Source organism: Festucalex cinctus, chromosome 20 (assembly GCF_051991245.1).
Source record: "Festucalex cinctus isolate MCC-2025b chromosome 20, RoL_Fcin_1.0, whole genome shotgun sequence".
Taxonomy (NCBI): Eukaryota; Metazoa; Chordata; class Actinopteri; order Syngnathiformes; family Syngnathidae; genus Festucalex; species Festucalex cinctus.
In genome coordinates this window covers 3,607,776-3,679,864 of record NC_135430.1, presented here as the reverse complement: position 1 = coordinate 3,679,864, position 72,089 = coordinate 3,607,776, and the positions used below count along the sequence as shown (strand labels likewise).

Here is a 72,089-nt window from a genome sequence, read left to right as displayed (position 1 = left end):
ATCTGATTGGCTGATTTACAACTGGTACGTCATTGAACAGTTTGAATCGTGAAGTCACTTGAGATTGTAAAGCGCTCATATCTCGTTTGAGTTTGCAAGTCAAAACAAAACAAAAAAATGGCCAAATTATGCATCTCATGCATCGAAAAACTTGCAAATCGGGTGGCTCGTATCTCAAAGCACCACTCTAATCCTTAATCTGGAATGCCCAATAGACATAATCTCATTTACACCAATGCTATAAATTTGTTTGAGCAACACCAACATAGGTCATTGAGGTTTTGAAAGAAAAAAAAAATATATATATATATATATATATATATATATATATATTTTTTTTTTTAGTGTCCACTGTGGTGGACATCCAGGAAGTGCCGGTAGCTTTTTTGGCACAGTTCAGTCAGTTGTGCTCCTCTCGGCTGCCCCCGTGTGCCATTATACTATATTGAAGACCATGGATAGATACTGTTCATATGACACCTGGATCCAGCCATCCTGGTCTGTGTCGTACCTCCTGAAAACATCAGTCAACCTCTGTGGACGAAAGAGAGGAAGGTTATTCATGCAAGAGATTTGGAAAAACGGGCATTGTTTTTGTAATGACGCTACCTGAAGTACAATACAACATTGGATGAAGTCATCGAAGGCCACCTGCCCCTTCCTCTGTCGATCAAACTTTTCGATCAGCGTACCATAGAACTGATCTGAAAGACGATAACCTGTGAATGGCAAAAAAAGTTACCTTGATGGGTGTCATGAGACGTACACCATGACCCTTCTGGGATTATCAAATCTTGTTTTGCCTTTGGACCCGAGTAGTTTTGCATGAACTATACTTTTGCACCCAATCTCTGAGCAGTAACTGAAATTGGGCACACTGGTTTGCCTTTCAAATGGACAAAATGTGTTCATGTAAAACATGGCAAGCTTACACATGTCGTCAGTTCCACATTCCGGCTCAGACAAGCCTATCCATAAAAAAAAAAATTCTACTGCATGGCAGGCTGGATCAAATTAAATTGTCTGGCAAGCTGCATCGATGTGTGACAGTTCCTAGTTACCAACGAGGAGCAAGTACCGGTAATAGAAGGTGTTTTTTTGGAAAATAACTTTTTGTGACCTTTTGTCATTTGATTTTCTTATAGTTACAGTGGTCAGCATAAATGAGTGAACCACAACAGGTTTGTAAGAACACCTTTAGTTTCCTGTCAGAATTAAGATTTTCTTTGGCATACTACACTAGAAAATACTCCCACAAATGTGGGCCATTGACTGCAAACACCCATCCATCCATTTTCTTGACCACTTATTCCTCACAAGGGTCGTGGGGGGTGCTGCAGCCTATCTCAGCTGGCTCTGGTGAGTAGGCGGGGGACACCCTGGACTGGTTGCCAACCAATCGCAGGGCACACAGAGACAAACAAGCATCCGCACTCAAAAGCACACCTAGGGACAATTTTGGAGCACCCAATTAACCTGCCATGCATGTCTTTGCAATGTGGGAGGAGACCGGAGCACCCGGAGAAGACCCATGCGGGCACGGGGAGAACATGCAAACTCCACCCAGGAAGGCCGGAGCCTGTACTCGAACCCGAGTCCTCAGAACTGGGGGGCGGACGTGCTAACCACTCGACCACCTATGTTATGAGTAGTATCAACAAAAAAAAGGAATTGTCAGTCCAAGATTCTTACAATGTGAGTAAATACAACCACCCAACTACCGAAAGGTGCTACAAGTTACTGACATTTTTTTTTTTTTTTACCTTTATTGAACCAGGATAGTCCCATTGAGATTAAAAATCTCTTTTTCAAGGGAGTCCTGGCCAAGAGGCAGCAAAACAGTTTACATTAGTTACAAATAAAAGGTTCACTTACAATCACATACAAATTACATAAAAGAGTTACAAATCAATGAGGCCGTCTCAAGTGCTCTTAATCTGGATCTAAAATCGTTCAAAGAAACAAGTTCAGTTAGTTTCCAGTCCTTTTGCAACGTGTTCCATGCAGAAGAGGCAGAGTAAACAAAAGGCTTTTTTTCCAGCTTATTGAGGGCAAATGGAACAGAGAGCAAACAATGCATGCAGAAGCAGCGGAGCCCACCACCATACAAACCAAAACCAAAATACCAACGCATACTTTGCTGCTCACCAAACCCGGTCAGTGCCTGTCTGAGCTCGCTCTTGTCGATGAAGCCCGAGTTGTCCCTGTCGTAGGTTCTGAAGATGTTCTGCCAGTCTGTGATGTATTTCCACACGCCTGCAAACTCGTTGAAGTTCACCCCGCTCTTTTTTTCTCTGTCGAACATGGCTGAAGGACAGTGAGGGCAGGACTTTAGGACAGGGTAAGGTTTTGACACAGTTGTCTGTGAATGAATTCATTCATTAGCATGGGAGGGCTGTGAATGGATTATCCCCATATTTTGGAGTCTGCTTTTGCAATTGGCCAGTGCTGAAATAGTAATACGTTTCTCCAGTTGTCATGGCGAACAAACACAAACACAGACACAGACAAGAGTACAACAGCCTGTTGTGTAGAGAGAGGGTGGGCGGTTACTCACATATTATGGAGCGCACAGTCACAGGGTTGAACGGTGTCCATGTGCCTGAGAAACAAAAGGAGATGAATAAATGCCATTTTTATTAGTTTGTCAGTTATAATTACCAGAACAGATCGTTTTAAAGACAGCCCTACATAACATTTTCCTTACCATTAGGGCTGGGTATCGATTCACATTTCCAAAATCGATTCGATTCAGAAGGGCCCGATTCGATTCGTTATTTTAAGGAATAACACTCCCAAAGTCAATGCTAACGTCCTGTTAGCATTTGCTAACTTCCAAAGCGTGTTTTGTATTTAAATATTTAAATAATCAGCCAATTATAATCAGCGGCCGATTAATCGGTCCTGCCCTATTTGGCACATTAATTTACGGGGGGAAAACTGTTTTAAAAGTAGTGTTGTTCCGATACCGTTTTTTGGCCCCCGATACGATACCCAGCTTTGCAGTATTGGCCGATACCGATACCATACCGATACCTAAGGTTTTTTTTTCTCAACATGAAAAAGCTGTCCTGCCATTGGTAACAACACTAATTACAAGTATCGATTCATGGTTTTATGAATCGATATTGGGCTATGAAAAGGAATATCAGTATCGATATATCGATATTTTAGACCCAGCACTACTTACCATTGCACAAAATTAATGGCACAATTCTGTTCTTCTAATTTCTCATTTCTGATCATAAAAATTGTCATATCTGCCTCTGTCACGAGTATGGATACCTTCAAATAATTGGTACTCGCCCATCCCGAGTGTTTTGGTTTGGAGGCAAAAGGGCCATACGCTGAGCAATCGGTCATGTTGATGTTTCCAATGACACACTTTTCTAGCTTGGGGAAAAACTGAGCGTGACCGCACACTCTATGTGCTCCACATGAGGCGCTCTGTGACGGGGTGCGTTGGAGAGCATGGTGTACGTACGTGTGCGCGTGTTTGGCTGCAGAGAAAAACAGGATGATGCAACCGCAGAATGTGGGCACACCCACATGCATTTATATGTAAACCAACGTGTACGTAATGGCTGGCATGGTACTCAGTAAGTTACTCGTACAAATGCATTGACTGCGGGCATGTCTCTTCCCAGGTCTACTAAATAAATAAATAAATGACTAAAAGCGAAAAGAAAAATAACTATAAAAAAAATCTAATTCAAAAATTATATCCAAATAAATAAATATAAATGGAAATAAATCAGTTTTTATTTTCACTTTTTGTCATTTATTTATTTATTTAGTGATGTATTTAATTTGAATTTTAGCAGTTTTGTGCCATACAACCAAGTCGAAATATTATTCAAATGAGGGTGGTCCTAAGCGTGTCTTGAGTTGGACTCCACCATTGCAAACTGCCTGTCATTAGTCGAGTGAGCAGCTCGGCGAACAAGGAAGTCTTGCCAGCTTGCAATGGAGAGCTCCAGCAATGGACGACGATCCACTGTCTGCTCTCACTTGTTGTCTAGCAACTCAAGTCGCAAGTTGAAGTGACAGTGGACACGATCGTCGTCCATTGCTGGAGTTCTCCATTTCAAGCCGGCGAGACTTCCTTGTTCGCCGAGCTGCTCATTCGACCAATGACAGGCAGTTTGCAATGGCGGAGTCCAACCCAACACACGCTTAGGACCGCCCCCTCATTTGTATAACATTTCGACTTGGGAATACGGCCCAAAACTGACAAAATTCAAAATAAATAAATGACAAAATAAATGTCAAAGTAAATAAATGACGAAACAAATAAATAAATAAATGACAAAATAAATGTCTAAATAAATGTCTAAATAAATAGCTAAATAAGTGCCGAAATAAATAAATGTCTAAATAAATCTCTAAATAAATGGCTAAATAAATAACTAAATAAATTACGAAATAAATAAATGTCTAAATAAATAAATAAATAAATAAATAAATAAATAAATGACTAAATAAATGTCTAAGTAAATAAATGATAAAATAAATAAATGACTAAATAAATGTCTAAATAAATGGCTAAATAGATAAATAAATGACAAAATAAGTGAATGTCTAAATAAATAAATAAATGCCTAAATAAATAAATGACTAAAAGTGAAAATAAAAACAGATTTATTTCCATTTATATTTATTTTTTTAGATATAATTTTTTAATTTTGTTTTTTTAGATTCATTTTTATTTTCACTTGTCGACATTTATTTATTTATTTGGTCATTTATTTATTTTGAATTTTGGCAGTTTAGGTCCTCCATACCATAGCTGCTACTATACAGCAAAAATAAACAAAAATATTCAAACCAATCTTTTACGGTAAGTAACAAATTGGATGATAAATATTTGTTTTTAGGGTATTATATGGCAGATTTAAGACACAGGTCAAAACCAACCCAAGAGATTGAAACAGAAAGCTAAGACATGACGAAGGATATTCTTCTTGAATTTATTGTTTGAGATTTATGCTGCAATCTATTTGAATTAAAAAATTGCTAATCCTGTCAAAAAAAATGTGATTAAAATCCATTCATTACTGCCTTTATAATGAATTAATTACATGTTTTTTTTTAATAGCATCCCACCCCATTGAAAATACTGTATTACTTTCCTCATTCATTTTAAGGCAATTTCATGGGATAGCTCTTACATGTGATATATTCATTTGTATTCACAGTGTTTGCAGAGTTCAAAAATATTATTATTATTATTATTATTATTATTATTATTATTATTATCATCATTATTATTATTATTAATTTTTATTTAAAAGAAAACATCTTTCCGTCCATTTTTTTAACCACTTATTAATTGCATGTATCTGGTATCTTTCGAAGAGGTTACATTTCGTTTAGCAAAATTTGGATAATTTAGAGAAACATCATCACATTGGTCCTTCTAATCATGATTTGTAATGTCTATACGATTCATAATAGAGTCCTCACTAAAATGGCCTTGACCAGTGTGCCACATGTTCTGTGCAGTCCTGCTGAATGTGTTTGTACAATGACTTCTCCATAGTAATGTACCAAACGCCTTACTGACTATCCTGAGCTGTAAACGTGTATATAGTCAAGTAGTTGACAACAAGCGGCTGCTACAGCACAGCTCTCTGCTGCATGTCAGCAATTCCACTATAGCGCCAAATAAATAACTCAAGGAGGAGCATAAAACTGGGAGTGCAGGTGAGTGGTGGAGCAGGCAAGCTTGGCCGTGTGATGTCTATAGTCCTGCCGAGCAAAACTGTAAAAAGAAGATGAGCTCTAATGTCCTGGAAGTGCATACACGCAAAACAATTACAGACAACTACAAATCATGTCATCCGCTTGTATTAAGAAATGGCACATTCCCTCAGGCGACAAACTACTTGACAAGACACAAAGTGGGTCAGGACGATTGAAATAACCCGGAGATAGAAAAAACTCATCTCTGAAGTTAGCGCGCCGCAAAAAAAGCACATGCATAAAAAAGGAAAGCTTTAATGCAGAAGCAGCGTGAGCATAAAAGAAGAAGCATGGCGCCCCTCTGCCAAGTTTCCCGAGGCATCAGGCGTAGTTAAAACGAGGAGTTAATAGCAAAAGGAAAAGGTCACAGCAGACAACCAAGAGCAGACAGAGAGACGGATGGCAGGACAGAGCGCAATTGTGCGTTCGGCCTCACCGACTATGCTTCACATCACAGTGAATCTAATCAAGTGGCATACGGCAAGGCTGGGAAATCTGCCAAGATGGCAAGCGTACACACAGCACAAAGCATTAGCTACAAAAGACAAATTACTAAAGACATTTGTTATACTGTTTTACTCCTTTCATGGACAGAATAAGATAACCGAAATATTAGAAACACCTAACACAGTACTGTTGAACTGTAATCACAAAACCCCCACAAATGACTGTTTTTAGAGGTCAAACGTTTGCACAATGACATTGACTGTCGTGTGATGATCATGGTGAAGTTACAATTGAATTTTAAATTCATCATCACAACATGCAGTAGTTGACAGTCAATAATGCTACAGAAATGCTCTTTATTATCACAAAAACCACAAACGTCTTATGATAAATTGCCTTCATTCTCACGTCATAGCTTAACTATTTTATTGTAATATTACAACTTTGTCAAAATAGAACTTTACTGTGTAGGGCTGTGCAATTAATTTCAATTATGACACTCCACAATTACAAAATCAGCATTAATCGTAAAAAAAATTATTAATACCCAATTTTCAGTTGTTTAAATGTATACATTAGCACCTCCTTAGCATTTTAGAATAATTTAATAAATTTTGCTTCATACAAAAGGATCTTGCGTAATTAGTGTTTCAAAGAATTTTGTCTTAATATTTGTCATTTTTACTTTTAAAGATTTACTTGTTTTGTACAAAAAAATATAAATGAACGTCTTACAGCACATGCTGCACTCCAATTTCAAGTTTTTACGAATATAAATAAATAAATATATATTATTAGAAATATATATTATTATAAATTCTGTTTGGTGACTTTGGTCCAAAATAAACTAACATAATTACAGTGTTTATTTATTTATTTATTTTTAATTGGTCTTAATATTTTTAAATGTGTAAATGTGTTTTCTTGTTATGTACCAAAAAATAAATGATCGTCCTACTGCACAGTGCAAGTTTTTGCCAACATAAAGAAAAAAATATATTATTATTATTATTATTATAAATATATATTATTATATATTCTGTTTGGTCCAAAAGGAACTTACATAATTATAGGGTTTCTATCTTTTTTAAATGCTTAAACATTTTCTTGTATTGTGCCAAAAAATAAATGATTTCAATTATTGCCAAAATAATCGTGATTATTATTTTTTTTCCATAATTGAGCAGCCCTACAACTATGAGTGAGATTGGCTATATATAACAATACAGATTATTGTGGTATTACAACTTCATTCTCTTGCAAGTATGGCTTTTTAAAATAATAATACTTCCAGATTCTGACTGACTTGTCATAATGAAATGTTTCATTCCCTTTCTTGTCAGCGTAGCCTTAATACCCCTTCATAAAGTGGGTGTACCCAAGTACGACAAGTAAAATAAAGTAATAAAATAATAAATCATTGCAAATAAGAATTGCACACATAACATCCTTACACATGCGTTGGACAGACACACACATAAACTAATCAACATGCAGAGCAAGGTCCAATGCACAGCCTGATAATGCACATTCACTCCCAGCCATTTTCACTTAAGCAACATTTTCTCCCGGGTGTTTTACTGGATTTGGACTGATTTTGAAAGACCCACAGAATATTGTGTTCTATTGCTATAAAAACATGGAACTAAAAGAAAGATTAGAGTCTCTTCTTTCATCAGGAAAAAAAAAAAAAAGTATATTTGTATCAGTTTCTGTTTTGAAGCAGTTAGCATTTGAATATAGCTACGTTTCATCAATATTCACGTTCCTGGTGAAAACACTGTCAAAAAGAGCTTGTTGCAACATGGCCTGACTGTTCTCTTATACTCTGCTGCCACCTGATGGCCGTTTTTGTAATAACTAACATTGCTTTAAGCAACTTCTTCGGGTCAGAGGTTGCATCAAAGCCGTCTGTATGCACTAACATAAGAAAAACATAAAAGCCACATAAAAACGTTTTTGGGACCATGGCAATATTTAAAATAGAACTTTTTTTTAATTTTCGGGAGCAAATGTGTTAATTTCACTCGCAGCCATTTTCATTGAAGTAACCCCTTCACTCCCGGTGTTTTACTGCATTTTGACTGATTTTGCAAGGCCTACAGAATATTGTATTCTATTGCTATAAAAACATGGAACCTACCAAAGGAAAGATGGGGGGGGTCTATTTCTATGAGTTTCCATTTTGGAGCAATTAGCATTAGAATATATCTAAGTTTCTTCATTATTCACAAATCTGCTTAGAATTGCGGGTAAATCAACTTGTTTTAATCATGGCCCTGGTTGATCTCTTATACTCTGTTGCCACATGCTGGACGTTTTTGTAATAACTGTAATAACTTCAACCGTTCTCTGCAGTGGAGAGGGGGCATCAAAGCCTTCTGTGTGCACTAGCATAAAAAAACAAAACAAAAAAACATAAATAAAAAAAATTATAAATACGTCCTTGGGACACTTAAAAGATTTAAAATAGAACGTATTTATACGCTTTTGGGAGCAAATGAGTTAAACTCAGCTAGTTTTGGAGGAAAAGATGACTTGTCGCAAGGTCAAGACCAAAATTTCAGCATTTCTTCATCCCTACTAATTTGTTTGCAAGGTGCTTTTCACACTGAAGTTATTAAATGAATTAATACATACGGTATACTGTGCTTTAAAAAAAAAAAAAAAAAAAAAAAAAAAAAAAAATATTTTATCTGACTTGACTTTCCAGCATTCTAACGTAAGAGTATAATAAAATGTAACTAGATAAAGTGTGGGCAATTTCTCTTTCATTGATAACATTAATGCACAGCTTGGTTAGCATGTAGCATTATGTGTGAATGGTTATGTGGCCTGTGATTGGCTGGCGACCAGTCCAGGAAGAAAGACAGTTGCTTGCCTGAGAAGCTAACAAGGACGAGTGCTATGGAAAATGGATGAATGGATCCCTTAACACAAAATTCTGCTGTTTACTTTTGCCACTCCCTCGTGTCATTTATAGCTGAATGCTACTCATTCAACTGATAAATTTAGCTTCAACTGAAAATTTGACTGTGTTATGAATTATTTGGGAATACGTGTACATACATACATACTCAAAAACTTCCTTTATTAATAGCAATTAAAAACATTTGTTGTAACGTGGGGAAAAGAATAATAAAGCATTTTAAACCATAACATTAGCAACCACCTGGGCCTCCTATCTTTAGGTGCAAAACAATGATCAAGTATTTTAATTGCACACACCCCACAGAAGCAAACTGAACCGGAACAGATGAGAACACGCAGGTGTGTCAAACTCAAAGAACTTTGGGCGTGGCCCCAACAAGATCAACATTTAATGAACAGACGTTTTTGAACATAAATATTAATCTAAACATACAGTACTCAATTTTAATTGCAAAATAAATCAATTTTAATTTAAAATAGTACTTGGTCATTTTTGCTATGCATAAAAATTCAATATGCATTTGTAAAAGTTGCAAAAAAATCCTTAAACAATAAAGAAAAAGTGTTTTTCTTTAAAAGCTCAAATAATAATGCATCAAAACTTTCAAATTTCAATTTTTGAAGAAATTTGTTCCAATTCCTCACATTTTTGTTTTCCCACAATTCGGTAAGACGTGCTTCGGAATTGCAACTGTGAACAGAAAATAGTTTCTGCTACTTGTCAAAAACAGTTTAGTAGTGATTGTTCTGTTTTTGGTTCTCAACTGTACCACCTCAAATGGCACCCCGTAGAAGAACCCCTTAGTTGGCTCTGCTAAGAATGGCGCCTTATGTGGCTGCACATATCACACATACGAAAAATAACCAATGCTATTGTGATACAGTACAGTGATAGTGTTGGCATCCAAAAATATTTGGAAAACACTTGACTGATCTTCATCACGAGCTGTTTTTTTTATTATTATTATTATTATTATTATTATTATTATTAACTCTTTGGCAGCCAAAAACGTTTAATAACGATCACTAAAATCAAGATGTATGCTGCCATAAACTTCAAATGATGTCAACTACGTTTTTTTTTGTTTTTTTTTTTAAATCAATGTGAAGTGCAACATCTAAGTGCAGCGCTGCCTGGTCAATGGGTTGTGGAATCAAAAACACCAACTAACTATGGCCAGCAGGTGGCAGCATTGCATCTCTTTTCAATGGCCTGCCAGTGTATGGAATTACAGCGATACATGACAGAAACCTGATGAAATCGAATGTTTTCAATGATGATGAGAATCATCAAAGCCTTTGTGACATTAAATCTAATTCACACAGCATCACTAAACAAAACATATTAGTGTGAAAGTCATCTTTTTACAAAAAGCTTGTTTTCTCCTTATCTTGAATTTTCGCTTAAAGCAGCTATATGTAAGACTTAAAATTTCAAATCTCTACTGCCACCTGTGGCCGAAAACAAACTGCATGCTCGTACATGCTGCGCGCAATCGTACGTGCACGACCTCAATACTGAAGACTGGGCTCTTCATATCCAATGAAACTATGTTTTCAGAGGTAAGAAGTTTTATAATGTTATACAAAGCTGGCCACTTCACGGAATGAGACTCTCGATCCCCACTAAACAATTGATGTCCACGGAACGTGCAGATCATATTGCATTAGTCGGTCGAAGTCCAGTCCTGTGTTGTACTCCAAAACGATGTGCAAATTACGTCAATTAATTGGACCTCATTCCGATGTTAATATGCAGTTACATATTGTAGTCACCCCGCTCGACGGACGTCAACCTGATTCTAGTCATTATTAGTGTATGTCGTCCCCAGGCTAGCGTCATTGTGCATTAGCCGAAAGGTGGGCTGTCATTTATGGAAATTGACGATTGTGAAAAACATATAGACCCATTCACTACTTAGTGTGATATGGCCGTGAATGTTATCGCCATTCAGTAGTACCGTTCACATTCCGTTAGCATAATGTAGCTACAATAGGCTGTTTTCACGGAGGAAAATAAGGCAACATTTAGCCTGATTCTTCATAAAGTCATTCTGTTCTATTACATTCAACTTTGCCGCCCCTTTCACGCTAAATGTTGCCGTCCATCTCACTTTCACCCCAATAGTTACGACCGAGAAGTGATCGATCTTGAGGTTACTGCTATTTGAAAACAACACATTTTCTTCTAAATGTCAAGATACTCGCTTCTTACCTTTTGGAATAGAAAGAAAGCCAGCTGTGAATCACTTTTCTAATCCAAGTCCGATCTCAACGCTCTCCACCGCTGAAATGTCAAACCAATGTTCACTCTCGTTCTCGGCGCCGGTCACTATCAAGTTTAGATTTTTTTTTTTTTTCGTGGCACTTGACATTGTTTTCATTTTTTTTTACGCAGCCTTCCGCAGAGTAACAGCGGGTGTCTGGGGCAGCGAAAATCTGTACTAGTTCCGTCTTCGCGCGACAGGAAACAACTGACGATGACGCGAATGACGTCACATCCTGCAGACAGAGGGCGGGAAATTCGAAGGATTCGGACCGGACGCTTCCGAAATAATATTGGCCAGAGGCTTGTAGGAGTACCCATTGTGAACAGCTAAGATGTAGATCTACTAATTAGAATATGTTTCAGTCATAAATGGTCAAATAAAAAGGCTATTGTTAAGATATTTTTGGGGGAAATCCTACATAGAGTAGCTTTAATGTCACTCAAATTACCTGTTTTGAAGTGATGATTACTAAAGAACAGAATAAGGTAGATAGTAGAAACATATTTTGTTTTTCAAAGGAAAGAATGGAATGTAATCTTTCGTTTGGTACCCAAATTGTATATGTAGTAAAAGCACACAATATTCTGTTTGCCGAGAAAGATGAGTTAAAATGCTCGAAATCGGCTGCCACTGTATTGTAAGGGTGTCACGATTTCGATTTTTTATCGAAATCGATCGAAATTACGTCACGATTTCGAGCATCGAAATAGAAGAGAGGACACACGATTCGATGCCCCCCCCCCCCCCCCCCGCGCCCGCCGCCACCGCCGCCACCGCCACCTCCCAGGAAAGCAAATGAGACGCAGCCATTCAGCTACTAGCTAACGGCACTTGTTAGCTGACTTCTCCTGCAGTCATGATGGCAAGCGCGGACAGACACAGCAATGGTGCTTCAAGCCGCTCCCGCTTCTCTCGTCACCAGTTTGGAAACATTTTGCGTTCCCGGTGAGTTATGTCGACAACGTTCACGTTGTCGATAAAAAGACCACAGTTGCAAGATATGCTATGTGCGCGTACTGTACTCGGCCACGGTGTTACGCCCGGCTCGTCAAGGGGAAGGGAAGTAACACAATAACAGAAAATATAGAGTAGATAAACACGGGTCGACTTTAACATCTGAGTAGTTTTAATTGAAATTTCAGGCAGGGGTTTGACAAGGGAGTGAAAGTGGAAGGTGAACAAATAATAACCGCATTTGACAGAACTGACAGAACGGAGGAGAAACAACAATAACCAATAGGGGTATAATACACGGATACACAATAGCGTCGCGCTGGCACAGTCGTCCAATCGGAGTGTCGCGCTGGCACAGTCGTCCAATCGGAGTGTCGCGCTGGCACAGTCCTCCAATCAGAGTGTCGCGCTGGCGCATTCAAACTGAAGTACCATTATACGGGCACCAGCCGACACAAACACACACATACATACTAGGGGAGCGGAGCCGGCGGCGGGCCCGAGCCGCCAGCCGTAACAACGGGAAACACGACAAACATGACGGGACATTTACGCAGGCATCACAAAGATTTAGATTTATCAAATTCAACTAGAAGTGGGAAAACAACGGTCCAACCAACTATTTCATCCTCATTTACAGTGAAACTTCCACACACTTCAGCTCGCGCGAAACGCCAGATCCATAGGTCTATTTATAGCAGCAGACCTGCAGCCTTGGAAAACGCTGGATTCAAACATTTAATTAGTGTACTTGAACCACGCTACAGTATGCCCAGCAACTGTAAATGTTGGGATATAGTTTGTTCAGGCTGTATTTGTTCCATGACTTTGGATACAATATATTTTTTGTTGTTGTTGCACATTGCACATTATTTTAAGAGGAACGCACAGCACACTGTTGTAACCAAAAACAGTCAATAGATGGCAGGCACCCACTGTGACTTTTTGTTTTTTTATTTTTTATTTTACACTTCAGTAAGAACAAGACGGTTAACTTTATATTGTAAATAAATTATTTGAATTTGATCATTCCTGCCTAATGTCAATTATCATATATTACATAAATTTACACAAAAATAATATGGAAATTGCATCACCTATATGTAGCCGATCTTTTGAAATAAGATTTACTGTACAATGAATAGAACCAATGATCATAGACTAGCCTTAGCCTACAGAAGCATATGCCTCTGTGTTATAAAGTGGGGGAAGCGGAGAAAAAAAAAAAAAAAAAAAAAAAAAAAAAATCGAAAAAAAAATCGAATCGTGACCCCAAAATCGAAATTTAAATCGAATCGTGGAGTTGGCGAATCGTGACACCCCTACTGTATTGGTTTGCAACTTTGATGAGTAAAGAATAGCAAAGCAAGAAAGACATTTGACCACCCCAGAGTAGAGAGAAACTAGGAAATAAAAGAAAGACGGGAGGAAAGGAAACCGTCAGAATGTATGCGTAGTGCGTACCATTGGATAAGGCCTGCTGGAGCTCTGAGTCTGATATCACCCCACTGCGGTCCTTGTCGACCCTGCGGAGATAGGAGACGAGAGGAGAGCACAGATTAGATATCACCTGCATGAACAACTTCACACTCGGGCACGGAAACATTATCCTCGTGGACACGTTTTCAACAGATCCTGAGAGGATGAATGAAAGTCAGTCAACAGTGCACTGCACACAAGACATTTTGTACATTCCACACACACACAAACCCCTGAAGACAATTACGTGTGTGTACGCATGCATGCTGATCATGTGATAAAAACAAAATGTTAGCTACGTGGTCTGTAGGCTCATTGTTGTATGAATCACGTAACCTCAAAATACAAAATTCTATCAAGGTTCTACTATATAGAAACCAAGCAAATTCTTCTGGAAAACGACACTTCAAATATGACGCAAAAATGGGTTTTTGTGTTTTCTTGGGCTTTTTGGGAACCAATGAGAACAAAGAGTAAAAGTGTGACCCAAACCACAGAACTGGAAACTGGCACCGTCCTTGGCTTTAATATGAACACATACACATGACGCAACAGTTAGTTTCTCTCACTTCCAAATTCAAAAATACTAGCTAGAAAAAAAAAAAAAAATCAGCCAACTTCTAGTTAATTTACAAATCACCTAACTTATTGCACTTTAATACAATTTAGAATATTTACAATTTATATTTACATTTATTGGATTATGATGATTATTTTCATCTTATCCTTGCTGATGTCAATGTTTGTGTAACACTTAAGTGATTATAACATGTACTTTTGGGAACAATAATAAACTAAATCATTTGTGCAATGACTGCCTCTGCGTAATTTAATGTTTGTGGAGTTTTTAATCATGACCTTGTTGATATTTCACAAGAAGTGATGTTCCGTGAATATGTAACATCCTGACTACCAGCAATTCAAATTTGTCCTCTGTAGTGGACCTTTTGAATTGAAGTGATGTAACGATAAGCGCGATATCGTGATCTTAAAACTGCCACAATATCGTCGTCATGTTCACGATATTTAAATGCAACAGATCTGTAAAAAAAAAAAAAAAAAAAAGAAGTCAGGTTGATTTCCATTTGTGCAGTTATAGCACCCTCTGGTGGCTCGTTTTTTAGTGCAATTTAATTTTATTAGGTATGTTTTGGCCCATCTACGTTTAAAAGCTACACTAATTGTCAGGTGAAGGAGAATGTAATATGCGTGTGAACCGAGCCAATATGCAGAGGAACGCAATGCGTGCCGGCATTAACAACATAACATAATAATAATAATAATAACACAATCTTGTGCTTTTTTTAGTATGAGCTTTTTTTTTTTTTTTTTTTTACAATATTGTGACCTTTTTTTAAATATCACCAACTTCCTCACAATATCGTGATAATTATCGTATCGTGACCTTTTGGGCTGGGTATCGATTCAGATTTCCCAAATCGATTCTATTCGATTCAGAAGGGCCCGATTCGATTCGTTATTTGAAGAAAAACACTCCAGAAATCGATGTTAACTTCCCGTTACATTTGCTAACTTCCTGTTAGCGCTAGGCTTGTGATGTTTTAAAAACAAAGTGTGTTTTTGTTTTTGTTTTAAACAAAAAACAAAGTGTGATTTGTATTTAAATATACAGTGGATGTACCGTATTTTCCGCACTATAAGGCGCACCTAAAAGCCTTCAATTTTTTTCAAAAGCTGACCATGCGCCTTATAATCCAGTGCGCCTTATATATGGATCAATATTGAGCCGCAACAGCTCTCGCTGTCAAGATGTTATCGGTGACCCAGCACGATCGGTGACGGGCATGCGCAGAAGATCCCGCCATCTTGGATCGCTAGCTAATACTAATACTTTACCTCAGAGAAAATAATAAAACAGCTGTTTATTCATTTTGGGAGTGAATGGAGTTGTCAGAAAGCTGGTTTGTAATCTATTAATAAAGTTTGACTGACCTGACTGTTTTGTTGACATTCCCTTTAGCGCAGCACCATCTAATGGATGCATAACGTAACCCCAGCCTCTACTGTAGCGCCTTATATATGAAAAAAAGTTTTAAAATATGTCATTCATTGAAGGTGCGCCTTATAATACGGTGCGTCTTATAGTGCGGTGCGCCTTATATATGGAAAAAAGTTTTGAGATATGCCATACATTGAAGGTGCGCCTTATAATGAGGTACGCCTTATAGTGCGGAAAATACGGTAGTTCTTAATGTTGTATATTTAGTATTACAGTTAACTCCAACTGCAGTATCATTAAACAGCTTAAAGGATGCTTCGGGACAACAGAATAACATACGCTACACACTTGCTAGTCGCTAATGCTATGCAAGCAAAATGGTGCATTCAGGGTACTTTCACAGTGTCGGAAACTTCTGCGTTCTTCGATAACGTTTTAAGGGGAAAATAATCAGCCATTTAGCTCAATTGGCTGATTGTTTTGGCCGATGTTTGAAGGCCAACAATCGGCCAATTATAATCGGTGGTTGATTAATCGGTCGAGCCCTATTTGGCACATTAATTTACGGGGAGGAAAACTGTATTGAAAGAATCGATTCATGGTTTTATGAATCGATATTGGGCTATGAAAACGAATATCGATTCAATATCGATATATCGATATTTTAGACCCAGCCCTAGTGACCTTCATCTCGTGATAATATTGTATCGTAACGTTTGGATATCGTTACATCCCTATTCAAGATGGTGATTAGATTTCCAGTGACAACTTTTTGAAAAGCAAAACTTTGCAAACAACACCAACATGGACAGTACTGATTGGTGAAACTTAAGCCAGACAACTGTAAATGTTAAACCTATTTAATATTTACAATCACAAATGTGTGTATGTGTGATCAACACAGAGTTGGCCAAACAACAGACTCAGCTGTATTAGTTATCAGTAAGATGTTTAAAATATACTGTACATGTACCATTCTTAATGTTTTAATATACACTTTGCTGTGAAGCTAAATGAAGGACATGGATTTTTGTGATTTTTCCACTTACTCAGAAAAAAAAAAATTGTTGTGTGTACTTTGGTACAGTTGAAACTGCCACCGTCTCATGACCAAACATCACCTGAGTCATGACATGATTAAAACGTCAACACAACTTCTGGGCCTCAGAGTTCTGAAAGGCTGCCTGACCAAAATGTGACTCACTTGTTCCTTAGCAACATAGTGCTTTACCCAAAACATTCTGAATTCCAGCAGAGGTGATAGGGGAGGAGTTGGGGAAACCTCTCGGTTAAAAAATAAATAAATAAATAAATAAATAAATAAATAAATAAAAAAGGTAACCCAGCCCAATGCATACTTGGCAGGCACTTTCCACTAGTAGGTGTGACACTTCTGTCTGGTTGTATTACCATGTCGGCAAAATCTGTGCACAAGAAGTTGGAGCGACCCCCCCATACACAAATAAAGCAAACGTTGGTGTCCTTGGAAAGGAAAATAAACCCTCAGAGCATTTCCATGAAGGAGTGTTTTATGGAGGTGAGGACAAGTCTTGATTGGGGCTCGTTACCCAACCTTGATCAAACAGTGACAAGCAAAGTCAAAGTCGAGACTGTGCTGTATGAGCTCTAGCCATTTTGTCCGGTTCATTTTTAGCCGAACTCAACCTTCTTCCCAATGTGCCCAAAATGGAAAGCATCATTAAGAAGCTCTTTGCCTGAAAGCATGACTCACAACCATCTGGTCGTTCCACTGGAAAAGAAGCTGTCTTTCAAAAGCACGGTGTTCTGTTCATATGCTTTAGTCAACATTTCCTATCAGGAACCAGTCAAGTTGGACTACATGAAAGCGGTTTGCCAAATAAACCTACAGAGCCCCTAAGGTGACATGGTAGGAAAAAAAACTGCGTTACGCAAAGATTGCGTGCCCTCGTAAAAAACTTTGCGCTGCCTCGCAAAGATTGCGTAAAGTTGTTTTGCGAGGGAACGCAATCTTTGCGTAACGCATCTTTTTTCCTACCATGAGGGAACGCAATCTTTGCGAGAGGTTTTTTTTTTTTTTTTTTTTTGCCTACCATGTCACCTGATGTGCGACGTAAATACTTCCGGGTCATCTTCCATGTGACCAAAAGCGACGTGTAAACAAAGCAGTGGGAAAATACGTGCTCCATCCTAGTCGCTTTGGGAAAACGTTCCCACTGCTTTGTTTCATGTTTACAAACGTTCCGTCCTCGTCGCTTTTGGTCACATGGAAGATGACCCGGAAGTGTTTACGGCGCACCTAAGGATTTTTTTTTTTTTTTTTTTTGTTTTTTTTTCCGGCGTACCTAAGGTGACACGGTAGACGAAAAAAACAATGTTGCGTTCGCTTGCAAAGATTGCGTTCGGGAACGCAAAGTTGCTTTGCGAGCCTCGCAATCTTTGCGAGGGAACGCAACGTTTTTTGTTTTTTTTCCTACCATGTCAACTTAGGGGCTCCGTAGTATTCTGTTCACATGCTTTCGTCAACATTTCCTATCAGGAACCAGTCAAGTTGGAATATGACGGCTGTTTTCCAAATAAACCTTCTAAAAGTAAGTAAACAAAGTATGGGAGGGACGTATTGAAACTGGTTATGTTCAGCACAGTGGCACATCCAAATTGAAATCTACTGAAAATCATACTGGTTTTCATTCTTCCTTGGCTTATTTTACCACCACATGTAGGTACATAATGTAGCAAAAATTGAACGAGTAGAGCTGTGCTTGATAAACCTAAATTTAAGAATTATAATAATAATAATAATAATAATAATTTTTAAACACCCTGGCATCCCTGCTATTTTTCCTGTGTGTGGCACTCATCTAAAGTGTCGGGTTGTTTTGGAAATAGCTTGAAATACTCGTGCAATCTCTCCAGATAACAAAACTCATTATGTGAGAATAAATGTTTTTTTCCGAAAACGCAAACACCCGCATGGTGACTCATTTTGTGTGTGTGTGTGATAGAGGCCTCCCAACTAAGCTCCATCGACTCTCATCACGTGACTGAGGGAATTCCAGAGATCCTCACCCCCGAAAGGCAGTGGATGAAGCGGCTCACTCATGTGAGGATGACTGCGCTTTGTCATGAAAGTGCGACTTTCATGACTCCCTATGTATGCACACAGACAGACATAGAGAGCAAAATAAAAATAAAAAAATCAAGGTTTATACCAGGCTGCTTTTCTGAAGGGGGTTTGCACCACATAAATAATTTGTGTGCCTTGCAAAGCCTGCAGCATTCCAAAGGAACAAAGCAGTGCATCTGCAGTATTACATAAGACTATGGAGTAAATGTCTGCTTGCAAATTGATACATATGTTTTGTGTGATATTTGCACATTACGGTTTTTTTTTTAAATTTAGCTCATTCCTATAAATTAAACACACTGTGAACTAAATATTTCCTAAACTGTACTACGAATTAATTACTGCCCTGTCAGCTCATTTAATGGTTGTCCCAAGACAATGCAGCTCTATGACGTCACTAAGCCGTTGGGGAAGTGACCTTAGGAGTGACGTGATATGTTCCACACACCATTCCGTAGTAGCGTACACCCAGGAAGCCCCAACGAGCTCGCGTCTATAGTTTGAGCTCAAAATTAAAAGACAACGCGAGCTGCCAAGTGAAAACAGTCGGAGTCAAAGACAATCTGGCCTCTTCCGTACTCACCTCTGAAAGATATTCCACAGAAAGCTCTGATCCGGAGGGTTGTTTATATGCGGAGGAGCTCTGTAAGGACTGTGATAAGCCATTTTTAAAAAGGGCTAAGCGGGAGACTGTATGTCCGACGAGCACGTCTTCCAGGCCAGGCGTGTAGCTTGAAACTCAGTCCGCCACCTCGACTCTTGTCTTCTCTTCACTCTCGGTCTCGACGTTAACTGGCAGTTTCCGTCCAGCCTCGTGCGTTAGGGGCGCGGCCAACCAATTTTTTTATTTTTTTTTTGCGCGGCCAATCGTTCACCACTTCCAGAAGGGCGGTGTGACGTGTCCGTGTGTGTGTCTGTGTGTGTGTGTGTGTGTGTGTCTCTCTCTCTCTCTCTCTCTCTCTCTCTATATATATATATATATATATATATATATATATATATATATATATATATATATATATATATATATATATATATATAGGAACAGTGAGAGTAGAGCTGTCAAACGATTAAAAATTTTAATTAGATTAATCACATCGTACAATTTTGATTAATCATAATTAATCACTAACATAAAAAAGCTTTTTTTTTCCCCCAACATTTTTGCCCGCTGCACATGCTCATCCTGCTTTTTCTACTTTTTCTAATCAATTAATTATTTGCATAATTTAAAATGGGAAAAAATGACCAACGGCATATGTAAACATTTATTAAATGCTTTACTTTTAATGCATGTAGCTATGTTTATTGCTCAAACTCCAACAGCTACCTTTAATGTAACCATCCACTGTCGGCTAAAAAGGATCATCTGCGGTCAAAATTAATAGTGTGATTAATCTGTGGTAATACAATGATTAATTCGATAATATTTTGTGATTAATTAATTATTTAATGCTTTAACTTTGACAGCACTACTAAAGATCGTATACGGGCCAACAGATTAAAGTAGGATATAGAAAAAAACAAAAGTAGTCTTACACAATATAATGAACAAATTTGTGATAACAGCATAAAACATCTAAAATACACACACAACAACAACTAAATGCCAGGGGGACTAAGAGTTTACGAAAAACATCAATATGTTTATATAGGGCTGCTTGATTATGGAAAAAATAATAAGCACGATTATTTATCCAATTATTGAAATCACGATTATTCAAATGATTATTTTTTTGTACAAAACAAGAAAATGTTTAATCATTTAAAAATATTAAGACTAAATTTAAAAAAAAATAGAAACACTATAATTGTGGAAGTTCCTTTTGGACCAAATAGAATTTACAATAATATATATGTTTATAATAAGATATATCCATCCATCCATCCATTTTCTTGACCGCTTATTCCTCACAAGGGTCGCGGGGGGTGCTGGCGCCTATCTCAGCTGGCTCTGGGCAGTAGGCGGGGGACACCCTGGACTGGTTGCCGGCCAATCGCAGGGCACACAGAGACGAACAACCATCCACACTCACAAGCACACCTAGGGACAATTCGGAGCGCCCAACTAACCTGCCATGCATGTCTTTGCAATGTGGGAGGAGACCGGAGCACCCGGAGAAGACCCACGCGGGCACGGGGAGAACATGCAAACTCCACCCAGGAATGGCCGAAGCCTGGACTCGAACCGGAGTCCTCAGAACTGGGAGGTGACGTGCTAACCAGTCACCCATCGTGCCGCCCATAATAAGATATATTAATTAATTAATGTATTTAATTTATTTATTTATTTATTTATTTATTTATTTATTTATCTAATTTTTTTTTCTGTAAGATGAGGCACACCATGGAAGACAACAAACGCGCCGAAACGGAAGTAATGATGGTGGTTTGCGGACAACTTCTCCCACAACCTGGTCCTCCATGGAAGACTTTTGGAATGATAAAAGCATAAAAAACAAAACAAAACTGTGCTTCTGGTCGGTATACGCGCACTTCCGTCTTTTTCAGTTAGGGCGCCTACTGATTGGCTACATTCTGTTTGACGTCACAGTTGGTGGCGTAGGCGCACCTCGGCTTCCCCGCCGACGTTAAGATTTCTGTCGTAATTGGGCTTGGGGGTGTGGGCCGGGGCTGGGGCGGGGGTGTTCCGGGCATCTGGGTCGGCTCGCCGACCGGTGTCCGCTCGGGTGGCGTGGGTGTGGCCTTGGTGCTGCCGCGGCCTGGGGATTCCGGGGGGGGGCGGTGCTCGCTTTGCTGGACCGCGGTTGACGGCTTCTTTCTTTGGTGGTGGTCCTTATGCATGCCAGATCCATCGCACCAGCATCTACTGAAACTCAAACAGAATTTGCCTCTCCCTCCCACAGCCCCTTGAATCAGTGGGTGCTGGTGTCTGTGGATCTCACTTTGCTTTATCTATCCTTCCCTCCTTCCTCTCTTTAGTTTTTCCTCTGGTCACTTGAGATCTCAATTTATTGGAAGTTTGAGGTTTCTGGGGTTGGCATAAGACTCTGGTTTTGTAACCACGCAGGAGGGGTTTGGTTGGTGCTGGATTTCACTTTGATGGATTGGATGTACTGGCTTCTATGGATCTCACTCTGCCTCATCGATCTTTGCCTCCTTCCTCTCTTTAGTTTTTCCTCTGGTCTCTTGAGATCTCGTTAATTTGTTGGAATTTAGAGGCTTCTGGGGTTGGCGTAAGACTTTGATTTTGTAACCATGGGGGAGGCAGGAAGTGTTTGGCCGGTGCTGGATTTCACTTTGATTTATCTTTCTTTTCTCTTTATTTTTTCTGACCTTTTCTCTGGTCTCCTGACCATTTGAACTTCACGACTCTGGCAAGACTCTGAAGTACCTGGTTAAGGCGAAGGGTAATGGGATATATTATTAAAATACAGCAAACGTCAAAAACTGATTTATGGCCCCCTAGAACCAATCAGAGGCCGTTATTTTGAATTAAGCCCCGCCCCCCAGCCAATCAGAAGCCGTTATTTTGAATTAAGCACCTCCCCCTAACCAATCAGAAGCGGAGGGACCACCTGTCAAAATTTGACAGGTACCCCGCCCCCCAACCAATCAGAACCCGTTATTTTGAATTAACCCCCGCCCCCTCACCACAACCCTAGCCAATCAGAAGCCGGAAGACGGCTCCTGTCAAAATTGATTGATGACATTCCGCACCCCCAGCAAACATATGTTTTCCGGTCCCCCCTCCCTTCCCCATCACAGCCCTAGCCAATCAGAAGCCGGAAGACGGCTCCTGTCAAAATTGATTGATGACATTCCGCACCCCCAGCAAACATATGTTTTCCGGTCCCCCCTCCCTTCCCCCCACACAACCCTAGCCAATCAGAAGCCGAAGACAGCTCCTGTCAAAATTGATTGATGACATCCTGCACCCCCAGCAAACATATGTTTCCGGATACCCCTCTCCCCCCTAGCAAGACCCCCCATAGTTCTACCGTCTGCTAACCATAAATCGTTTTCGTCCTGATAAAAAACTTTTCATCGTGTCACAGGAAGGACACGCCTTTTGAAGTCTTGCAGGAAGCACCCCCCGGCCCTCCCCCATTGCAAGACCCCAGGAGTCGTGATATAGCCCCGGTAGATAAGGTTGTGAACCCATCACCCCTCCCCTTCCGTACCCCTGTCTATCCTCTTGTTAAAAAACTTTTCATCAAACTGATAGCTCTCCTTCATATCATGTCACAGGAAGGACCCCGCCTTTTGAAGTCTTGCAGGAAGCGCGTCCCACCACCTTAGTGATACTTCACACTAAGTCGTGCGATAGGAAGCGTCCCCCTAGCGCCTCTATCGGGTATGTGCGTGCGTGAATGTAAAATAGTACGAGGCTCTCTTAATCGAGTTAAAGTGTTGTGAATATTAAAAAAAATGTTATCTATTTGCTTCTTGTTTTTTAAAATAAATAAAAGAAACTTACCGGTGTTTACGGGTACGAAGTTGCGTCTCCTTTTCGACGGTCGTACGTATAGGGTTGTTATTTAACCAATTTCTGAAGACGTCTGATATTGTAAAAACGGTGGAGAGGTCTGAGTGTCACCCCCCGAGGTGAACAGCACCATCTAAAGGTCAAAGGATGTTACAGCCTATGATTAAGAGAGGGAGGTAGGTATTAGAATGTGATAAGTTTGTCTGTATTTTTAATTTTAAATAGAGTGAGGCATGAAATTAATCGGTTGATGTTTTGTGCGTTGTATTTGATAGCAATGTAATAAATACATTTTGGTAGGATGAACACAATAAAGTTAGTCTACAAAAGTAAATTAGGGTATTAAAATGTTGATAATGAATGTAAAACCTAAAAATTTGATTCAAAGGTATTCAATTTGTAAATTATACATTTTGGATGACGGAACAATGTATGGCATTAGAGTAGCGAAAATTTGTTTACCTTTTTTTGTGTGTGTGTGTGTGTTTAAAAAAGATAATAATTGTACTAGTTTAAAAAAATACTGATTTCTGGAGAGAATATGTAATCACAAACTCAGGCAGGAACTGCATGTGGACATTATTGGTCAGACGTCTGCTTCTTTTTAAAACTAAGAGAATTGAAAGTATGAAACTTTGAGTTTCTTGATACGTTAATAGATTTATACTCTACTTAACCCTTAATCTTTAAGCCGATCTTTGCAACAATTTAACCAAAATCAGCTTCTTATTAGTAGATTAACACCTTAGTCTCTTACAAAGGGTATTCCTGTAAGCCCTTGGCTAATAGTTTTTTAGAAAGGATCCACGGCTTGAATTTATGACACCATAGATGTATTTGTACATGAAGAAGGGTGTGTACACTTTTATTTTAGGGCTGTAGCAATTCAAAATGGAATTTTCCACATTTACCAGATTTAAAGACATACTTATATGTTATCCTAAATGTGATTCACTGTGCAAAATAATAATACTAATGACGCTAAATCACGAAAATACAAATAATTCCTATAAAACAAAAGAGGAACCTCACGTCGAGGCGTTGCTCACGTTCTAGTTGTAAACCTGCTTTGGGCATATACATTTTCTACAAATGTACCACTGAGAATATTTACGAGCTTGTAAATAAAATACTAAAGGGTTACCAACATGAAAAATTAAATTTTCGGAGCTTTTAGCTGTGTTAAAATGCTCTTACCTCACCAAATACATGACCGAATTGGAGTTTTCCTCCATTCTCCCCTCTCTGAGAAATTCTGGTCTACAAAACACCAACCCCACCCAACCTGAGAAAACAAGCTGTAGGCGGTCTTTGACATCATAAGGTTACCCTCTCTCACGTTTTTGTTGTACGTCTAGCTATGTATTTTATGTTTTTGGGCTGTTGTATATAAGATTGTGTTGTACATAAGAATTTCACCCCCTGTTACGTTTTTGATGCGTTATAAAACTAATAAATGTACTGATTTTTTTTAAAAAAAGGATTAGGCTTAGAGAAGGTGTTGGTGGCACTCTCATGAGCTGAGTGCTGAGACGCAACTTCGTACCCGTAAACACCGGTAAGTTTCTTTTATTTATTTTAAAAAACAAGAAGCAAATAGATAACATTTTTTTTAATATTCACAACACTTTAACTCGATTAAGAGAGCCTCGTACTATTTTACATTCACGCACGCACATACCCGATAGAGGCGCTAGGGGGACGCTTCCTATCGCACGACTTAGTGTGAAGTATCACTAAGGTGGTGGGACGCGCTTCCTGCAAGACTTCAAAAGGCGGGGTCCTTCCTGTGACATGATATGAAGGAGAGCTATCAGTTTGATGAAAAGTTTTTTAACAAGAGGATAGACAGGGGTACGGAAGGGGAGGGGTGATGGGTTCACAACCTTATCTATCGGGGCTATATCACGACTCCTGGGGTCTTGCAATGGGGGAGGGCCGGGGGGTGCTTCCTGCAAGACTTCAAAAGGCGTGTCCTTCCTGTGACACGATGAAAAGTTTTTTATCAGGACGAAAACGATTTATGGTTAGCAGACGGTAGAACTATGGGGGGTCTTGCTAGGGGGGAGAGGGGTATCCGGAAACATATGTTTGCTGGGGGTGCAGGATGTCATCAATCAATTTTGACAGGAGCTGTCTTCGGCTTCTGATTGGCTAGGGTTGTGAGGGGGGAAGGGAGGGGGGACCGGAAAACATATGTTTGCTGGGGGTGCGGAATGTCATCAATCAATTTTGACAGGAGCCGTCTTCCGGCTTCTGATTGGCTAGGGCTGTGATGGGGAAGGGAGGGGGGACCGGAAAACATATGTTTGCTGGGGGTGCGGAATGTCATCAATCAATTTTGACAGGAGCCGTCTTCCGGCTTCTGATTGGCTAGGGTTGTGGTGAGGGGGCGGGGGTTAATTCAAAATAACGGGTTCTGATTGGTTGGGGGGCGGGGTACCTGTCAAATTTTGACAGGTGGTCCCTCCGCTTCTGATTGGTTAGGGGGAGGTGCTTAATTCAAAATAACGGCTTCTGATTGGCTAAGAAGGCGGAAGTGGGCGGGGCTTAATTCAAAATAACGGCTTCTGATTGGCTGGGGGCGGGGCTTAATTCAAAATAACGGCCTCTGATTGGTTCTAGGGGGCCATAAATCAGTTTTTGACGTTTGCTGTATTTTAATAATATATAATGGGATATTTATAAGGTTTTAGGTGAATTAATGAGTATAAATTTATATGTATTTGCACGCACGCGCACGCACGCACGCAAACGCACACACACAAACGCACGCACACATACACACACAAAAAAAAAAAAAAAAAAAAAAAAAAGAGCAATGATGATAAGACATTGAATCGGTAAGACTACCGAATGAACAATTCTGAGCTCTTTTAAGAAAAAAAAAAAAAAAAAGATTTCTTTCGTAAATATTGAACATGTTCATTATTTAAGCTTGTCGGCCCCGACTGTTCCAATTCCTCTCGACAAATCCACTCCTTAACACATCTCACATATAAAGATAATCTTATAAGATAATCGTATAAGACAAAAGATTGTCGGGCGTTTGACATCCTTGGTCGGGAAGGGGCAATATCGGGACAAAAACAGCCCGATTCTCTTTATGTGTGAACCAGGCTTAAGGTAAGCGGTCCTCGAGTACCCCTATCCAGCCTGTTTTCTATGTCTCCCACAGCCAACACAGGTGTTTCAAACAATCAGCTAAACAGCATGCTCTGCATGAAGATGATCCTCAGCTGTGTTGGCTGAGGGAGACATGGAACACTGGTTGGATAGGGTTACTCGAGGACCGGGGTTGAGAACCACTGATGCGAGCACAATACAGAAAATGCGTGTCAGAAAAAGTGTCAGTTAACTTAATATGTACTCATGGTTAAAGATAAAAAGATGGAAGATGACATACTAATTTTGATATCTCAAATAAAGTTGTCTGGTTAGAAAGTATACTTTGATTGCGTATAAACTCATACAAGATGTCCATCTGCCGACAACTAAACTCTGGACAAGGACTGTACTGTGCGTACAGAGTCAATGACTTAAATATGGCAACATCAGGTTGCAAAAATTTGCCCAAATAAGACCCCTATATGGGTTACACCTTTTGTAACCACAATACTGTACTTCATGTAATCGCGGTCGGAATACTGAACGAGGTATTGGTTTGTGTTCTGCGCATACTCTGTTCGCAAGAAATCTTGGTCTCTTCTGTAAAGGAACTAATAGTATGCGCACTGCAGTGGCCATTCATTTCTCTGTGGCGTTTTCACATTATTTTCTGTCTCTATTGCTTCCTGCTTTCCTAGTGTGTAGACGCAATCTGCTCTGCTCCTGCTTTGCTTTGCATTCTTTCAGCTGATAACTTCTTTTTTTCTTTCTTTTTCTGGGATTTTTCCTGGACATTTGTCTCGATGTGGCTGTACTACCTTTTTGTTTGGTAGATACAACCAGCTGGGCGCATTTTTCAACATTTTATTTTTATTTTTTTGGAAACTCCTCACGATAACGTGAGCACGGCCTGCTAATCAGCACGCGACTGCTACTAGCAGCATGACTGGACGAATGATGCCTTCCATCTCGACCGATGAATACCACAAACTTCTTCAGAAGATGGCAGTGCTGGAGACAAGAATGCACCGCCTTGAAATGTTTGTGGAGGTGAATGGAAAATCGTGGAATGACACCACACTGCCAATGTCTCCAAACGGTGGTCATGAGCATGCTAACAAACAGCTAGCTCCATCCACCGACCCTCTGTGGAATGTGCTGGGAGCAAAGCCAAAACTGAGGAGTCGTCGCCCAACAGCTGGACCTGACCGCCAACTAATGCCTGAGGAAACACGTCGGCCTATGCAAAAGGCTACCTCAACCCCAAGAAATCAGTCTTGGACGTTGGTACCAGCAAGAAAAAGGAAACCGTCTCTTGGCCGACGAAGACAAAATACTGATATCGAACTGAGAAACAGGTTTGCCGTGCTGTCGCCGAGCCAGCAAGCCTCGGGGGATCACAGCACCAGTCAAAGGTATGAAACCGGACCTCCTCAGCAAATCCGTTCAGCTACTGAAACACAAACACTGATAATAGGCGACAAAGCCTTGTTTGGTGTTAAACGTCTGTGCAGCAGAAAAAACACAAAAGTTCTGTGTTTTGCTAATGACATGGTGCTGGACATTTCTGAAAAAGTCGACAAGATTGCTACTGACTATCCGACTGTGAGATCGATTGTGATTCACACAGGAGCATTCGATGTGTTGAAAAAACAGTCGGAGATACTGAAGCAAGACTTTATTACCCTTCTACACAAGATAATATGCCTAAACGCAGAGGTTTTTCTGAGTGGTCCTCTGCCTACTGTCCGACCAGGTGATGAGCGTTTCAGTCGGATTATGTCACTCTCGAGATGGCTGAAAAGCATCTGTGCTTCTTACTCAGTGAACTTTATTGACAATTTTTCTATGTTTTGTGAACGTCGCCATCTTTTTCAACGCAATGGGATTTATCTCAATAAGCAGGGAGTCAGATTACTGACAGCCAACATCTTCCATAGCGTGCGTCACTGGACGCTATGTGCCCAAAACAAAGGACATGAAACACAACAACCGATAAGAAGGGGATCTGGTGAGGCTGGCTCACTATCTTGCACTCCCTGCCCTTCAGAACAGATTGATTTGTCCTCATCTGCCCACACTCCAAACACCGAACATCCAGCTCCCCTGCTCCCGAACGACACCTGCCAAACACCACCACGACCACCACCACCAGTTTCACTACCAGATGCACCCCTGCGCTGTTCATCGCCCCCAAGCGACACCTGCCAGACAGCGCCACTACCGGATTCACTGCCGGATGCACCCCCGCGCTGTGGACCGCCCCCGAATGACCCGATGACTGACTCGCCAGCGAGTCTCACCAACAGGTTGAGCAATCTGGTCAATCTCTCCATACAGCTAAATAAAAGTCTCTCCAGGCAGCTGCCTGCTGATGACGGTTCGCCCGTGCTCCCCCCAAGACGCCACATTCAGCTATCCACTAATCGTCTGACTCCACCAAGCCTCAGCATACAGCTCCCCACCCGCCGACCTCCATCTTTGGCTATGGAGAATCTCAACTACAGCTCGGTCTGATATGTTTTGGGTCCAGACTACATATACAATATAAAAAACGTGTGTTCCCAGAATAAGTCAGGACCCAAGGAAGCTTGTAGCATTCCTGTGATTACAAGAAGTAGAAAGTTGGCAAAAGAAATGAGAAGTCAGAAGCTACAAACCTAGTCAGTATAGCTTGTGAACCTCTGACTAAACCAGCGTCTCCGATTGCCACTGTGAGACTAGCGCTACTAAATACAAGATCACTAGTTAACAAATCATTGTTGATTCATGACATTATTATGACATATGATCTTGACTTATTTCTCCTTAGTGAAACATGGCTAACAGAAGGTTCCTGCAACACGGTTCTCAATGAGGCAACACCAACAAATTTTAGTTTCATGAACAAATGTCGTAATGGCAAAAAAGGAGGTGGACTTGCTGCCATTTTTAAATCTCTATTTCAGTGTAAAGAAATTTCATTGGGAAGCTTTAATTCATTTGAATATCTTAGTATTTTGGTAAAAGGTGAACCAAACATCGTCATTGTCATAATTTATAGACCTCCAAAACAAAAAGGCAGATTCATGGAGGAATTTGAAGAAATGCTGTCAGTAATTTGTACCGACTATGATTATCTGGTCTTAACTGGAGACTTTAACATTCATGTTGACAACAACTTGGATAAAAATACCAAAGAATTTTGTAATATACTTGATACTTTTGGTCTCTCACAACATGTAAAAGGTCCAACACACAATCAAGGTCACATTCTTGATCTCGTCATCTCTAAAGGTGTTGACATTTTATCTGTTGAGGTGAAAGATCTGGCTATTTCAGATCATTCCTGTGTGTTTTTTGAATTACAAACAATCCCAGAAGTTCAAACAACTATTGTCTCGATTAAAAAAAAGGTACATAAATGAGAATACAAGCAACATGTTTATGGAATTAATGGCTGCATCACCAACTGTAAATGCAGAGACCGTTGATGAACTTCTGGATGAATTCACCTCAAAAATCTCGAATGTTTTGGATGCTGTTGCTCCTATTAAAACTAAGACCATTTCATCCCGAACTAAAACACCTTGGAGGTGTACTACCAACATAATGACTTTGAAATCTAAATGCAGAAAAGCAGAGCGAAAGTGGAGAAAAACTAAACTCCAAGTTCATTTTGACCTGTACAGACAATGTCTTTGTCATTTTAACCAAGAGTTAGTAATAGCTAGACAACAACACTTTTCTGAAATTATTAGTAGGAACCTCAACAATACACGCACTCTATTTGGCGTGGTTGACAAACTTACAAATCCCCCAAATCAAACAGCGCCAGAACTCCTCTCAACAGATAAATGCAATGAATTTGCCTGCTACTTTAGTGAAAAAGTACAAGCCATAAGGTCAAACATTGTTACAAACCAGCAAAATAACAAAACGATGCTGCACTTAAAATCACCTAGGAATAATTTAATTACCATGACAGAATTTGACTCAGTGGATCAAAATACTGTAGTAGACTTGGTTCAGCAATTGAAACCTTCCACGAGCTGTCTTGACACAATACCATCTGGCTTTTTCAAAACCATTGTGAAATCTGTTCAGATCGATTTACAACAAATAATTAATTGCTCACTTCAATCAGGTGAACTTCCTAAATGTCTGAAAGTAGCTGCCGTCAAGCCCATTCTAAAAAAGAGAACACTGGATGTCTCCCTGCTAGCAAATTATAGACCAATCGCAAACCTTCCCTTCGTAACTAAAATAGTTGAAAAGGTGGTTTTTAATCAACTCAGCAATTTTTTGAGCTTAAACGGACTTTTGGATAAATTCCAGTCAGGTTTCCGACCTCATCACAGTACAGAAACAGCTCTGATTAAAGTACTGAATGATATAAGATTGAGCACTGATGCAGGGAAGGTATCAGTGCTCGTCTTGTTGGACCTCAGTGCAGCATTTGACACGATTGATCATAATATACTGTTAGACAGGCTGGAAACTTGGGTGGGGTTAAATGGAACAGTCCTTAAATGGTTCAGGTCCTATTTGGAGGAAAGGAGTTACTTTGTGACCATTGGAAATTTTGAATCTGATCGAAAGGCCATGACATGTGGGGTCCCTCAAGGGTCAGTCCTTGGACCCCTGTTGTTCAGTCTGTATATGTTACCTTTGGGTCAAATGCTTCAGAACACCGATGTTGACTATCATAGTTATGCAGATGACACACAACTGTATTTATCGATGTCCCCAAATGACAGCAGTTCTATTAACGCATTGTGTCATTCTCTAGAGCAAGTTAACAACTGGATGAACCAAAATTTCCTTCAGCTGAACGAAAACAAAACGGAGCTCATTGTTTTCGGCGATAAAGAAAAGAGGATTGCTGTTAAAAAACAGCTTGAGTCACTGTCTTTAGAAACTAAAGACCAAGTTCGAAATCTTGGGGTACTAATAGACTCAGATCTGACCTTCAGCAATCATATTAAATTCATCACTAAAACAGCCTTTTACCAGCTGAAAAACATATCCAGACTGAAGGACTGCATGCTTCAAGCAGACCAAGAGAAGCTTATCCATGCTTTTATCTCCAGCAGACTAGATTACTGTAACGGTCTTCTGACTGGACTCTCTCAAAAGAACATGAGACAATTGCAGCTCATTCAGAACGCTGCAGCTCGAGTTCTGACCAAAACAAAAAGATCAGAACATATTACTCCAGTACTTAAGGATTTACACTGGCTCCCAGTCAGCTGTAGAATCGATTTTAAAGTTCTGCTACTCGTCTATAAATCACTAAATGGTTTGGGTCCTGAATATATCCAAGAAATGCTGATTGAGTACAAACCCAGCAGGGCTCTGAGATCCACAGACTTGGGCCAACTAGTGAAACCCAGAGTTCGAAGCAAACATGGTGAAGCTGCATTTAGCTATTATGCTGCACACAGATGGAATAGGCTACCAACAGAAGTGAAGTCAGCCCCGAGTGTTAATGCTTTCAAATCCAGGTTAAAAACTTTGCTTTTTTCTTATACCTTTGATTAGGGACTTTTAAACAGCTTTAATTAAGTGTTTTTTCTTTTTTTTTTAAATATTATTTTAAACTTTTTTATGTTAAATGTTTTAGTTTGTTGAATAATGTTTTAAGATTGTTATCGTATGTTTTGTTTGTTTGTTTGTTTTTTAGTAAATTTTGTAACCTATTTTTATTTATTTATTTTTTTTTCTGAATGTTAACTATTGTTTTTTGATGCTTATGTGTTGTCTTTCCTCGTGTAAAGCACATTGAGTTGCCTTGTGTATGAAATGTGCTATACAAATAAACTTGCCTTGCCTTGCCTTGCCTATATACAAACATATGCTCTGTATATATAAGTATAAATAGACACACACGCAGCTGCCAGGCTTGCCTTATGAGAAACCGCTACAACAAAGCACATTATGCAGGACAGCTTTCCTCAAAGATCCATTATGACCGTGAAATATAATAAATGATTAATCGTCTCATTGTATCATTACATTTACACAACAAATTAATGGATAACTAGTTTTGAAATCAGAAGTCAAAGATAATAGTTGAATTACTGTTCAAGATACTGCAAAAGAAAAAAATAATGATAACAATTATTTAAAAAAACAAAAACAAAAAAACCTAGAGCTGCGAGCAGCTATAAAGGGCCCTCGCAACCCGGGCCACGTTGGGGTACTTGCACGTCGGGGTACTGGCATGTTGGGGTACTGGAATGTTGGGGTACTGTTTCATAGGAAATCGTCTAAATTGCCATGCTTTGTGTTTGCAAAGTTTCATGGAAAGGCCAAAAATGATGCACAATTAACAAAATAAAATCAAAATGGTTTGGCACATGGCTATAGAAACTTTTTATAGGTATTAGGCTGATAGGTATGCTTCCCAATATTCACACATCTAGCTGAATCATATAATCGGAAATACTTCATAAAAATGTCTAGAGGGCGCTATTGAGCCATTTATTACAAATTGCACAATAAATCTCTAAAATATTCACTTTCCAGACAGGTCTGGTGTGTGTGCAAAGTTTTGTGAGTTTTCGCCCATGTTTAGACTCTCAAAAAAAGCATTTTTCTTTGCAAACAGTGCATCGCTGCAGCAAAGGCGCGTGACAAAATAAAACATTTCAACAACTTTTCATCTTAAATATCTTAAAGGGATCGTTCGGATTTTTTTAACATGAATCTCAATTTGATCCTCACCTCCAGTGTGTGTGATCAGCACTGACTTACCCCTGACAGCGTTCGGCGACACCAGTTCTGGTCCGGCGTTGGACGAGAGGAAAATAGTCCAGCAAGCTGGCTGGGGTGTCGGAAATAAAGCGTTTTTCTTCTAAAAACTATTTGTTTTCAAAAGCGTGATACATTTCCATCACAATACTCCTTTCCTGAAAAAAGTCAGACGCCATTACCGCCAGCCACTACTTTTCTGTTCGTTCGTATCACTGCGCAGCGCCCTGTAGAGGGCTAATTGACGCCCCCGTCACTCCTGCGGCAATTTGAAAGCATGCACGGATTATTAGTATTTTTTTTTCACTCACTCATTCACAGAAGCTTACTTGTGTGAATGAGTGAAAAAAAAAAATCCGTGCGTGCCGCGGGAGTGACGTCACGCAGCTGACACGTTCGCCCGGCCCCGTTTGCGACACTAGAAAGCCCCCCCCCATTGGCTGGAGGGGTGTAAACACTTTCTTTTCACAGAAACGTCCCGCTGTTTACAAAACAAACACAAAATGGCAAAATACAGGTTGGGGGTGTGGGGGTTTAGGACAAAATCACTCCCACACGTTATGAAAAGCCCATATCTATAACTTGAAAAGTAGTTAATTTAAATCCTGTATTTAAAAAGTGCATTTTCTTGAGTGAAACCGACAGACAGCCCCTTTAAAGTTATGGTTTGTTTAAAAAAAAAAAAAAAATTAAATCATAGACCAACATAAACGTCTTAGATATGACACAAATTCAATTACTGGTAACACAAATACCATTGACAAGGATTAACGTCCTTATAACTTTATTAACTGTGCCACACAATGCATTCTGGGAACTACATATATGCAAATCAGGTAGATTTAACACGTCCGGAACTCATAGCAGCTGGAGCCTGCTGGTGGTCACTACAGAGTTTAATGTTAAACTGCAGCAGTGACAGCCTTATGCCGGGGTCAGACTACAAGAAAATGGCCCAATTTTGACCTGACAGACGTCACAGACAAACGGGTATAGCCTATAAATTTGTTAAAGTTGGTATGTTCCTGTTACAACTTATTTATAATGTATTTTCTCGTGTTATTTTTATATATTTTTTTCTCAAAGTCTTAAATCTAATTCAAGTGAAAATGAGCTTAATCCACCTCATTGCCAGTGACAAATGCAACAAATGAAACGTTCTATTGAACATTGGAGTTTGAATTTCAAACACTGATTTTTTTTTTTTCCAGCATCCAAATTCAACATGTAAAAAAAAAAGAAAAAAAGATCCCTATTAAACTAATACAATACTTTATTCATTTTCAGGTTACCAGATTTTAACTGGATACTTTTTATCTGTTGGTACTAGGGGTGTGAATTGCCTAGTGTCTGACGAATCAATTCGTATCACGATTTATAGGTCACGATTCAATTCGATACCGATTAATCCCGATACGAATTTATACGTCGATTGTTGAGATTTTTACCTAAAATTTAGAAAATACTATTCAGTAAACTTGTACATGCACACTTATATTTATATGAAAATGTATGTTATCTGAAACTTATAACTGGGAGCCACTGTATTTAACAAACAGGTTGTGATCTGTTTCATGTTTGAACAGCATTGAAATAAAATATTAAGGCTTAATGTTCCATTGATATAACATTCTTTCATATTTAAGGTGTGAATCCTAACCCTAAGTAAGACGTTTTGTTGAATATTTTTCCATCAAAAATGGATGTTTAAAAATCGATTCGGGTGCCTATTGAATCAATTTGAGAATTGTGAGCTGTAATATCGCGATATATTATATATTGCCGAATCAATTTTTTTAACACCCCTAGTTGGTACCTACTAAAGTGCTTTATGAATAAAGTTGAGTTTTACTTATTTTATTCTTCTTTTTTTTTTTTTTTTAACAGTGTCACAGTATGCTATTTTATTTTAGCGCTTGTGTGGCTCTGCCTCCGAGAGTCCGCGGCAAATTGAGAATGAGCGGGCGAGAACAGCGACCCCCAGCAGCGTATATAGAAAGTCACCCACTGGGAAATGACCAGAATGTCCAGATTACCACTCCAGGCCTTACTACAAGTACAGTACAATATTGTATTTCATCATTGTGTACTGGGGAGGACGCATCACGGACAGGCAATAATATCTTAAAAGGTGACATGAGTCTTATTGCTGTTTAGAGTACAAAATCGGTTATGGGGCTGTATTATGGATTTGTCAAGGTTTTTAAAAAAAAAATAGAATTTCAGCGGTAAAAAGAGAAATCAAACAAATAATCGGCCATGTCTGCATAGTTTAGAATTCTGAAAATCTTACTAGGATTGATTTAGAAGCCACACAATCTGTTAATTTCATGGTGACACCTTATATCGCATCCAGCTTATTGGCAATCATGATGCTGTCAACGCAGCACAGAGCATCCTCAGCATGTATTGGAATTCCATTTCATTCATTAAGAGAATCCAGCACAGCCTCCCAAAGCTGTCGCATATGATTCAACGTGGTAAATGCACCATGTGTCAAATTGTCTGCAATATAAAAGCATTCATTCCTTGAAACTGTGAAGTATTAAACAATATTACTTATTACTTTTGTATTGCAATATCATACTTTGAATTTTATATTGTGCAGTATAACCTTTCAAAACATAAAAAAAAAAAATCATTAAGGATTTAGTACCTGCTAATGGCATGTGCTGGTGTAGCAAGACACTAACACACGGGACGACGGGAAAAGTAAAAATAAAGGAGATAATGTGGTTGCACAGATGTATATATCTCATAACTTAATGAGCTCCAAAAGAAAGTTACTGCGCTACTGAGTTCATTCAATATGTACATTTTTCTGGCTCCACTTCCTGTTCCATCTTTATTGTGATACGCACGTCACCAAGCAGCACCGTGACTACTTATCACTCTTTTAACTCTTTGCCCGTAAAAAATGTTTAATAACGTTTAGTAAAATCATGACGTATGCCGCCATAAACGTTAAGTGACGACAACTACTTTTTTTTTTTTTTTTTTTAATATATCAGTGGTCAGTATAACGTCCAAGTGCAGCGCAGCTGGGTCAATGAGTTGTGAAATCAAAAACACCCATTAACTATGGCCAGCAGATGGCAGCATTGTATCTCTTTTCAATGGGCTGCCGCTGTATGGAATTACTCAAGTTTATTAAACCTCACAGCGGTAGCTGCTCGGGCCCTAACTAGAGCTACGAATTACAATGAAACATGACGCAATCTGCCAGCCCCCGGAGCCCGACACCCGCCCGACATCTAATGAAAGAATGGAATGCGATCTTTCATGTGGTACCCATGTTGAATATGTGGCCAATATTAGTAGTTAGAATGCTCGAAATTCGCTGGCATTGGGGGTTGTTGTTTTTTTTTTGATAACGTGTGGCGGTAAAAGAGTTAATAGATCAATATGTATGCTTCGAGGACACACCTTGGTTGAACATGTCCCTCTGGTCAAATTATTTTCAAACATTCTAGGGGACGTCATTTTGGCAAGGCGTATTTCATGAGTTTTGCATTTGATTTAAGTCTGAACCACAATTCAAAGGCAATTACTGATTTTCAGTTGTTAATTCTCAATAAATTTGATTACTTTTGTCAGGTTCAAGTTATTTTGTGACTTTTTATTTTCATTAACAGAGGGGTAACGATAATTTTGTCCACATACCAACAAAAAAACTATTACAAATGTTGAGAAAATGTGGCTTTATTTATGTTACTCTTAAGTGACAAAATACAAGGCATTTAGGTATGATGTAACCCATCAAACGACACCAACTGCAGCAACAGCAATGTGAGATGTGGAATTGTGCGACCTGATGGGCGTCAATATGCCAGGCGGCCATAGAATCCATTAAAACGACTAATACATGATCCTGATCTAGTCCAAATGTCCCCAAGTTTACAATTTCTTAATGCATTGCAAATTCATGTATTTTCCTCATCAAATATTGTGACTGTTTGAATCTTGTTACTGACAGACGTTCCAAAAATAGCACCAAGAGAGCTGGCGCATTGACTCAGCCTTAGAGTAGATTATTTGTCTGTCAGTTTTATGAGCTCTGACATATCCTCCAAAGTAAGTTTCTGTCCAACTAAAGAATGACAAATACAAGAGGGTTATCTTATGATCCTACAAAATAAATAAAATATGAGTCGATTCTGACAAGAAGTCTGAATGTTGTTAGCTGTGGAACAATGAGTAATATATATTTTTTTTCTAACAAATATAAAATGAACTACTATGTCTGATTGTCATCATTACGCTGCATTGATGACGGTGCTGAGCTTGGCCTGCTCCTCTCTGGGGAGTGAGTTCACAACCACTTGGAAGTCTGCCAGGTGCTGCTGAGCAAATTTCTTTAACAACGTAGCCAGAATTTGCTGCGTTTCTGAGCAAATAAAAAAGAAAGAAAGAAGTGTGAAGACAAGGTTTTTGATGGCAAAAGAGTAGCCATTTTAATACTTACCTTTAGCCACCTTCTTGTTGCCAAGCACATGACAGGACGAGTCAACTATGGGCTTCATTAGCTTCACAATCTGGAATGCATCAAAAGCTTCATTAGAACATTGGCACTGGCATCACACGTGAGGTGTACATTTAATGCAGTGCTTCTCAAATAGTGGGGCGGGCCCTCCCAGGGGGCGCGAGGCTCCATCAAGGGGGGCACGTTTGACCTCGGGAAAAATGCTTTTTTATTTTTTATTTTGACCGCTGCGAGGTCCCTATTGTTCCTGAAGGAATTCTTCTTCTTCTTCTTCTTTTTACTTATTATTATTTTCCGCAAACAATCACATTTTTGAGACACTAAACATGAAAGAAAACTCACCACTTTACACGCATATCGGGCCTGGCGAAAAATTGGATATTTTAAAGTCGCCATACATGATAACAGAAAAATGGCCCCTTAGCGCCCCCTACATAGGTTAAACGGATCCCTGTCCTGCTACGATTGTCCTGCGGCTATCAAAATTGTGTGTCACCTGTAGCATATCCAGATGAACAAAAACCTCTTTGATAGGTGTACCCTAAAATTGTCAGGAAGTTAGGTATGAGTATTTGAATGTCCAATTTTGGCCCATTTTTGCACATTTACAGGTCTCATACTTATGCCCGCTTCTCCTACACGGTTAACCCGATTGACTTCAAACTTTGGCTGTACCATCTCAACACCTGGGACAATATCATGGTAAAAAATCTAAAGTTTTTGACATACTATATGATGGCGGCGGGCATCAAATTTAGAGTTTCAAAATTCTTACTTAATGAAGCATTGCTGGTTATACGTTTAACCTAGAGCTACGAAAATTGGTACACATATGTAACAGACTATGACCTACAAAAAAGCCTGTTGGTGCCATATGCTAAACCTAACAGGAAGTCCGCCAGAGGCGAGGCATCAAATTTTGTGTTTCAAAATTCTTACTTAATGAAGTATTCCCGGCTGTACATTTAACCTAAAGTTGCCAAAATTTGAAGACATATGTAACAGCCCTCAAGGTACAAAAAACTCTTTTTGAACCATATGCTAAACCTAACAGGAAGTACGCCATTTTGATTTACTTTGGAAAGTTTTGCCATTTTTTGGGCCCTTTCATAGGGTCTTATTTTAACGAACTCGTCCTACAGAGTTTATCCGATCATCTTCAAACTTGGTGTGATTCATCTTAAGATGTTGACGATGAAAAGTTATTGAAAGCTTTTTATTTCGTCGCACGCTGTTGTCGTGGCATGCACTTGTTTGCAAAGGAAAAAAAATCCTTCTTAATGAAGAATTCCCAGTTGTACGAAGTAGCTAAGCTACGAAAATTTGGAGACATATGTAACAGCCCACAATGTACAAAAAAAGTCCCTTGGTGCCATGTGCTAAACCCAACAGGAAGTCCCCCAGGGGCCGGGCATCACATTTTGAGCTAAAAAAAACTCCTCTTTAACGAAGCATTGCCGGTTGTACGTTTCACCTTGCGCTATGATAATTTGCAGGCATACTTAAGAGCCCCACAATGTACAAAAAATAAAAAGTCTCTTGAAACCATGTGCTACACCAAACAGGAAGTCCGCCAGTTTGATTTACGATGGGATTTGTAGCCATTTTTTGTGGCCTTTTTTAGGGGTCATATTTTAACCAACTCCTCCTACAAAATTCATCTGACCGTCTTCAAACTTGGTGTGTTTCATCTTAAGATGTTTAAAATACAAAGTTATCGAAAGTTTTTTATTTCGTCGCACGCCATTGCCATAGCGGTGCATTGCTTGCCAAGTAAAATGCTTCTTTTTTTCTTTTTTTCTTTTTTTTTGGTCTAAACTTGCGAAAACTCATGAAACTTTGCACACACATCAAACTTGTCATAAACATGAATGTTTTAGAGAGTTCTTGTGCAATTTGCAATAAATGGCTCAATATTTTTATGAAGCTTTTTGGAAATGTATGATTCAGCTAGATGTGAAAAAATTTGGATACCTATCAGCCTAAGACTTACAAAAAAGTTTCTAAAGCCATATGCTAAACCAAACAGGAAGTCTGCCATTTTGATTAACTTTGGTATTTGCAGCCATTTTTGGGGCCTTTTATAGGCGCCATATTTTCTACAAAACTTATCAGATCGTCTTCATTCTTTGGCGTGTTTCATCTTAAGATATTTAAGATGAAAAGTTATTGAAATTTTTTGTCACACGCCTTTGCTGTAGCGATGCATTGTTTGCAAAGAAAAATGCTTTTTTTGAGAGTCTAAACAGGCGAAAGCTCACAAAACGTTGCACACAGATCAGACCTCTCAAGTACATGAATATTTTATAGATTTGTTGTGCAATTTGTAATAAATGGCGCAAAACCGCCCTCTAGACATTTTTACGAAGTATTTCCGATTATATGATTAAGCGATGTGTGAATATTGGGAGGCATACCTATCAGCCTAATACCTACAAAAAGTATTCTATAGCCATGTGAACAAACACAAAAAGCATGGCAAAAACATTTACAATTTAGACGGTTTCTTATGAAACAGTACCCTAACGTGCCAGTACCCTGACGTGCAAATACCCCAACGTGGCCCGGGTTGCGAGGGCCCTTTATAGCTGCTCGCAGCTCTCGTTTTTTTTTGTTTTTTTTAAGCTTTAATGTACCGAAGAAGAAACAGATCATAGAGAAACCATTGCACACGCTCATTTCCTGGTTGCGAGGCAGAGGTGGCGTGCTCCATTTACAATTTAATATGTACTAGGGCAGGGGTGTCAAACATACGGCCCGCAGGCCGGATCAGGCCTGCAAAGGGGTTTAATCTGGCCTGCGAGATGATTTTGTAAAGTTAAAAAAAAATAAACAAATTGTAATGTCAGACAAATTAATCAGTCAGCCACAATCAAAATATATAATTTCTCATTTCAGAAGCAGTTCTTAGATGAGTAATGCAACTTGTTCGGGGAATCGTCCTGGATGTCATTATATTACACACAACTAAAGTTACGGTATTATTATTATTATTATTATTATCATCATTATTATTATTATCATTATTATTAATATCAATCATAGACTGACAAACGTGTTAAATACGACACAAATTCAACTACTGGTAACACAAATAGATATGACAAGGATTAGCGTCCTTCTAATGTCATTAACTGCGCCACGCAATGCATTCTGGGAACAATATATATGCAAAAAAGGTAGATTTAACACGTCCTGAACGTATAGCGGCAAATTGTTGCCGCGTTGCATTTGCATTTGTGTTATTTTTCGGAACAACATGATTACAGTTGAGCTCCGTCATTTAGGGCTGGTCCACGTGAATCTGCGTATAAATGACGGTAATTGTTTTTAACTTATATACCGTTATTTTACCGATGTGGCCCACTTGGTAATATCTTTTCCTCCATGCGGCCCCTGAGCTAACATGAGTTTGACACCCCTGTACTAGTGGATGAATTTTTAATGATTGTAGTTAAAAAATGACAAAAAAAAAATTAATGGCAACTTGGCATTCATCTAATTTCTAGTCCCTGATAGTAAAATGGCTGCAGGAGGGTGGCCCATAATGGTATTGGTCACTGCCGCGAGTACCGATACCTTAAAATAAGACACCATAATTGACACAATAATTGACACCGATACGATACCTAGTATCGGTAGTAGGGATGTAACGATATCCAAACATCACGATACGATATCACGATATGAAGGTCACGATACCATAATTATCACAATATTGTGGGGAGGTTGGCGATACAAAAAAAGTCACAACATTGCTAAAAAAAAAAAAAAAGGAGCTCATAGATTAAAAAAAAACAAAAAAAACAATATTGTGCTTTTTGTACATTACAGCAATGAAAAAAAAAAATATATATATATATATATATATAAAATAAATACTACAAGCATTACAATAAATTGATACATTTTTTATTATTAATAAATTTAAATTAATCAATTAATTTAATTTAATAAGAAATTAATACATACACATATTGACTCGCTTCACAAGCATATTACGTTTATCTGACCATTAATGTGGATTTGAAACATAGACAGGCCATAGAAGTGCCTTGTGAAAATTAAACAGCACTAAAAAAAATAAAAAAAATAAAAAATAAATAAATAAATAGACTAGCCACCAGAGGGTGCTAGAACTGCACAAGTGAAAAATAAAAAAAAATAAAAAAAAAGTTAAACAGGAGTGCTCCTTTTAATATCATGACATAACGACAACAATATATTGTGGCAGTTTTAATGTCACAATTATCACAATATGAAGCTCACGATACGATTATCACGATATTTTGGGGAGGTTGGCGATATTTAAAAAAGGTCACAATATTGTAAAAGGAATGAGCTCATACTAAAAAAAAAAAAAGTACTATATTGTGCTTTTGTACATTACCATCACTGTTATGTTATTATTATTGTTATGTTTTATTATTATTATTATTATGTAATTATTATTATGTTATGTTGTTAATGCACACACATATTGAGTTCCTCCACATAATGGCTTGCTTCACGGGCACATTACATTCCCCATTATCTGACAATTAGCGTGGATTTTCAAACATAGAAGGGCAAAACATCCCTAATAAAAATTCAATTGCACTAAAAACCTAGCCACCAGAGGGTGCTAGAACTGCACGAATGGAAATCAACCTGACTCTTAACAGATGTGTTGCATTTAAATATCATGAATATCACGATATCACAATATTGCGCTTATTGTTACATCCCTAGTCACCAATATAAAAATGTAAGACAAGGACAAAAGTATAAACTACAAAATTAAGCATATTGGTTAACTAATAGCTCTCTGGATGGTGCTAATCAAAAAGGACAAAGTGGAATTGAACCCGTTCAAGTTTGAAAGGAGAATGTATGCTACCAGAGCAGGATTGTGTGAGTAGAGCATGGCCAGGCAGCTAAACACTGTGTCGTTCTCCTCCAGGTCCTCTTTGAGAGGAAGACGAGCAACCAGAACTGGGACAACCTGTCAGAGAAGACAGAGTGATTGTTCCCCACAAACTGCACCTTGTATGCCCGAGATGTAAAAATAAATAAATAAATCACCTGCTCCAATGGGACGGCGTCCTTGTTGCTTAAGATCATCCTGCAGAGGGCCGCACACAAGTTGTCAATCACCCTGAGGTCAGCCTCTTTGGCCAGCAAGTCTGAAAACGCTGACAGCATGGTGGGGTAATCTCTGTGGCAGACTTGGTTAAAGAACCTAACGGAGGTGTAATATTGAACTCCATCCTGGCCATTTAACTGAAAAAAGGATACGAGGCTACAAGGGGCCCAGCAGCCTGGGCGAGACATCCCAGTCCAAATACGCTATTGCTGCGGACTTCTGCGTCACTCTCTTTCACTCCGGCGACCAAGACTGGGAGGAGACGACTGGACAGTTGGCCTGCCAGTTCCTTACCTCCGGACGAGGTGATCAGAGCATCCAGAATTTCTCCAATGGTGCCCAGGGAAAAGGACTTTTCTGCATCCGTGCACGATGGTTTCTTTGGAGAACAGAAAATATACATGTCAGGTGTTGCAAATGTTTCTTCAAGTGCAATTTAAGACTTTTTAAGACCTATTTAAAGACATTTAAAAAATATATATATTTATTTGTATCAGGGACTGTGCATATTACGGTAATAAACATTTCAGTAAATATGCCAGAATTAGCCAATCATCTGCAGTCCTGAGTAGGGATGTAACGATAAGGGCAATATCGTAATATTAAAACTGCCACAATATCGTAGTCGTCATGTGCACAATTATTTAAAAAAAAAAAAAGTCAGGTTGATTTCCATTTGTGCAGTTCTAGCACCCTCTAGTGGCTACTTTATTAGTGCAATTTAATTTATATTAGGGATGCCTTCTATGTTTAAAATTTATGCTGATTGTCAGATGAAGGGGAACCTAATTTGCTTGTGAAGCGATCAATGTGTGCTTGCCTTAGCAAGTAGGTGCCTCAATATTGTTAGGTGGTTTATATGCATTGCTGAATTTTTTTAGTATGAGCTCTTTATTTTTTACAATATTATGTTCTTTTTTTAAATATCGCCCACCACCCCACAATATCGTGATAATATCGTATAGTGATGTTTGGATATTGTTACATCCCTAGTCCTGAGACAGATCCTAAATGTCACCCTAAAAATAAGAATAAAATGTATAATTCAGTAAAATACTATTAAGTTAAAATTACATATTTACATAAAAAAGCAGTACATTAATTAATACCTATTACGCAGCCATTTCGGCAAATACGGTGTTTACATTTAAAAAAAAAAAAAAAAAAACACCTCTGTGTAGTGGTGTTGTAGCACATGATCTTCAGTGAACTTTTTAATCATGGATTGAAATAATTTTGACTCAGGACTATGTTGCGTTTTCAGTGAATGAGAGGTTCTTAAAAGGTTCTTAACTCATTTGCTCCCAAAAACGTGTAAATATTTTTTTTTATGTTTTAAGTGTCCCAAAGACGTATTTATACGTTTTTTTGTTTTTTGTTTTTGTTTTTTATGCTAGAGCATACACAGAAGGCTTTGATGTAGCCTCTCAACTGCAAAGAACGGTTGCAGAAATGGTAGTTATTACACAAACGACCAGCAGGTGGCAGCAGCGCAAAGGAGATCAACCAGGGCCATCTAGAAAAAAAGCTACATTACAATTTTAAATAGATTTGTGAAAACTGATGAAACTTAGCTTTCTTCTAATGCTAATTGCTGCAAAACGGAAACAGATAGAAACATACTTTTTTTTCTGATGAAAGAAGAGACTTTAATCTTTCTTTTGGTAGGTTCTTTTATAGCAATAGAACACAATATTCTGTGGGCTTTGCAAAATCAGTCAAAATCCAGTCAAACAGCCAGGAGCGAACGGGATTGCTTCTGTGAAAATGGCTGGGAGTGAATGAGTTAAAAGTCTTAAAAGCTTTGAATTTATGAATTTCTAAATAATACTTTAAAAAGTCTTGAATGTTCTGACGTATGTGACTTGTCCGTTGATATTACTAATTGCTGCTTTCAAAAGCAGCTCATGACACACAAATGGATTTTCTGACTGACTGCAAATAATAAAAATATGTAAATAATTCTTAACTCTTAACCCAAAAACGTTTAATAACGATCAGTAAAATCAAGATGTATGCTGCCATAAACTTCAAATGATGTCAACTACGTTTTTTTTTGTTTTGTTTTTTTAAATCAATGTGAAGTGCAACATCTAAGTGCAGCGCTGCCTGGTCAATGGGTTGTGGAATCAAAAACACTCACGCACTGTGGCCAGCAGATGGCAGCATTGTATCTCTTTTCAATGGGCTGCCGGTGTATGAAATTACAATGAAACATGACGGAGTCTGATGAAATAGAATATTTTCAAGGATGATGTGAATGATCAAAGCCTTTGTCAATTAAATTTTTTTGATAACGTGCGGCTGTAAAAGAGTTAATGTGTCCTGAATTGGCTGCCAACAAGTTTTGGGTATACTCCATCTCTTGCCTAAAGTAATTTGAGATGAATATTATGGTAATAAAATGGATGTATGGAGGTCACCCAGCATTACAGAATAGTTTGTATTCCAGTGTGGGGGCTTCACTGTATCAGAAGCACCTCGACAGCAAAAAAGAAACATTTTTGTTCAATTCGAAATAAGTGAATACGTGAATCAAAATTCATATTGTGTGCCTAATACAAACACACTGAAAAGCAAAACCACATTAAGGTGGCACAACATGACTACATCAACTTTTTACAAAAAAGACAAACAGTTGGTCTTTCGTTATTAAGTGTAATATTTTTTTTGTATGTATTCGTATTTTCTCTTTGCCCCAGCAAAAATATAGTTTAGCCGAATGCTCAATTTTCATTGGGATAGTTTACACTGCTCCGTTATAGTGTTTTATTTTTTGTTTAATCAAATACTTACTTCATTTCTTGGGATTAACCTGCAAAAAACTGCTCCTGAACGTTACGTCTGACCTGATGACCTGATGTGTGGTGCATTTCTTGTCAGCAAAATGGAACTCACAGTTTTGCTCAAGATGAGAGGCAGCAGCTCATTGAGGAAAGGCGTGCAGCTTTCCGCAGACACGGCGGCAACCAGCAGGGGGATCCCTTCACCTGCATACTCTTGCAGCATGGTATCGTACTCCGCCTGAAACCAGCAGGGACACACTCATACATGGTGTTTAAACAGCGGGAGGTGGTTAAAGGGATACTTCACTTATTTATTAGCCCATTATAGCAAAAACAAGTTCATATTTTGTCTGTAATTAATTTGATACTTTCATTATTTTTCACGTACAATTAGTACCTTTAAAAACACGTTTTGCAACTTGCTGTCGACTGAAAATGACATCACAAGGGCTCAGGTTTTCTAGGTTTGGTCATTTGACATTCACAATCTGAGCTGTGATTAGTTACCTGAGCCCTTGTGATGTCATTTTCAGTCGACAAGATGCAAAACGTGTTTGTAAAAGATACTAATTATACATGAAAAATAATGAAAATATCAAATTTATTATAGGCAAAATATTAATGTTTGTAAAGTATCCCTTTAGGTATTCATTTTGATGAATATTCACCAGTGATATTGACAGAAAACGTCATATTCCTTTTCAGCATGCTCTGATCTAACATGTTGACAGTCACAGTGTGTACAGCTTCAGGTAGATAATGTATTTGTGGAACAAAATTAACTCTTTGACAGCCAAAAACGTTTAATAACGATCAGATCAGTAAAAGCACAATGTATATTGCCATAAACGTTAAATAACTTCAACAATTCTTTTTTATTTTTTCTCTCAGTGCAACGTCTAAGTGCAGCGCTGCCTGGTCAATGGGTTGTGGAATCTAAAACACGCTAAATTATGGCCAGCAGATGAAAGCATCTGTATCTCTTTTCGTCAATGATCAAGCCTCTGTCATATCAAAGTTTTTCTTTGATAACGTGTGGCAGTAAAAGAGTTAATAATACTGTTATTTACAGTGGTGAAAAACTGTACTGTATGTATTGTTAAGGGAATCCAACCCCCCCCCCAAAAAAATGTGATTGACAATAATGTGTTCTATGCAGCCCCACTCGTCTTGCTATTCTGGTTATTGCGTTAGTGGAATACAAGTTAAACAGAAAAATCCAGCAGTTTTTATCAAGATCAGAAGGCAGCCATTTTGCCACTTGCTGTCGAGTGAAAATGACATCACAGTCCAATAACAACCAATCACAGTTCAGCTTAAAAAACAAACAAACAGATGAGCTGTGATTGGGCGACTGGAAACGCAGCTGGATTTTGCTTCGTAACTCATATTCCACAAATGTAATCATCAGAATGTCATGTTTAGAATAGTGAGGTCACATATATTATTGTCAAGAAATGTTTAAGGTTGACTTCATCTTTAAAAGAACGACAAGGGGTGCTTGGATTTATTTTAGGGGTGCTTCATGACCCTCAAAAATTAGCTACGCCGCCTATATAACAGTACACTCACTTCTACACGACAATCGTAGAACATATAGAGCACTATTATGTTTTTAAGGAAGATGCTGTATAATACAGCTCACTAATAGGATTGTGTAGGTCAGGGGTGTCCAAACTACAGCCCGGGGGCCATTTGCGACCCGCCGTCCATTTTTCAGTGGCCCGCAGCATATGGTAAAAATGGCATTTGATTCAGTTCAAATAAAATAAAAAGAAAAATGTTTTCTAGATGATCAAAGAAAGAAGGGAGGGTGTCTAAAAACACAGGTGCTATTAAAGGTTATTTTAGTTAAAGGTATACTTTCCTTATTTAGCCATTTTTGGCAGTCAAACATTAATATTCTGCCTATAATAAATTTGATATTTTCATTGTTTTTCAAGTACAATTAGTACCTTTAAAAACACATTTTGCAACTTGCTGTCGACTGAAAATAACATCACAAGGGTTCAGCTAACCAATCACAGCTCAGCTTGTGAATGTCACATGACCAAACCTAGAAAACAGGTGAGTTGTGATTGGTTACCTGAACCCTTGTGATGTCATTTTCAGTCAACAACAAGTTGCAAAATGTGTTTTTAAAAGTACTAATTGGATGTGAAAAATAATTAAAGTATCAAATTAATTATAGACAAAATATTAACTTTTTATTGCTATAATGGGCTAAATAAGTGAAGTATCCCTTTAATTAAAACTAACGAAATAACAAACTAAAATTCAAAAAATTTCGTTAACGAAATAAAAAAAAAACGAAAATGCTTTTTAAAAACGAAAACTAGCTGAAATTACTTTATATGTTTACAAAACTAAGACTATAATTATAGCAAAATGTATTTCGTTTTAGTCTTTGGTGTGATTTTTAGTAGATTTATTTTGATATCAACTGGAATAATGACATTTGAAAGTATGTCACACAGAAATGACGTCATCTAGCAGCAGCCAATAGAAAAGCACTTTCAGATGATGTTGCTTGTTGATGTGTTTTTTAAATACTGCGCAGAAGTAATAAACATTAAAATAATAATAATAATAATAATAACAATAACAATAATACCGAAACTAACAAACTAAACTAAAACTAAGCATTTTTTTAAATAACTAAACTAATAAAAACTAAGAGAACCACCCTGAAAACTAATAAAAACTAACTCAAATGAAAAATTCCAAAACTATAATAACCCTCCTGTCATATTACAAATAAATTGGTTTATATACTGTAGCATTTTTCTAAATATGCAATAGCACAAATAAATTATTTGTACAATTTTTAGGACTAAACACAATTTCTCTTCATAACATTATGTGGCCCTTGCGTCCTTCTGATTTTCTGTATGTGGCCCTCAAATGAAAAAGTTTGGACACCCCTGGTGTAAGTGTACCTAATGTTATGAATATTAACAGTCTATGATATCAGTATTTGAGGGCCAACCTCTTGGTCATCATCATCAGCTTCCTCGCTGTCCTGACATTTAGTCTGGAAGCAAAAAAAACAAAACAAAAAAACTTCACCTTCAACGTTTTGAGACACAATGATGTTCATCAGTCATGGTCTCCTCCTCACCTTTTTCTTCAAAACGTCACGGATGACACTGCTGATCTCCTTGAGGCGAGTGGGGGTTTTGAAAACCTCCTCCTTGCAGGTCTTGATGACATTGTTCATAGTTTCCAGGATGCCCATCACAACTTGGCGCTCTGGCTCGGTGCGCACGGTCTCCAGAAAACTGGGAATCACCACATCCAGCATCTTCAGAAGGGCTGCCAAGCGATGAGATTGTTTTTTACTGGCTCATTCTCTGTGCTTACTCAAAAGGTAGCACATTTCATACCCATTATTTATTTTCATCTGATTATGCAGAGTAGTACCTTGCTGATTGAAGTCAGTGGGATTCTCAGTCCAAACCTTGTGCTGTGCCTGACAGAATTGGCCCATGGCTCCGTACGCTGCCCGGCGAACATCCTCGTGGGGAAACTGGGCAAGGAGGACACAAAATATTAATAAAAGATTAAATGGTGGGAGGCAAGGTACAGTATGACACCAGAGCAAGCAAAGAGGAACTTACATCTCTCATCTCAAAAACCTGCTGGAAGCTGGACTCCAAGAAGGGCTGGAAAACAGCACTGTTCAGAAAAAAACAGGCAGAATTTAAAATATAGATACATAAAATATCCATTTTAAAAAATACACCAAAAAAAAAAAAAAAAAAGGTCATTCGGAAACATGTTCAGTAAAATTGAGTACACCCCTCAATTTTTTGCAGATATTTAATTTTATCTACATGGGACAACATTGAAGAAATGTCACTCTGACAATGAAAATTAGACAGTGTAAATTTGTTCTATCAAAATAACTCAAAGCCATTAATAGCTAAATCCATGGCAACAAAAGTGAGTACCCAGTGTTGTAGGCAATCTCTCCCAGTGCATCGCAGGCATCCTCCTTCTCATCAATGTAGGCGTTCTCCACACTGAATCTAACACCAGAAATAATAAATGTACCATTTATTTAGTATGTACAATGAAGAAATTAAAGTTTGTACGCTGCAGCATCGTGGATATCCGTCTCGTCATCGTCCAGATATTCGTCCGAATCCTTTGCGTCTTCCTCGTCGTCGTCGTCGTCGTCATCGTCGTCATCCAGCAGGACAAATGTCTTGTCCTCCTCGAGGTGCGCCTATGAGGGGGGAAATCATCCCCGTGTCACCGTCCAGACGATCTGTAGTGCAAGCATAGATTACGTTGCAACGCTTCCTACCTTGATGCCTTCGTTGGACTGGAGGGCAAGTAGCATGACTGTTGTGATGGGAGTGAGGTGAGGAATCAGGCATTCCGGGTTGACTGTGGACACGGATGAGTACAGGCTGTACCTGATGGAGAGAGGATGTGTGTTTACCTTCAACGTCCCTTTGTGACTGATCCAGTCATAAAAAGAGAACAGGATTAACATACGTGCAGCGTCTAAGGTCAGGATCATCTATGGAGTCGGTGAGTTTCAGACCCAGTTGAACGCATTCGGCAGCAAGAGGACTGAAGACCTCTTTGCCGATGGTTCGAGCCAGCACAGAGAGCGTATCTAGAACAGAAAGCGGCTAGCTAACAAGTTTTACAAACATTTGGAGGAAGGGGCCCTCACTTACCTAATGACTGACTTTGCAGGGGCCTCATTTCCTCCGTGGTGGCTGTCAGAAATCCCTTCAGGCTTTCAATGACCGGGGGGAAATAAGGAACCAGCAGCTCCTTGGCAGCATTGGCTGATGAGATGAGGTGTGAAATATCAAATGAGCAGCTGGGGATATCAACATGTTACAGCCCTGATGCCCCACAGAACAAAATGTGATCATATTATAATAGAACGTCAATGCCTTACAACCGGTTTTCACAGATGGAGTGATTTGAGATGTGCAATTTGGTTTGAGAGGGTGCTACAAAAGCATTGGCTCACCAATGGCGCCGATGGCAGACACAGTCAGCTCTTTGATTTTCAGGCTTTCGGTGGTGTTGAGGGCAGACAACATGGTGTCCATCAGGGTGGGAAGATAGGGCTCAATATCTGCTCCTGTTTTACAAGAAACACAAGGAACAACAATACTTTTTATTTGCCTCATTCTATCTTATCTTTTTAAAAAGTTACTGCACATAATCACTGCATTTATTTTAGTCTGTTTTTCACATCGTGCTATGATGCAATTAATTAGATCATGTAGTTTGTTGTCCATGTTTTTACATGTTTTTTGTTTTACTATACTCTGCTGTCTACTTGCAGGTCAGTATTGCAAATGAGTATCTGTTTTGAATTGCCTTTGTTGCATAAAACCAATAATTTAACTGAAGGCTAAATAAAATACTGTGCATGATATATGACAATAGGCCTTTACTGAAAATTGAAAGAGGAAGTCAAGTCAAAAATTTACTTTTGTGTTTATGTTCTATGAAGCTTCACCAGCATTAATTATAAGCCTGGTGCTTCAGCCTATACCTTTTTCGGTTAAATGATTTATTCAAAGTGATGTTTGTGTTTTCTTTTCTGTGTTGTGTGAGCCAAAATAAACTATTCAATATTACATTTGTTGTGGAATGTGAATTAAGTAGCAAAATCCACTCAGATTTATCTATATCTGGGGGCAGCCATTTTGCCACTTAACTCATTCACTCCCAGCCATTTTCACAGAAACAATCCTGTTCGCTCCCGGCTGTTTGACTGGATTTTGACTGATTTTGCAAGGCCCACAGAATATTGTGTTCAATTGCTATAGAAGCATGGAACCTGTCAAAAGAAAGATTAAAGTCTCTTCTTTCATCAGGAAAAAAAAAAGTATGTTTCTATTAGGGGTGCACCGATCACAATTTTCCGGCCAATCACCGATCCCCGATCTTTTAAAAAGTCTAACCTACCGATTCCGATTATTGCCGATACCGATTTTTTTCATTACAAGCAGCATATACCTTCAGTGTTCCAAATTTCCAATCTTGTTTTATAGGAAAACATTGAACAATACCGGCGAAATAAAACAAACGGGTTGTTTTAACTGCACGTGAAGTGGTTCTCTCAAATAAAAATGAAAATCCTATTTATCATCTAAGCAGAAGAGGACAGTGGTTGACTTTTTCAGACCTCTGAGGATGGAGATGAGATTGGTGGAAAAGATCGGCATATTTTTAAGAGATCGGCTGATCACCGATCTTCCAAAATTAAGGAAATCGGGGACTATAAATCGGCCGGCCGATCAATCGGTGCACCCCTAGTTTCTATCTGTTTCCGTTTTGCAGCAATTAGCATTAGAAGAGAGTTAAGTTTCATCAGTTTTCACAAATCTATTTAAAATTGTAAGTAATTGAGCTTTTTTTTCTACATGGCCCTGGTTGATCTCATTTGCTCTGCTGCCACCTACTGGCCGTTTGTGCAGTTCAGAGGCTGCATCAAAGCCTTCTGTATACTTTTGCATAAAAAAACGAAAAAAACAACAACAAAAAACGTATAAATAAGTCTTTGGGACACTTAAAACATTTAAAAAAAACAAAAACGTATTTACACGTTATTGGGAGCAAATGAGTTAATGTCGACCGAAAATGGTATCACAGTGGCTAAGGGCTTATGTTGCATTTGAGGAAGGTGGGTAGTCGGATTTAATCACACTCAGATTTGTCCCAGGTCCGACCTCAAAGCATTTAACAATAAATAAAAATAAACAAATATCTGTTTAGAATCTTTTAAATTATGTTTTGCCATTCACAGACTGCATCTCCATAGAGGTTGCCATTGTCGATAGATGTCAGATTGAAGCTGGTCGGTGATGTCAGGGTCCTTTTTTCCCCCTCCAACTTTGCTATATGGATCTCCCAGTCCCTCAAATGCAGCTTAAACTTGCAAACGTTACCTGACCAAACCCAGAAAACATTTGAGCCATGATTGGTCGTAACCTGAGCCCTTAGGCACTGTGATGTAATTTTTAGCCTATAGTAAGTAGGGCTGCAACGGTATCCAAACATCACGATACGATATTATCACGATATGAAGGTCACGATATTATAATTAGCACGATATTGTCGTGGGGTTGGCGATATTTAAAAAAGATCACAATATTGTTAAAAAAATAAATAAAAATAAAAAAGAGCTCATACTAAAAAAAAAGCACAATATTGTGCTTTGTACATAACAGGAATGCATATAAACCAATTACAATCTCTAATAACAATATTGAGGAACTTACTTGCTAATGCAAGCACACATTGATCGCTTCACAAGCAAATTAGGTTTCCCTTCATCTAAGGCCAAAACATCCCTAATGAAAATTAAATTGCACTAATAAACTAGCCACTAGAGGGTGCTAGAACTGCACAAATGGAAATCAATGTGACTTTTTTTTTAACAGATGTGTTCCTTTTAAATATTGTGAACATGATGACGACGATATTGTGGCAGTTTTAATATCACAATATTGCCCTTATCGTTACATCCCTAATAGTAAGTGGAAAAAATGGCCACCCCCTCAAATGGATAAAAACTTCATATTCTACAAACGTGATATTAAACAGAGTACAGCGTTTAGACTGGTGAGGGTGCATAGAACATATCATTAACAGCTAAGATGTGTGATTTTTCTGCCCATGCATTTCCAGGTTGGGGGAAGATCCAAAGCCACTTTCAATTAACGGCTAGACTATGCTTTGTGTAACACTATCATACAGAATCACTATGATGCAAAAACACCCACATCCCCCAGAGCTGCAAAACCCTTGCGATCCTGTCAAAACAAAAATGTAAGCAGAGTAGCATTGAGCAGTTAGATGCACACATTAGCGTTAGCTGTTCTACAAGTATACAGTAAACGCTTTCACGATGAGACAAGACCGTACTAACATTTTTGTATGTTTTTAGAAAGTGCAGTATCATAGGGTGCCATTTTTATTCAAAATCATATGACAAACATTTTTGTTGTTTTTTGGGAGGCTTGAACAGATTATCATCATTTCCATTGATTTCAACGGTGAAGGAGGATTTGAACTATGAGTGTTTGGAGTTACAAGGATGGTCATGAATAAAATCTGTATCTCAAAGCACTACTACATTGTGTTCATGGGCACTCTCGTTTTTCCCACCCCGCTCAGCGCTCTCGTCATAACAACAAAGTCAAATTATTTGATACTAAACTAATCACCGTATGTACTTTTGCAGCGTGAAAAAGAAGGTCTTCCTCAAATTGTTACCACAGCACTATCCAAAATGTCTTGATATTATGAATAGCGATTTTTGGAGTGATAAGGTGTCTCACCCAACGTTATTCCATAGCTTACCCAAGTTCTCCATGAAATTCTCCAGCGCATAAAAGGCCTTCGTGACGTGGCCCACCTTGGCCTGGTTCAAGGACGAAAGGTAGCCGAGCATCAAAGGCATCAATTGCTCACAATGTTTGCTCACTTCCGGCTGTGAAATGGAGGGACACTCACTTATGTCTCCGCACAAATACACAGTGCTTCTGGTAACAAATCAAGCAGCATGATAGAAAGGCTCACCTGTAAATGTTCCGAGAACTGTCCCAGTGCAAAGAGAGCGGCACTGCGCACCACCTGACTAACATCCGACAGGCTCTGGCAGACCGTCTGCAGCACCGAGGACAGCATCCTGCATTGATATAAACATAGGTTCAGCCATCATCTCTGAGGAAAAAAACAAAGTCATACTCAACAATATGCATACTTGGTGCGTATATGATCTGCACATCCTTCAGCCAGCACAGCGAGACACATGAGGCCCCCCTTCCTCTGATAGGGCTTATCACTGGTCAGGCAGGCATGAGTCAGCGGCATCTATCGTACAAAATGAAACAGTCAGAAATCTAAATAAAAAGTATTTCAGGTAGATGCTCCTCCCTAGAGCAAGCTTCTGTAGCAGAGGATCGGACCACCAAGGTGCCTGCCTGCCTTTGGCCGCTGCTTAGCTCACACTGAGCGTGACCCCTTTAGTCCCGCCCACAGGTGGTGAGCCCAATGGTAAACGCCTCTTTGCTGTGCTATATTTATTTCTTACTATTTCAGCAAGATTTTATCGAAACAAGAAAATGTTTAAAAAATATAGAGAACATATATATTATAACGTCAACTACCTTTTTTTTTTTTTTTTTTTTTTTTTTAAATCAATGGGCAGTGCAACGTCTCGTGAAGCGCTGCCTGGTCAATGGGTTGTGGAATCAAAAACACCCGCTAACTATGACCAACAAATGGCAGTATTGTATCTCTTTTCAATGGGCTCAATGTGTATGAGATGTATAAGGTAGAAACATACCTTTTTTTAATGAAAGAATAGAAGATGTTTGGAAGAATGGAGGCTGACATGTTTATGTCGTAAAAGCACACAATATATTTCTGTTTGCCTTGAAAGAGGAGTTAAAACGCTTGAAATCGGCTGGAACTGTCGGGGTTGTTTTTTGGATAACGTGTGGCGGTAAAAGAGTTAATAATCTTTTAATATTGTTTACGATTATGCTGATTTTGCAATTGTGGAGTGGAGTGTAATTGAAATTGTAACTGAATTTCAAATAATTGCACAACCCTATGTTTACAGGTTCTGTATTCAGAAGCTGTCCGATGATACGAAGCTTTTGAAAATAGGATAAACACAGAAAATTATGAACATCTCTCGCAATTTTATTATTTTTTTTACCTTAACTCTTTGACCGCCAAAAACGTTTAAAGGGATCGTTCGGATTTTTTAACATGAATCTCAATTTGATCCTCACCTCCAGTGTGTGCGATCAGCACTGACTTACCCCTGACAGCGTTCTGTGACACGCGTTCTGGTTCGATGTTGGACGAGAGGAAAATAGTCCAGCAAGCTGGCTGGGGTCTCGGAAATAAAGCGTTTTTCTTCTAAAAACTATTTGTTTTCAAAAGCATGATACATTTCCATCACAATACTCCTTTCCTGAAAAAAGTCAGACGCCATTACCGCCAGCCACTACTTTTCTGTTCGTTCGTATCACTGCACGGCGCCCTGTAGACAGCGAATTGACGCACTGCTGCCAGATGATCCTTCCGCCTGAAGTTGTTTGCCTTTTCGGCGGAAGTATCAGCTAGCTGGCTGCCGTGCGTCGGTTAGCGCTCTACAGGGCGCCGCGCAGTGATACGAACAAACAGAAAAGTAGTGGCTGGCGGTAATGGCGTCTGACTTTTTTCAGGAAAGGAGTATTGTGATGGAAATGTATCACACTTTTGAAAACAAATAGTTTTTAGAAGAAAAACGCTTTATTTCCGACACCCCAGCCAGCTTGCTGGACTATTTTCCTCTCGTCCAACGCCGGACCAGAACTGGTGTCACAGAACGCTGTCAGGGGTAAGTCAGTGCTGATCGCACACACGGGAGGTGAGGATGAAATTGAGATTCATGTTAAAAAAGCCGAACGATCCCTTTAATAACGATTAGTAAAATCCCAATGTATGCCGCCATAAACGTTAAATAACGTCAGCTACGTTTTTGTTTTTTTTTGTTTTTTTTTATCAATGTTAAGTGCAACATCTTAGTGCAGTGCTGCCTGGTCAATGGATTGTGGAATCAAAAACACCAACTAACTATGACCAGTAGATGGCAGCATTGTGTCTCTTTTCAATGGGCTACCGGTGTATGGAATTACAATGAAACATGATGGAAAATGATTAAATCTGATGAATGCTCGTAATCGGTGAAATCGGCTGGCACTGTAGGGGTTGTTTTGTTTTGATAACGTGTGGCAGTAAAAAGAGTTCATCTCTGCAACTTTAAACAGCCGCGCATTGGCCGAGATGTGTCCTTTTTCAGGGAAATTTGGGCGCGGTTTATGCAAATTAGTGCACCATGGGTACATACAGACATTCAACCTCAACCAAATGTTTCCTGTAGTTGCAGATTAGACATGCACAATCATATGGATGAATTTTTGGACCATTCCTCTTTACAAAACTGTTCCAATTCAGCTAAAAAAAAAAAAAAAAAAATCCTGGGATGTCTGGTGTCACTAGTTCTCGGGAAGTAGCCTACATTTTCCGTTACATTGACATTTCCAGTCCTTTTTTGGAACTTTTGTGACTGAGTATTTTCGTCCATATTATCTTTACGCAACAATTTGTGCATTAGAAACGTTTTTCAAATTAACATGTACTGTGAATCTGATTTTCCTACTGTCAACATAGGTTCGTGATTGACTTTATAATAGGGCTGCATAATATATCGAAAACATATCGAGATCGTGATATTGGCCTATGCCCTATGCAATATGCACATTGCAAAGACATGCAATAAGTTTGATATGCAATTTTTTGCTTTTATCTGAATTTGACCAGTCAGACTGTCAGGTTTATCTGTTTGACATTTATTAAACATGACAAAAAAAAAAAAGGAGAGAAGACGCTCAGTTCAAAGCTTGCGAGGAGAGAGAAAAGGAACTGAATGATACAATTCACTACTGTAGGAAAAAAAATCCCCTCCTCACCCTCTCTTTTTATTTGGTTTCCACGCCCCTAGTCCCATGGGTGTTCCATGGGTGTTAATAATGCAAATGCAAAACATAGTTGGAACACAATGTACCTAACAAAACTGTGCACTGCCATCCAATAGTTGAACATTATCGAGAGGTAATTACAATTAATATTGAATTTGATTATTTTGACGCATGAAAAATTTTTAATTTTTTTTATTAGCTAATAAAAATGTCATTTCTTTAGGTACATGTTAAATATAGCAATAATATCGATATCGCTATGTTCAGCAACTATATTGCATATCGCATGTTTTTCCAATATCGTGCAGCGCTACTATATAGCCTCTTCCAACCAATTCGGGTAACGTTGCTGCATGAGAACGAACTCTTGAAAACCGAGAACACATGATAATCATTAGTGCATACAAAGAATTGGGAAAGAGAAAGGATGACTTACTAGTTGATGGAAGAGTTTCTCCGGAGGCATATGGAGAGCCATGGTGTCAATAACCTGTGTATTACCAAGTACAATTCTTCACAAGGCTTTTACTAGACTCGACAGACTTCTCGCAGAGACTTTTACGCACCTGAGCAGCACAATTCTTAGGACTGTCGTTGTCTGTGCCATCTCCATCGTTATCTTCATCATCCTCTGGGTCGTGCTTACCAGGTGGAGGTTCTGCGGTTAAAATTGGGAAGATGGCCTGCAGTATGGGGAGCAGCAGCTTCTGCTTCAGCACCGTCTACAGCATTAACGAGGGCAATACAAGGTCAAAATGCGAGTTCTCTTGTTTTTTGAAGTCTTGTTGATGTATGAGCGTACCTTGCTCTTTAACTTGATGAGAAAGGCAATGCAAGAGAGCGCTTTGACGCGAAGTGAGTCAGTCAGCGTGGCATCAACGCCCACCTAAGCGCCATCAACACGCGCACACATTATGTACGTCAGAACACTAAGTTGACAAATGCCTGTAATTGCAGATGGTATGTCGCTCCCCACCTCCAGGAAGAAGCGAACCATGTCTTCAACGAAAGGCACAATGGACACCTCGCTCTCCATGAGCTCATTGAACACCTCCATAGCCTCACTAGCTTGGCTCTAATTAAACAAATAGTCACGTTAAATATAGCTAAGTTGCTTAACAAACAAAAATAATGGAGAATACATTTACCTCATCTGCTTTAATAAGAGGTTTCATGGCAGCTATTAGACTCGGGACGATGGCACGCATCTGGTTCTATAAGGTGGCAAATAATGATTATGACGTATCAAAAAAATTATATGGTATGGTATGTACAAATTAATGGTGTCAAAATTATTGCGTTATTATCTCGTTAACTTAAAGTGCCTTTAACAGCACTAATTTTTTTAACGCTCGATTAACTCATTCACTTCCAGCCATTTTCACAGAAGCAATCCCGTTCTCCCGGCTGTTTGACTGGATTTTGACTGATTTTGCAAGGCCCACAGAATATTGTGTTCTATTGCTATAAAAGCATGGATATCACAAGAAAGATGAAAGTCTCTTCTTTCATCAGTAAAAAAAAAGGATGTTTCGATCTGTTTCCGTTTTGCAGCAATTAGCATTAGAAGAGAGCTAAGTTTAATCAGTTTTCACAAATCTATTTAAAATTCTAAGTAATTGAGTTTTTTTTCTACATGGCCCTGGTTGATCTCCTTTGCTCTGCTGCCACCTGCTGGCCGTTTGTGTAATAACTACCATTTCTGCAACCGTTCTTTACAGTTGAGAGGCTGCATTGAAGCCTTCTGTATACTTTCGCATAAAAAAAACAAAAAACGTATAATACGTCTTTGGGACACTTAAAACATAAAAAAAACAAAAAAAAACATATTTACACGTTATTGGGAGCAAATGAGTTAATATGGTGACATGATGATGACGATATAGTTGCAGTTTTAATATCACGATATCACGATATTGCCCGTATCGTTACATCCCTGACAGTAATACAGTTACGCACACAACACACAACTATGAATGTTAAGTTTATGTTAAAACTGATTTAGAATCAGCAGTATATTTGTTTAAACGATGGTTGGGTATATTAGATTAAATTTGATTAAAATCGTAATCTTGCTGAATGACTGGGGGGGAAAAAAAAAAAAAAAAAAAGATTTTATTTTTGGGCCATATCGCCCAGCCGTAATCCTGACCAATATTAAGAGTTCAAAATAGCTTGCTCTCTTTGATTATGCTAATTTGATTACTCATCAATGACTTTTTCTCTGTTTCCTGAAAAACGGAGGTTTTGCAAATGTAAGGATTCCATGCTACGACAACCATTGAGCCCTGGCGGCACAGGTTTATGGAGGACCAAAACTGCCAAAATTCAAAATAAATAAATGACTAAATAAATAAATGACTAAAAGTGAAAATAAAAATGAATATGAAAAAATACAACTTGAAAATATCTAAAAACATAACTAGAAATGGAAATAAATCCGTTTTTATTTTCACTTTTTGTCATTTATTTATTTATTTAGTAGTTTATCTGTTTATTTAGTTCTGTATTTAGATATTTATTTAGTCATTTATTTATTTATTTAGTCATTTATTTAGTTTGAATTTTGGCAGTTTTGGGCCGTACTGCCAAGTCGAAATGTTATTCAAATGAGGGGGCGGTCCTAAGCGTTGTTATGGGTTGGACTCCGCCGTTGCAAACTGCCTGTCATTGGTCGAGGGAGCAGCTCGGCGACCAAGGAAGTCCCACACGCTTAGGACCGCCCCCTCATTTGAATAACATTTCAACTTGGTAGTACGGCCCAAAACTGCCAAAATTCAAAATAAATAAATAACTAAATAAATGACTAAATAAATAAATAAATGACTAAATAAAAAAAAATGACAAAAAGTGAAAATAAAAACTGATTTATTTCCATTTATATTTATTTTTTATATATAATTTTCTAATTATATTTTTTATATTCATTTTTATTTTCACTTTTAGTCATTTATTTAGTCATTTATTTATTTTGAATTTTGGCAGTTTTGGGCCTCCATACAGGTTGGGCTATAAAAAAAAAAAATCTGTCAACTCAGATGCAGGCAGGGGAAAAAAAGAAAAAGAAGCAAAACATTGGTCTCACCAAATGTTGGGTGCCAGTGTGCACTGTCATGGCCGTGAGGCTGAGGATGCAGTAGTACAAGGCTGTCGGGTTGCTGTGGTCCTGTAAGATGGTGCTAAAGAGCTGTAGAAGTTGGGAGTAGTGAGGCTGGAAAGACTCTGGGTTCGACTCGATCACATTGCTCAGAAGCAGCAATCCAATCTTAAAAGTGGAAGCAGTGTAAACGCTGGTTTTGAGAGAACGGTTATTAGTCATTTTCAGCGTTTGTTGCGACCTTTGGTGCCAAACCTGTCTATCACGTGGGTTGACGCTCTTGGTGGATTGATTGAGGAGCTCCAGTAAGGCAGGCCAGCTTTCGGGGGTCTCATGCTTGACTATCATGGCGCACAACTGTGAGAGCGAGTGCTGCACTTGGTGGCTGCAACACAGAGGCAACAAGTCAAACTCACTCCAAGTGGTGTCTACCCAATGTTGACCTAATGAACACCACACCACATGCTCAATCTTTTATGTACTGTTTCAAATTTCATACAAAATGACTACAAACAACTCTCTTAATAGACTAAATTAAAGCTGGACCTTTGCGAAATCAGGTTATAAAATCAATATCCATGAATATTATGGTGTATAAGTCTCTTTAATAAAAAAAAATTAAAAAAGAGTTTCTGTTGTGGGTAATAGTCAAGTCAAGTCATCTTTATAGGCAGCTTACTCTGGTTCCTGCATGAACGCCTGCAACACCACCGCCTTGAGGCTGTGTAAACAGAGGTAAAAAGGTGACTTTCTTTTTTTTTTTTTTTTTAAATCAACTCTGCAACTCAGAAATCAAGAATTTTTAGCGAAAGCGCTGAATCTGACCTTTCTCTGTCAGGAGGGCTTATCTTTCGCCATTGTTTCTTCACTCTCAGCCGCAGCATCACCGCAGCTGACTGACGGCTCTAGGGGACCAAAAATAAATAAAATGAAGAAAACATACATATATTTTTTTTAACAAATATCGATATCACGATACTTTCGAAATGGCAATAATTAGGGATGGGCGAGTACCGATACCAGGTATCGTATCGGGCCGATACCAGCCTTTTTTTCAAGTACTCGAGTACTCGTGACGCAGACGAGTACAAGCGACCGATGGCAGAGAGGGAAGACGTTAAGTGAGTCCTCCTTGCCTGTAACTGGTGCTAGCTTGCAGCGGTTTTTCACCAAAACTTCACCGGTTTGGAAATACTTCAAAATTGTGAATCTTAAACTAAAAGAGCATTTTTGTGTTTTATTTTGAGCGTTAAGACTATTGAAGAGTGACTGTGCTGTTTTGTTTTGTTTTTTCAAAATTAAAGGAAATATATTTGTTTCAAAAAATCTTTGTGATTTTTTTTATTTGTCAAAATGTACTACTGGTATCGGCAGTTGGTATCAGTATCGGTAACGGTCTGAAAAAAGTGGTATCGAACATCCCTAGCAATAATAAATACTCAGATATCCTCACATACCTGAGGATTTTGTGAGCCCCTCATGACAGTACAAAGAGCAGGGATGATAGCTGGGTCTTTGAAAGCCTGCTTCAGTTGGAGTGTGGCCTAGTGGGGAGCAAACCGTTTACTTTGTTTTTGTACAAAAGTAACAGAAATGTATCCATAGCAACCAAGCCTGAAATTCCAGTTGACATCACTTTTATGTCACAAGAGTCGCTCTTTTTTTTTTTTTTTTTTTTGCTCTGCTGACAACGTCAATTATTTTTATGTCTTACCTGCTGGATTACAGCATTGTCAGGCTCTGTCATTCGCAGGAGGATTTTCTCAAGTTCTTCTGTCATTGTCGCGATTTGGCAACGGTGTCAGTGAAATGTACAGAGTAACAGTTAGTAGTGTATCCTCGCGTCGTCCTCTCTTGGTGTGGCTACCAGAGCGGGCTCCCCCACAACAAACTGGTGACGCGATCAAAGGAAAAGTGGCGTTTATGTCGCTTGCTAACGCGTTGACTATGACTCCGCTTATTATTATACTAACATAAATGAAATTGCTGTGATGTTGACAAATTAGAAAGCAAAGAAAGGAGATTTGTTTGCCTCCGCTGTCAGCACGCGTGAGAACCCGGGCCAATAGGCCCATGTGAGAGGCGTTAAAGGGACCGGCGTTTGCTTTTCGTTTTTTACACTGACGACAACCAACAGCGCCTCTGACTGGAGAGGAGGATTACATGCAACAATTTGCAGTGCTTTTCTTTATGGTGTAAAAGGACGGACAGTGATATAATGATGAATGAATACACCCGATATGAACATGTATTGATAAGTATATTGTCATCCTCTTAAAATAACTGCTCCAAAGCCGGCAAATGCGTTTTCTCGCTGCAGTGTTTTCCATAGTTTTGCATGGGTGAAGACGCCGGTTTCCTTATTTTCTACTTAAATTTAAAAACAAACAATAAATTAATTTGAAAAAAACGATTTAAACACGCTCAAATTTCCACAAAATCAAAGTGGTGTTGACTTTCTCACCTGTGCCACATTGTACACATCATGAGACCTAAAAAACAAAAAACAAAAACAAAAAAACAAACATTGACAACAAATGGAATATATAGGCGTTATGACAGCAATCAATGGCTACTCATTTTGTGTGAACTGGGTGATTTTTGCCACAAAAACATTGGCGTTGACTTTCACATCTGTTAGGGATTTTGCACGTCACAAAAAAAGCGATTGGCAAAAATTGCAACAAATTAGGTTTAAACAAAAACAGTAGGTTATATAAATAATGTAGAATAACTGAAAATAGACAAAAAAAGTGCCAAAGGAGAATTTGAGACTTGAAGTTTATGTAAGTTTTTTAATTTATTTATTTAAATATTTAAAATGCAAAAGAGTGGACCCAGATAGCAAAATGTGGTTGAATCAACGTTGAAATATAGTTCGGCTTAAGTGTTGAATCTACGTTGAGATCTAAAGTTTAAATTATACAGAAAGCGCAAGGTTGATAAAATGTTGAGTCAACGTTTGCTTTCCAACCATATATCACTCAATATCAATGTCGTTTCAACCATAATCTAAATGAGAATCTACATGCATCTTTGGTTGATTTTACATTGAATTCTAACGTTTAAATTAAACAGAAAGCGCAGGGTTGATAAAATGTTGAGTCAACGTTTGCGTTTCAACCATAAATCACACAATATCAATGTCGTTTCAACCATCATCTAAATCAGAATCTACATGTATCTTTGGTTGATTTTACATTGAATTCTAACATTTAAATTATACAGGAAGTGCAAGGTTGATAAAATGTTGAGTCAACGTTTGCTTTGTAACCATATATCACACAATATCAATGTCGTTTCAACTATCATCTAAATCAGAACCTACATGCATTTTTATAGTGAATTAATGTGAGGAATAAATGTTTTAAGTTAATCATCATTTACATTGGAATTTACATCTAAATGTACATTATTATTATTACTATTATCATGCACATTAATATAGAACAATTTTTTTAAACTAACAAAAAATATTGGGTTAGTCCACTAGAAAAAAAAAAAGTTACCGTATGTTTTTCACCTAGTGTTTCTGCAGATGTCTTACAACTTACTTGGATGTATTATTAGCTTGTTGATTTCCTTAACCATACTTCCCCATATGTATGAAAATCTTAGGACAGAAAATATGTTTAATATTCAAACATTTATTAGAAATCAAAACACAGTACTTTGTAACTGAATTCTGGGGAGAATGGAGGCAAAGAAAATAACACCCGTTTGGCTTCTGCCTCAAATAATGTTTGTTTTTATTGTATTATTCTTTTTCTTGACAAAGGAATGAAATAAACATGAAATGAACTGTAGGAACATCAGTGTATAAAGCGGTAACCATTTCACTTTGACTGTACGTCAGTCCATAAAAAGACACACTAAATTTTGACTTGCGTTCGCAGTTGCGTCCAAGGCACTAGCATTGCTTGGGATGCCACCGTTACGCTCATGAGCAAAACGCAGCCAATGCTTGACAGTAACACCAAAGTCCTGCTGAGTCAGTGTACGGTCAAGCTGTCGAGCAGCAACTGAAAGACAAGATTACAAAAGAGAAGAGAGTTAGTATCCAATACAATTTATTGTTTTAGAAAAAAAGCTGTTCTGTTGTTACAGTAACTATCAGTAAGTATTAAGTAACACTTTTTTGTTGAATTTGACAATGTTGGTAAATACATGCGATGTCAATATAAAAACCACTGTAGATTTATTTTAGTTAACTCATTCACTCCCAAAGACGTATTTATACGTTTTTTAGGTTTTTGTTTGCTAGAGTTTTTGTATGAAGGCTTTGATGCAGTTTCTGACCTGAAGTGGAAGCTTAAAGCGATGGTAGTTATTACAAAAAAAAGTTTCATTCATGAAACAGATGAAGCACACTTTTTTTTTTTTGTAATAACTACTATCGCTTTAAGCTTCCACTTCAGGTCAGAAACTGCATCAAACAAAAACTCTAGCAAACAAAAACCTAAAAAACGTATACGTTTTTGGGAGTGAATGAGTTAATTAGGACAATTACAGAATGTTGAATGTGCAATGTAACTAGCTACTAGCATGAAAGTGTGTCGTGTATAGTTAGGTACATTGTTTATTTTATTTTCTAGTTTTACTACGACTTAAAGAGGGTAATGGTCAGAGGCCATTGTTCAAATTAATAGCACAAAAGGAAAATGAAGTCTGGTTATTTGGAACGTCGTTAACTCGCTGTCTAGCTGGTGAAATTTAGAAGCTTCGGAGCGAGGACAGCATAAAGATGAAAAGGTAAGGGGAGTAGCGGTGAAGAAAAAAAAAAATACTGATTTTTACTGAGCTAAAGAAAATAATGTTGACATAATTTATTAGAAATGATTGACTTGTTTTGATAGCCACTGCTGTTGCAGGCAAACCTCGTGTTCCAATAAAATATTTTGCAAATATATCGAGTTGCGTATGCCTAAGCCAGGTCATGCTGCACCTTCACAAATAATGGTGCGACTAAATCCTGTGCTGTGCGAGCAACCAAAAATGTTACTCGCACCAGTGCTAGTAGTGGAAAAGTTAGTGTAGAGCCCTGGCCTGATGGAGTCCATCTTGACTGCAATATATTAATGAAAAGACAAAGATACATATACTAATTGCTGTTTTTGTGAAGTATCAATGATGTTTTTTTTTTTTTTTCATTGATTTCGGAATTGACCATTCTCTAATTAATAGATAAATAATGTCTATGTGGAGCCGCACTTTTAAAATGTGTCTTTTCTTAGTGTTTTTTTTTTTAAAGCTTTTTCTGGGAATTTTCAGTCATTCAAAAATATTTTTGGACAATTCAAAACAATTTTTCAGTTATACAAAAATGTTTTCGGACAGTCAAACCCTTATTACGAGGTTTCGGGTATTGGAAGGATTCTGACTCCATACCCCAGGTGGAGTGATTTTACACAACAAAAGAAAGCAGCTCAGAACATTCTGCTCAACTCTGTCTTGTAATAAGTAGTTTACATAGGCGATAACTCACCAAACATACAGTCTTGCATCACTGTCTCCTTGAATGCCTTCTTGCCAATGCAACACTTGTCTTGCTTCCCTGCCCAGTTGTATTCATTTAACAGCCCAGGGCATTTGTCATCACAGTTGCCATCATCCGTCTGATTAGGTTGTCCGAATTGGTGCCTTCAACGACAGCCAGGTGATTAATCTATGAGAGACGACATTATTATTATTATTAATTTAATTTTTGCACTCAACTTTTGTTGATAGAATTCTCCCGATGCCTGAAGATTTTACTTTTAAGTAAATTACATAACCTTTACTAAATTTTGCAATATTCATATTAGGGGTGTTAAAAAAAATCGATTCGGCGATACATCGCGATACTACATCGCGCGATTCTCGAATCGATTCAATAATCGGCAGAATCGCTTTTTTTTTTTTTTTTTTTTTTTTTTTTTAGGATTCACACCTTGAGCATGGAAGAATGTTATATGAACGGAACATTAAGCCTTAATATTTTATTTTAATGCTGTTCAAACATGAAACAGATTACAACCTCTAAGACTGAAATTTCAGATAAATAAATAATACATTTTCATATAAATCTTACACTCTACAAGCTTACTGATTAGTATTTTCTAAATTTGAATGAAAAAAAATCGCAACAATCGACTTATAAATTCGTATCGGGATTAATCGGTATCGAATCGAATCGTGACCTGTGAATCGTGATACGAATCGAATCGTCAGGTACTAGGCAATTCACACCCCTAATTCATATACATCACCCCCTCTCCACCCCCCAGATGACTAACTAAATAACTAAATGACTAAAACTGAAAATAAAAATAATACATTTGTATTTCATTTTTGAATTGTATATTTTTCATCCGTTTTTACTTTCACTTTTAGTAATTTATTTATTTATTTATTTAGTCATTTATTTATTTTGAATTTTGGCAGTTTTGGTCCTCCATAATTATGCCTTACAAATTGGTAAAAAAAAATAAAATAAAATAAAAAAAGTGTGCCAAGATTTATGATGATTTGGTTCTACAACAGTGACCTTTGAAAAACTTACCAACTACGAATACAGTATTTCCCTTTCTTCCGGTTGGTCCCCAAGCACCGCAAAAAGGGTTGCCTGAAACAAACAGAAGACCCTGTTCAACATTTTTTTTCACAATGTGATTGTGTTCTTTCATAATCATAGTAGTTATTATTACTCACAACTTAATTTAACAATGGGTCTAGGTACCTGTTGTAGAGCTGTAATTGTGTTTGTAGTCTTGAAAAAGTGAGTTGTGCACCTAAACAATATCAACAACACAGCATGTAAGTTTCAAACTTACTGTACAAGTCAGCAATGTGTTACCGCAATAATATCATCACAATCATGTAGTACAGTGCGCAGAATCATTTACCTGTCTTGCGCTACTCCTCAGAATGGATTTTGTGGACAGAACATTTTGAAGAAACACTCAGAGCCTGAAACCTGAGCACAACCGATATTCTATTAATTATTATGTTATCTTATATTATGAATTCTGAAAACATACCAACATTACCTTAAAAAAATTTGCACTTTGCCCTCTTCCTCCTTATAGGTAAGACAGACCTCTGCATGTTCTCCTTCCCCATTAAACCTGTGCCAAGTTATATTCTCTGTCACTAATTTCAACATTTGGATGTGGTGAAAGGTAGTTCACCTAAGCTTTCTTCAGATTCTTAGAAATGAATATTTTGAGTGTTTGTTCACTTGTTTACTTACCAAAGAGGTTCACCAAGCTCTGGCCAAGGTACAACATGCCTTCTTAGTTTGAATAAGTAGTAAATTACTAATTAGCCATCTGGTTTCGAAGACGCTGGCACCACCTGTACGCCATGTGACTCGTCAAAACAGCACAAGTAACCTGTACATCAACAGACAACAAATGATATTAAAAGCAACAAAGTACAACATTTACACCTTTGTTTTATTATAGTGTGAAAAAAATGTGTTCATTATAGGCTCAATAATTAGTAATTACTAAAAAAATACTTTTACTTCCCTCAACAAATAAATATCCTGAAGCATGATTCGACTAGATTTCGTGATGAATTAAGTTATATACAGAAGTTAAACAAATTACAGATAAACCTTACATTACTATACAAGTGGACTTAATTTACTTTAAAAACTAAACCTAAAAGAAAACGCTATTCAATGTTCTATCTTCAACTGTTAAACCAGCCTGTTAAAAACGACTGAAAAAAGATACATTCTTCATGTAAACGCTCCTGTAGCGCTTCAGTGTAGTTCGTTAGCTTACTAGCATATCAGCAACATAGCACACAGATAGGCTTGTAGTAACTCTCATTGTTAAGAGGCCGTCGGAATTAGCAACTTAGCTTCAACGTTTAGGATCATTCGAAACAATTTCTTCACTAAAACCACCTCTAAAGACCAATATGCTTAGCGACCCAACTGACAATGGACATGGTGATACATATTTGTTTTATTGAATGTAACTTTTACCGACCTGAAACACAGAACGTCGACGTTTGGATTCCCGCTCTTAGCACGGCTGTCGGCAATTTGAAATTCTTCTTCTTCTACGCTGTGTATGACTGTGTGTGTCAGTCTGGTTAGTAGCATGTCCCGCCATCTAGTGGCGTACTGTGGAACAGCGATCCAATAACGTTAGAAAGTACAGTAGATATTTAAATCAACTCGATTAAATTAAAATTGTATGAGATATATAATAGATTTTTAAAACATAACCTGGGAAATGTGTGTAACGCATAAGTCATTCCTCTTTTGTATTTTTTTAATATAATATTATGCACACAATGTACATATCACACAGCACTATAAAAAATACATAATTCAAGCTCTGCATATTTTACAATACAAGCTGAATATTATCCCAGAACAATGTAATATTTGGTGCTAGTGATAATTTGGTACCTTTTTATATGATTATACTCGCAGAGTTGCGTCTCAATAAAATAGCTTCATTACAATATTGCCCCCTAAAAGCTTTACCTCTGAATCAGATTTCCACTAAATGTAAATAATTATCTCTTTCATATGAATATTCATAGTTGTTTTTATTTTAGAATTGTTAGACTTAAAGTTTATGCGTTGCAGGTTGAAACAAAACTGGTCAGATAAAATGAGATTTTCTCTGATCAGCCAGTGAGTGCACCTAACTAAATATTATGGCATTGAAACTATTAACGGGAAAAATTAGATAACCACACACGCACGCACGCACACACCAATGTCTGTGAAGTCAATTCAGTAGTTGTGTCAATATGAAGCCATAAAATATCAAATGTAAAACATAGGAAAATTAAATACTTACCCTTGAATCGCTACAAAGAAATGGTGAACGCACGTTCGAAGAACTTCTCTCTGGAAGCTTCATGAAAGTTCGTTCACAGAATTCACACACAAACTTTGATTGTTTGACCAGAAACATATTGAAATGTCTGTGTGATGATGTATTAAAATTCTTCTTAACATCTGTTATGCAAATAAGTATGTGTAAAAAAATGTGTGTAGAAAAAATAAATAAATCTGAAACTGCATTTAAGAGTGGGACAAGACTGGCTATACATATGTGGCCCAGAGTTGTAAATTGATAGCTGGGCCAGATGCGTCACACAGCAACTGGCCCACATCCTGTTTGCCAGAGTCAAGCCAGTGCCACCTTTGCTGCTCCTGGGCCATGTTCGGCCCACATGCCTTATGCCAGTGTCGACTGAATGCCACCTGTGCCGGACTTATGCCGGATGTGGGCACATATTTTTGATGACTGGGCTGAAATGCACAAACTAGAAACTCTTACGTGTACAGTTTATTTGGTGGAAATGCCAGGTGTTTCGAGTACATTCAAATAATTTACAAGTTTTGCAAATACAGTGTTCCCTCGTTTTCCGCTGGGGTTAGGTACCAAAAAATACCCGCAATAAATGAAATCCGCAAAGTAGTTAGCTTTATGTTTTATATTTATTATAAATGTTTAAAGACTCTAACACCCCCCACCCACCAACCTGTCCCCAAAATACTTCCCCTCCCCCTCTCCTAGTCAATTTCTCAGCTGAAGGGGAAAAAAAAACAAGAAGGGCAAACATAGATTCAACGTTAATTAAACATTGACCTTTCAAACGTTTTAATTCAACCAAAATACAACGTTGATTCAATGTTATCTTTTAAACACAAACTTCAATGTTAACATAATGCTGTTGAATCAATGTTGATTGACCAATCAATCTTCAACCGTAACCAAAAATCATCCATTTTAACCCTAATTCAACGTTGAATAAACATCTTTTGCTATCTGGGGAGTCATTAAACATCCATTTTTTTGGCCCCCGATACCGATACCAATACCCAGCTTTGCAGTATCGGTCGATACCGATACTTAACTTTTTTTTTCCTCAACATGAAAAAGCTGTCCTGCTATTGATTCAGAGCATTCAAGGGCCAATAGGATATCTTAGATCGGCATGCAGTGAACATGTCACATATCAGTGAATGTCGTGCATGAGCAAGACACAAGATGCTGCATCCAAAATCCTATATTAGGGTTGGAATTAATAGTATTGGCATGTTACCTGTGAGTACTAACCGATACCGATACCAGTGTTTTAATGCAGTATCGCTGCCGATACCAGTATTGGTATCGGAACAACACTATTTATTACCTTGATACCTGATTTATCTCTGATCAATGAATATTAATATTCAAGGTAATGTTACCTATCTTTTAAACATATTCAAGGACGCATCTGTTGAGGAAGGACGCATCTGTACTTGCTCCTGCACTCGCTCGTGAATCTAACTACTTGTTGATTTTTGCATTGGGATTTTTAACTACATTGTTGCAGAATGCCTGGCGGAAAAAGAGCTGACGAGATTGAGGAGATAAAATCTTCTCTTAAAAAACTCAGTGGAATGGTTGCCGAATTACTTGAAATGAAGAAGAGCATTGAGCCACTTCTTCAGGAAATACAGCAATTGAAGAAAGAGACACAGGAAAAAGATCGACGCATTGTTGCCTTGGAACAAAAAGTGGATGATTTGGAACAAAATCTTCGTATCAACGATGTGATAGTCACCGGTATCAAGATCAAGCCGCGCCGTGGCCCTTTGAGAGCTGCGGCTAGCACGAGCACGGAAGATTCTGACCAACATTCAGGGAACGAGACTGTGGAACAGCAAGTGACACTTCAACTCAGAGATTTGGGATTAACTGTTGATCCTGCGCACATTCAGATGTGCTTTTCGCTTCCAACTGGAGGGACACGACCACCGGCAGTTCTGATCAGGTTTGTTGACAGAAAGAAAAAGATTGCTCTTCTGAGAGACCGTCACAAGCTTCGTGGGAAACATGTCTACATCAACGAAAATCTCACCAAACGAAATGCTGACATCGCCAAAAAGGCTCGACAAATGAGAAAGAATGGACTTATCGAAAGCACGTGGACAAAAGACTGCCGAATTTTGATTCAAACTAAAGATAACTCTGGTCAACTAAAAACCCGAATCGTGAAAGGAGCTGAGGAATTGGCAGCGCTTGAGAGACAACAGTAATTCACAATATCACAACAACAACAACAACAACATCACTAATTACCCAAAGCTGGAGTTGTATATGATTATTTGCTGACTTTGCCAAGGCTAACTCTTGTTTATACACCTGCATTGATAACATGTATTGCTGTTCCCGTTTGAATCTAAATATTGTCTGGCTCGAATTCCGTTTGGACATTTGTTCTAACAGTCAAGGCTACATGATAAGGCTGTATTGTGGCTCTAATGAATCTGCTGTCAATACGCAAAATGGGGGTTGGTGGTCTGGTTCCTGGAATGCAGCTGGCGTGGGCCGCTCTGCTGGGTGAGCTAGGCTGGGCAGCGCACAGGAGTCATCAGATCCACAACATGCTAGCAACCAGTGGTGCTACCTGACCAGAATCGAGTGCTGAAATTGCTTGAAAGCAATGGGCCGAATGCAAGCCGATCTACTCTTCTGGAAAGCACAACATGTGTGAAAGCTGATCCGAGGTCAGCGAAGACCCTACTGGTGACCCTACTGGTATTGCCTTGGCTGCTCGCCTGGCAGGGTGGGCTTGCTGGTGGCGTCTGGGGACCGACTCACCAGTGCCAAATGACTGGGACTAGCCACAATCTACACACGGACATTCAAGATGAACTGAGCGAGCAGTGTCTGGGATAGTATGGGATGGATAACGATAAAAATTCATGACTATTCTAAATAATGTATATGATTGATGCGTTATAGTAATGGGTCGATGGGGACGGGTCTCGAATAAGCTTCGGCTTCTACCCGTCAGCCCTTCTTTCGGATGTCAATGTTGCAAATGATTTGATGTGATTGATGTAAACTGTAATGTGTCCGAAAGGAAAAAATGAATAA

The 72,089-nt window shown here is 38.4% G+C and overlaps 2 protein-coding genes and 1 long non-coding RNA gene across 5 annotated transcripts in view; all 3 read right to left on the bottom strand.

The window, feature by feature from the left end:
• Positions 1 to 19,798, bottom strand: part of pdcd6 (programmed cell death 6) — a 20,925-nt gene extending 1,127 nt beyond the window's left edge. The window contains exons 1-6 of one of the 3 annotated variants that reach the window (XM_077509355.1): positions 19,476 to 19,790; positions 13,812 to 13,873; positions 2,558 to 2,602; positions 2,137 to 2,307; positions 610 to 719; positions 1 to 534 (exon numbers count right to left, since the gene is read on the bottom strand). The exon at positions 1 to 534 is cut by the window's left edge and continues 1,127 nt beyond it. In XM_077509355.1, coding sequence (XP_077365481.1) covers positions 436 to 534; positions 610 to 719; positions 2,137 to 2,307; positions 2,558 to 2,602; positions 13,812 to 13,873; positions 19,476 to 19,558 — 570 coding nt within the window. In that variant the 5' untranslated portion in view covers positions 19,559 to 19,790 and the 3' untranslated portion in view covers positions 1 to 435. The other 2 variants (XM_077509357.1, XM_077509354.1) reach the window with 2 other exon arrangements.
• A 17,073-nt stretch (positions 19,799 to 36,871) lies between these two features.
• Positions 36,872 to 62,284, bottom strand: ipo4 (importin 4). The gene is made up of 30 exons (XM_077509299.1): positions 61,916 to 62,284; positions 61,659 to 61,745; positions 61,027 to 61,106; positions 60,881 to 60,922; positions 60,457 to 60,586; positions 60,190 to 60,369; positions 58,253 to 58,318; positions 58,081 to 58,179; positions 57,907 to 57,990; positions 57,671 to 57,826; positions 57,541 to 57,594; positions 54,332 to 54,441; positions 54,148 to 54,256; positions 53,929 to 54,058; positions 50,579 to 50,692; positions 50,274 to 50,387; positions 50,086 to 50,209; positions 49,892 to 50,003; positions 49,677 to 49,810; positions 49,533 to 49,610; positions 49,200 to 49,257; positions 49,003 to 49,108; positions 48,701 to 48,894; positions 48,569 to 48,613; positions 45,692 to 45,817; positions 42,946 to 43,172; positions 42,733 to 42,865; positions 42,548 to 42,652; positions 37,651 to 37,720; positions 36,872 to 37,572 (listed from the first exon to the last, which is right to left on the bottom strand). Exons 1-30 carry the CDS (start codon positions 61,979 to 61,981, stop codon positions 37,442 to 37,444), a joined length of 3,264 nt encoding a protein of 1,087 aa, XP_077365425.1. The 5' UTR covers positions 61,982 to 62,284; the 3' UTR covers positions 36,872 to 37,441.
• Positions 62,285 to 63,920: 1,636 nt separating this feature from the next.
• Positions 63,921 to 69,485, bottom strand: LOC144009629 (uncharacterized). The gene is made up of 8 exons (XR_013280989.1): positions 68,184 to 69,485; positions 67,433 to 67,574; positions 67,230 to 67,307; positions 67,086 to 67,156; positions 66,920 to 66,971; positions 66,743 to 66,805; positions 65,687 to 65,866; positions 63,921 to 64,223 (listed from the first exon to the last, which is right to left on the bottom strand). It is a non-coding gene; the product is annotated as an uncharacterized LOC144009629 (long non-coding RNA).
• Positions 69,486 to 72,089: the final 2,604 nt, after the last annotated feature.

What these genes read in the sequence shown, in the direction of transcription:
- ipo4 (XM_077509299.1), bottom strand. Translation starts at nt 61,981, where the DNA reads ATGACAGAAGAACTTGAGAAAATCCTCCTGCGAATGACAGAGCCTGAC. An exon ending in AGAAACTCTTCCATCAACTA is followed by an intron (nt 54,442 to 57,540) that starts GTAAGTCATCCT and finishes TTTGTACGATAG; the next exon opens with ATGCCGCTGACTCATGCCTG. An exon ending in CTGATGATGATGACCAAGAG is followed by an intron (nt 45,818 to 48,568) that starts GTTGGCCCTCAA and finishes TGCTGGTTTCAG; the next exon opens with GCGGAGTACGATACCATGCT.